This window comes from Macrobrachium rosenbergii, chromosome 10, assembly GCF_040412425.1.
Source record: "Macrobrachium rosenbergii isolate ZJJX-2024 chromosome 10, ASM4041242v1, whole genome shotgun sequence".
Classification (NCBI taxonomy): domain Eukaryota; kingdom Metazoa; phylum Arthropoda; class Malacostraca; order Decapoda; family Palaemonidae; genus Macrobrachium; species Macrobrachium rosenbergii.
The window spans coordinates 2,037,130-2,109,218 of NC_089750.1; the positions used below are offsets into that span (position 1 = coordinate 2,037,130).

A 72,089-nucleotide genomic window follows, 5' to 3' on the forward strand; every position below is an offset into this window, starting at 1 on the left:
GCCCTGAAGGGGTGGAGGTAAAAAAATGAGTTGGTTAAGATAGAGAATAAACATATAATCCCACCTGATCAAACACGATGGACGATGAGTCAGTTGAGATTCAAAATGAAAGCTGATTTAGTCCATCTTGAAATGAGCAAATATTCACTTATTTCTTGTAAAATCTTTTGGTCCAAGGTAATAAAGTCTTCATTAAATCATAAAATCTTTTGTACGAAGAAAAATTCCTGGCCACAGCATCCTGGAAATAAGGTCAGTATCAGTACTGAGCTCAACTAAAATGTCCAGAGAGATCTTGATCTTGAAGCCTCGTTAAAGAAATATCAAAACGACTGAGGTCAATAGAAAAATAAATTTAAAGCAGGATGGTTGGTGAAAGTGAATGTCATAAGATAAAATTTTAATATGTACTGAGATCTGAAGTTTAGAAAGTCACGTTACTTTAAAAATGATTTAAGGCAAGAAATTTTAATATGTATTGAGATCTGAAGTTTAGAAACAGTCAGTTACTTTAAAAATTATTTAAGGCAAGAAATTAAGCTCTTATTGCAATTAAAACGGACACTAGTTTAAGCTGGAAATATAAGTGCATTAATGTATTATATAAAGTAAACATCTACCAGCTTATCAAAATTATACGGAAAGAGTACTAAAAAAATAAAACAGGAATAACACTTTCAAACGATATGGGAGTAACTTCAGTCTTGTCCAGCTGAAAATCTGTACAGAGGAACCGTTGAATCCGAATGCACATTTGGAGCACTTGTCTGTCCTACAAAAAAAAAAAAAAACCCTTAAAATCCACGAGAAATAAATTTCAAAACATTCTTCTCAGCTGTAATCTCCTTACAACTGAAAGAAAGTCAGTATCAGTACTTGCCTAAAATACATTTGAGGGATTCCTAAAGTTTTCGTAAACTTCCAGGAGAGAAAAATTTCAAATACAGAAACTGAAGTTGTTAAAAGGATCACTGAAAGTGAGACGATTTGGAAAGTTCAGATTTCTAGTGGCACCTCAGAAAATTAAGTATAAAGACCAACAAAATTATTAAATCCTTAAATTATTTGATTAAATCCATAAAAATCACTACCTGCAGCAATTGAAAGTTGAATGTTGACTGGAAACAATTGCAGTTTTTAGAATAAGAAAAAATGTAAAATAAGATTTTCATTCATTCTCAGCTAATGACGGTTGATTAAACCAGGTTTCTTAAATATCAAGAATATGTAAAATAAGATTTTCATTCATTCTCAACTAATGACAGTTGATTAAACCTGGTTTCTTAAAAATATCAACAACAATATGTAATTAAGGTTTCAGTTATGGATAAAAAAAGCACCAACTATTAGCCGAATAATGACAGTAAATAATAATGATACTTAGACCATTCAGTACGAGATGGTTGCAGAACAGCAAACAAGTGTCAAAATCAGGGCCAGCTAAAGTCATCACACAAGCAACCAACGACGCACATCGAACCACAGCCACAGACGTAATATTCACACTATACTGCCTCCTCGGAGACAGAAAATACACTAAACAAAATCGTTCTGTAGCCGGAATTGTTTGCTCCGTTCAGCTGTCCGGCCAAGGATGAAGGAAGCTAGAACAGCCACTTCTAGTCTGGCCAAGACGCTCAAAACCTCGAACGGGAAGTCACTCGTAATTACTTTCTTAGCTTGAGAAGTCTTTCTTTTGCTACTTTGGAATATTATCGTTATTATTATTATTGACTGCATAAAACCTTCAGCTTCTATTTTTGTCTACTTTTTCTTATTTTTTTATCTTGTGTCTTTCCTGTTCAGAATTTCTAAATTATATCAATTGGTAGTGCTGCCAATGTACCTCACGTGGTGTACTGTAGGCATTACTAAAGAGTGTGTGTTGCGTCCCATCGGCCCCTAGCTGCGTCCACTTTTTAGCCTTTTACTTTACCTCCATTCTCTCTTCCTTCCTCCAACCTTGCTGTCCAACCTCTCTAACTATGACTTCATTATGCAACTGTGGGGTTTTCTCCCAGATCCATCTTTAGATCAATGTACTTCATCTCCAATATTTTCTGATCTTTTTATTTTGCTGTCCAGCCACTCCAACTCGCTCTTTTCAATGTCTCAAGATCAGAATTGTCCGAAAGTGCCCACCCACTGCTTGGCCTGACAGCCTGAATCTCATAAAATTAATCATAATGACAGTAATATGAACCTGATCCTATATTACTTTTTTTCTTTTCGCAGACTTCATAATGACAGATCTTGCGTCTTTTTCTGGTCTTCTGCTGACGTCGTTGATGACTCCTCTTGTTAAAAAAAAAAAAAAAACTTTTCATCCATTGTAAGTTGTTTCCCCTTTCATGTACTTCAAGAGCGTTGCGTGTTTTTTTTTTTTTTTACTGAACGACCTTAATATCAAGGCAACCCTTAACACCGACTCAAAAAAACTAGTAAAAAATGCCACTACAGCGTATAATCTATCTTTCTGTGGTCTCGGTATAATGCTGTATGGGCCGCGACCCATGAAACTTTAACCATGGCCCGGTGGTGGCCTATCCTATATCGTTGCCAGAAGAACGATTATGGCTAATTTTAACCTTAAATAAAATAAAAACTACTGAGGCTAGTGGGCTGCAATTTGGTATATTTGATGATTGGAGCGTGGCTGATCAACATACCAATTTACAGCCCTCCAGCCTCAGTAGTTTTTAAGATCTGAGGGCGGACGTTGCGGACAGAAAAAAGTGCGGACGGACAGACAATAGCCAGCACAATAGTCTTCTTTCACAGAAAACTAAAAAACAGTTTCCTCCCAACTCAAATACTGCTTCCCTATTTCCTTCGCTCTTAATTAGCAAGGCATCTGGACTAAAATAAAAAAAAAATCCCCTAAAAAACAATTCTCATAACCCCAATAAAACGAACTTGCGAACTCTTAATCGCATCTCGGAAAGTAAGTTGATTATTTGCCGAGAAGTTTTATTCCTGTTCCCGCTTCCTTCCTTTCTTCCCGGGAAGTTTTAATGAATCCAACAGAACTTCACTGGCGAGAGTGAGCTGCACCCGATTCTCCTGATTATTTTCTCTTTATCAACTTTCTCCTTCTTTCATTGTCTATATCGGGTAAATGTCTTTCGGATTATCTCGTTCTGTGACGATCTGGTAAAATGTTTTACTCATTTACTTTCTTGTGCATTGCTTTGTTCCGACTTTGTAGGTGTTTTAAAAATTTCTGAGACAATTTATCTTTATTCCATTCCGGAAGAGGTTTCGTAGGCTTTAGATCAAATCGTCTAATAGTGCACAGGAAATCGTTGATGAAAATTGTGTATAAAGCTTTTTCTTGACTCATTTAAGGCGTTGTATACAGCTTAAAAATACACTGTTTGAAATTAGGTATTATATCTTTTCGCCTCATTTCCTGATTCTTACGCAGTCCCAAAGCTGTTCATTTAACTAATACTGTAAGAGATATAAATTTCATAGATTTTCAATTATGGCAACACGTTTCATAGTACTTGAAGAAAAGTAAATAGAATTTATTATTCATTTCATATCAGGTGTAATAAAATTCAAAACTTGATGCATTGCTTTTCTTTCAACCTAGAAAAACCTACAATTTCTTGTTGTAATGATTCCCCGAGCTTTGTTATCTGGAAACACTTGGCAACCCTGCCATTCGGGAGGCGTGTCCTGTAACCAGGCTTAAATTAAAATCTCCCAAGTTTGTAAACATTGCAAGTGACGGCAAAAACACGATGGAGGGGGAATTAAACTTCGGGAAGTTTACTTTACATAAGCGGTTTCCTGGGTCTCAGCCAAGTCTTGATGAGGAAATAAAAACAGGTGAATAATTCTGTCTAAAGATCATAATCATTTTTCTAGATATATATATATATATATATATATATATATATATATATATATATATATATATATATATATATATATATATATATATATATAATGTTCAGTTCAAAGAATAATGTGACTTTTATCTGTGTACGTGGGTTGTGCCCTGTAGCATAAAATAGAGTCTCTCTCTCTCTCTCTCTCTCTCTCTCTCTCTAACAGAACTATATGGTAAGAATACAGGAAAAAATCTAATATAAAACCTTTCTTTCTCTATCTGTCTATCTATTTATCTATCTGCCTGTCCAACAAATCTGTAAAAATAAGAATGCAGGAAAATCCAACATACAGTCTCTCTCTCTCTCTCTCTCTCTCTCTCTCTCTCTCTCTCTCTCTCTCTCTCTCACAGAGCTGTGGTAAGAATACAGGAAAAAAAATCTGACATACAATCTGTCTATCTGTCTCTCCAACAAACCTGTATAGTAATATCACAGGAAAATCCAAGTCTCTCTCTCTCTCTCTCTCTCTCTCTCTCTCTCTCTCTCTCTCTCTCTCTCTCTCTCTCTCTCTACAAGAAGAGGAGGAGTGTAGCAAACTATTCATTAAGCGAATCCAGATGATTTAAGTTTAGGATACTTCGTGGTAAATCGTAACCCTTTTAGCTATCGGCAAATATCTACAGAACAGGGATATAATATTTCGTTTTGTGTAACCTGAAGAATTTCTCTCTCCAATTTCACCTAAAAAAAAATTGGCCATCCATTCCAGATTTCTACGATCGTGAAAAGTAGATGGAAGACCCCACTGGAATCCCATGGGTATAATGGTGAGCCCTTCTCTCTCTCTCTCTCTCTCTCTCTCTCTCTCTCTCTCTCTCTCTCTCTCTCTCTCTCTCTACAAGAAGAGGAGGAGTGTATCAAACTATTCATTAAGCGAATCCAGATGATTTAAGTTTAGGATACTTCGTGGTAAATCATATCCCTTTTAGCTATCGGTAAATATCTACAGAACAGGGATATAATATTTCGTTTTGTATAACCTGAGGAATTTCTCTCTCCAATTTCACCTAAAAAAAATTGGCCATCCATTCCAGATTTCTACGATCGTGAAAAATATATGGAAGACCCCACTGGAATCCCATGGGTATAATGGTGAGCCCTTCTCTCTCTCTCTCTCTCTCTCTCTCTCTCTCTCTCTCTCTCTCTCTCTCTCTCTCTCTCTCTCTCTCTCCGGACTGGTATCTTTCAAGCCTAAAGAATATTCTCAGAATTACATCTGCAGGAATATTTCTTAAATACAGACGTTTCTTCGACAGTTATGTTAAAATTGTTCAGTAATCATCTATGGTTTGGGTTACAAGTGACATATATTTGGTATTTCTGTCATATTAAAAAGATATTTTTCACTTAATTGATATTATGCAATTTTAGGCAGGTTTCCTAACGAGGAGGGAATCGTTCAAAGCAAAACAGAGAACGTTAACTACTGGTAAGTAAGTAGACAGTATTGTAATTATGACTGTTTTCGGAATAAATACTTTAATCCGCGTTTTATTTATGCATATGAATCGGTATCTTTAATTAGATTTTGTATATATATATATATATATATATATATATATATATATATATATATATATATATTAAAGAACTGTTTGACTTGAAACTGATGGCTATATATATATATAATATAATAATAATATAATAATAATAATAATAATAGCCCAATATAACAAATAAAAGACTTAAAGAATGCTGTTTGACAACAATGATAATAATGATGGCCCAATATAACAAGTAAAAGACTCTTCATATTTACAATGTAATTATTACAAGTAATAATGACAACAACGATAATAATAATAGCCCAATATAACAAACGAGACACTCCTCATGTTTACAATGTAATTACGAGTGAATTACTGTTGAAGGTGGTATCGTCCTTGCGAGACCGGAAGGGGCAATTCGAAGCTTTGATCATTCTTGGCCGGACAGCTGAACGGAGTCAGAAATCTTGTCTACAGAACGTTTTTGCGTCTGGGGTGTGTTCATTCACCAACGAGGCGGTTAGCAGTGTATATAATCTCAGTGATTCTGCTTTGATTTTCTGCTTATTTCAGTGTTTCCGTGTACTCTGTTACTCCAGAATCGCCGTTCTTATGGTAAGGTTTAAGTAAGCTTTATCATAGTTTTATATATTTTCATTTGTAATAATTGCGTCTTAATGGCTTGTTCCAATAGCTACGCACGAGGGATCATTTAATTTTTGCATTTAAAAAAACTTGCTTGCAATAATTCCAGTCAATACTAGTACAGTTTTTAATTGCTCAGAATATTTGGTTTTTACATTTTTAAAAAGTCAGTTTCAATTCATTCCACTCAACACTAGTACTCTTTCAATTGCACGAAATGGTGGTTATATATTTAACCAATTAGTAATTTAAATGATTTACCTGGTTCTACTAGCATCATATACATAGAAATTTCATTTTTTTGAGAAATTTAAGTACCGAGGAGTCTGAATCTCGTCTGTACTTATATGTTCTTAACATCCGTCAAAAAAATTTCATTAATAAATTTTATTTAGGTTTTATTATTAATAAAAATATTCCCGAATAACACTCACGTTTTCCCAAATCCCTATAAAGTGTATTTCAGCTTAAGTTCAGTACTGATACGCTCGTACAAAAGCTGTCAACTAGGAACCCCTTGCCACTGGCGTTGTGACACAAGAATAGTTAGGCCCTGTCCACACTAGCGGGCATGCCCGTCGGGCACTTCCAGCCGTTTATATTTTCTCTGGCTCTTGAAGCAGAAGAATCGCATCGTTCTGGCTCCATACTTCGGTCAGTATAGTGGAACGGTTACGGAACAGTGTTTGCCTGTCAGGCAGTGCCCGCTAGTGTGGACAGGGCCTAATTTGTAGCTTTTTCGAGTTTTGTGCAAGACAGACGATTGTTATCAGTTTGTATTTGTCCAGCTTACTTATATTACCCAGCTGTTCTTCTGCTGGGCAGGGTGAAGTTACACCAGCCGAATGTGAAACTAAGTGGCATTCCTTTGATTGATTACTTTAACTCAGTTTTAAATTTTGAGCCATCCTGTAAAGATGGTAGATATTGTCGACCTTTGAAATACACATGGCTGCGATGGTTGTAACGTTAAACGAAATTCCAGCGTAGTGCTTTGAATCTGGTAGTAATAAAAACAATTTTTGCTTTATTTTACTTTCTGAACTTTTACTTTCAAAGTTTACTAAATTTCTTTAATATACGTTGTAATTTTATACTCGGTTTTTCTCATGTAAAATTTACTAAATCTCTTGATATACATTGTAATTTTACACTCGGATTTACTCATATAATTTTTAACTATCATTAAATGCATTATTTTAAAAACTGGTTTCATATGAGTTATTCATTAAGCAACAATGTATTAATTCTAGTCAGTCATATCAATGTTCATGACTTAATGCTCTCAAAACCTCGGATACATTTAGTTGGCAAAGTTCTGATACTGACCTTTTTTTTCAGGTGCTGTTTCCCAGGAGATTATAGTCTGGACCAAGAGATTTTATTGGCTTTGTATTAGCTATGGACCAGGAGCTTGTACTGAAGAGAACTAACTTCTACGGATTTCTAGGTGTCCCGCAATAGGGACACTGGACCAAATCTGCTTATGTTCGGAATCGACTGACTTTACGCCTATCAGTGAGTATGAGGTGGGGTTCATTTTAAGCTTTGCTAACAAACTACTCCTTGCCTCCTCCCCTTCAGGGGCTGGGGGTACCCTCGTGGCGTGTATAGCAGGGCGTCGGTTAAAAAAAAAAAAGTAAATCTTAGTTTAACCAGACCACTGAGCTGATCAACAGCTGTCCCAGGGCTGGCCCGAAGGATTAGATTTATTTTACGTGGCTAAGAACCAACTGGTTACCTAGCAAAGGGACCTACAGCTTATTGTGGAATCCGAACCACATTATGACGAGAAATGAATTTCTATCACCAGAAATAAATTCCTCTAATTCTTCATCGGCCGGTCGGAGAGTCGAACGCTGGGCCAACAGCGTGCTAGCCGAGAGCTCTACCCACCCCTCCGATGAAGAACTCGGCAGGGCGTCAGACCTGCTATACAAGTTCATTAGGGGTTTTCAAAACAACCAAACCACTGCATATCTTTTATTTTTCAGGTTTTAAGCGTTCTTAGTCATTTTGAATGGTCTCCTTGCTGTGTTAATGCAGGGTCGCATTGATTTTCTGCCGTTTTTAACATTAAAATTGCAAAATGAATAATTTTGTAAATGTCAGTAGCTTTATGAATTAGTTTGCATAATTATTAGTTTCGTAGGTTCCTCTGTTCCTTCCCAAAGAAGACAAATCTCCATGCGGAATTTGTTCCTTGGAAATATAATTTCAACTTCTCGACAAAAATCGCTCTTCGTTTAGCATTCATGAACAGACTCTGAATTCAGTTATATCAACTGAAATTTAGTTAACGAGCACTTGCTAATCCGCACGCTTAAGTAAGTCTTTGAGAACTTGTTAAGGTACATCCTTTAACGCTTGTAATTGTATGGGTTTTGAACACTTGCCAAGACTTAACAATCCTATAGAACGTTCCTTTGAACACCTGTCCTTTAAAATCCCTCTGTTCACATAGCTCCTTCAATAGTTATAACAAAAGATGTCATGAGCTATGCACACCTGCCTTGTCAAATGGCTTTTTTTTTCCCTAAGATTTTTTTTTTTTTTTTTTTTTTTTTTAGATCCCCTGTAACACTTGTTCTGACAAAGGTGTTAGTCATTCAGCAAATAGCTATACTAAGATAGCTGGACAACTCGACAGGCGACGAAGAGGCCAATTGGAACCAATTGAAAGGTAGAAAGCAACACAGGCTTGAGAATGGACACTGCATAGAATTAATTTCTCTACCGTTTGCGCTACTAGCGGTATCTACCTATCAGTATGTTTGACTTTCGAAATCTCATTTTATTAACTTAGATTTTGAATTTTGTAAGCTCCCAATATCATCACGTTCCTGAAATTTTAGTTTTAATGCTGATTTCATTCCAAAATAGTGTTAAAATCAATGCGACTAATCTTCAGAATTGCTTCGTTTCGATATGCGAGGTAGGGACAGGTTAACACCCCCTGTAATGAAGAGGTAGGGACAGGTTAACACGCCCCGAAGTAATGAAGTGGATTGAGAGTACATTTTTGAGAAAAAAATGGATTGACGAAATTTGAGTTGTTCGTTTTTGTTTAAGTGATGAAAAATATTACTAGTTTATTTCTCATAAACAACAATAATCGACTAAGCTTTTAGAGTAGCCTGGATTAAATCAATAGTAAGTTCTTCAGATTTACAGATTGTTTTATAATTGCCCAACCGAACTTACCGTAACCAGAGTTAATTCATAATGCTTAAATGTTTCATTCTTAAAATAAATAAATCAGTATCTTCATGAATATTACAACGTAGCTTTCATGAATGCGTAACACAGCTTAGCCCTATGAAAAACCTTCATTATATCATGCCGGAAATCACTAATTTAAAGGTTAAACTTGCTGTCCGAACCGTAGCTTATCTTAGTTTGAATTCCCTTGCTGGAAAGTTCCCCTTAAACGTGAATCTTTGTAATTATTGATTAATTGTGGGTTATCTGGCGTCACACCTACCAGGGTCACTGACGGCGATGAATCCTTGTAATGATAATGCCAAGTTTCATTCAGCAAGTAAAGAATTTTATTGAAATTATCGCATTGCATGGAAGTTATTTTGATAATAATCTTATATGCGTTATCAGTAGTTCGCGAATAGTTCTAGCACTTGAGTATCAAGTAATACTTGTAAGAAACTATAAAAGTGATACTGGAATTCATTGACAGTTTGTAGAAACTTTATACTTAAACGATTTTTATACTTCGATGTCAGTGTCAGGTGGATTCCACAATTCGTATTAGAAACTTTTCGCATTTTCCTTCGCTAACTGCCCAATAACTTTCTTAGATATCTGGGGTTGACCTCTGCTGGTTTTGAGACCAGACATTTAAGCCATGCTCTGAAGTATTATGATAGGTTGAGTTACTCATTGTATTTTACTATTATTTTTCAGTTGCTTGGTAATTCAGAATTTATATTCAAATTGGAGGTCAATGAAAATAAGATTTGATTAATGTTTTTACTATTTTAAGTAATTTCTGGATTGCTTATTGCCAATAACTCAACAGTAAACCTAACTATTATATGTTAATATTACAGTAGCTCACATGACTCCTGTCATTACTGTAACTTATCACTTTTAATTTATTGCCAGTTAATTCTGTATTTAAGTTTCATGGTGGTCATCTTTTAATATCTTTAAACATAATTTCATAATACTTCAAAGATAGTCATGAACTGCTAATATATTCAGTGTTTTTGAGCTGTTAATTGCGTGGTGTTAATTTAGGCTTAATATCGGATCTTTACGGATTGTTTAAATATTAAATGAATCAGAAATTGTTTTACTGTTAGTAAGTTATAAACTTCACCCTTGTAAGTTTTTAACTTTACCCTTTTCAGTTATAACTGTTAAGCAAGTATTCAATTAAACTGCATTTGCATGATAGTTTTACGCATGAATCACCCTGGTTCAGTGTTCATGACACTGAAGAACTGTAAGTTGATTTATTATCAAGTACTGTAATTCAATCGACTTTTACTGATCAGTAAACAATTTGAAGTTTTTGCATCTGATGATAGGCTTGAGTTTCGAAAACTTTCCTTCCTCACTTTTTCATTACAGGAAAGGTGTAAGGGTGTTAATGGTTGACCCGGAATATGTCTTAAGATATCTATTCAAATCTATGGTGCGGAGGAGTAATTTATTCTTGAGAACCATCAAGCAGAACTGGTAAGTCAATGGTGCCCGTCAGATGGACCACTGAGGGGCGAGAGTTGTCCAATATTGTTAGAACATTCTATAGCAGACAATTATAACTCGGCGTCTTCAACCTAGTGAGTTGATAACTTTTAAAGACCGATGGTACTATGAACTTCAAGATCCGGCAAGAAATCATTTAAAAGGTTCTTTATTTTAACTTTAATGGTCAGTGACAGTGCTGTTTTTACTAGTTTTGGTCAAGTTGTACAAAAAGCATTTTTTTTATTTTTGTCAGATTTATCTGAAATATATGTACCCTAAATGATAAAACAAAGCGTGTGACTATAAATTCATCCTAAGAGAAAGAACATTTAGATGTTATTTCACTTTTTTTATTAGTCTGATTTGAACTGTTTAAAAATCATTGTGGAAGCTTATTAACTATGGAATAAACAAAAAGCCATGTACTTGCAATAAAGTCTTTAGCTAAAATGCATTCTAAAAGTGAATAAACCAGAATGAATGGGACTAGGAACAAATGCTACCGAGATGAATTAAGTAGAGTATTATACGGAATGACAAAGAATGAAATAAAGGTTGGACAAAACTGGCTGAGTAAGTGTTCGTACCTTTAGGTAAGGGAACAACACTGAGGACATTAAACCAAGAATGGTTTTTTGAGTACTGTACAAGGGAATTCACTAAATCTTGAACAGTCTCTCTCTCTCTCTCTCTCTCTCTCTCTCTCTCTCTCTCTCTCTCTCTCATGATATGTTAAAGAATATTTCCGAGTTCGTATTAGGCCGAGGGAGCCGCAATGCTTGGTTTGACAGCCTGAATGTAACAATCAATCGTTCATAGAGCATTTCTTCCTACCAAACAGATTTGTTCAGACGTTCCTTTGTTCCATTAGGCCTCCGGCATGTGGAAGTAAGTTATTTTCGTATTTGTCGATATATATGATAAATATTTATAGTTTAATAAATAAAGCTTTCTATGGTCGTATGATCATTGGTCATATGATATTGCAGTTATTCGAAAAACGTACAAGTGAGTTGGTTAATGGTAATTATTTCAAAGCATTCATGAAGGCTCTTGGAGTCAAGATATTGTTCGGCCTTGAATGGTAAAGAATAACAAAAGCTTTTAATGGAGAAAAACTTGAGCGATAATCGTCATCTTAAATTTTAGAAGATAACTTTATTTTCTACTGCTCTTTCAAGTTTATGCCAAAAGGGTTTAATCCTATTTTAGGGCGTTTAAGAAGGATTATATCTTTTATATAATACTTCTAGGATATCAAGCAGATATCCTAAAGTGCAGAAGTTTGTAATGGGACCAATCCAGTTTTCTCCGTTAAGTTTTTGAAGAAGGCAGACTCCCCCCCCATCCCATCACCCACCTCACCCCTTCGAGCTAGTGTAGGGACCCCAAAGGCGTTAAACTCTGTCTCTCTCTCTCTCTCTCTCTCTCTCTCTCTCTCACCTCAAACATTTACATACTCATGTTCAGCTTTCTCTCTCTCTCACAAGACATTTACATACTCTCTCTCACGTTTAGTTCGATCTCTCTCTCTCTCTCTCTCTCTCTCTCTCTCTCTCTCTCTCTCACGTTTAGCGCGATCTCTCTGTCTCACACACGTATAGTGCGATCTCTCTCTCCCTCTCTCATTTTGTGCGATCTCTCTCTCTCTCTCTCTCTCTCTCTCTCTCTCTCTCTCTCTCTCTCTCTCTTAGACACTCAAATAACTGCTTGGTAGGTCAACGATTTACTTAAATTATTCAAGCGCTTCTTTGATATTGTATGATCTAATGGGAATGGCTAATGACTGGAAACAAGCAGTTATCATTAATCGGATAATTTGTAAAAGCGATACTTTTCAAAAGTATAATGCAAACAATTAATCAGTTTGATCTTTACATTGATATTAATTTTGAGATTCTCGAGGTATTTTCGATTTATTTAATAGACTAATATAAACCCATCATTTTATTCCAATGTCAAATTTTCATGTCTTTGAAATCTGCAAGAGGAGGTAGGCTAAGCAATTAAGCAATCGCCTTGCTAACAATTGCGCCATTAACCCCGTAGGGGGTTAGTGCCGTCAGTGCACCTCATGGGGTGCACTGTAGGCATTACTGAAGGTTCTTGCAGGCATCCCTTCGTCCCCTAGCTGCAACCCCTTTCATTTCTTTTACTTTACCTCCATTCATATTGTCTTTCTTCCATCTTGCTATCCACCCTCTCTTAAAAATTATTTCATAGTGCAACTGTGAAGCTTTCCTCCTGTTAAACCTTTCAAACCGACCTACTCTCAATTTCCTTTCCAGCCGAATGACCTCATAGGTCCCAGTACTTGGCCCTTGGCCTAAAACTATATTCCATTCCATTCCCGCACCATTAATTGAATCTTCCAGGATTTCATCACCTTGAAAGTTGGTCCAGCAAAAAAAAAAAAAAAAAAAAAAAAAAACCCAATGGGCGTTCCTGGTTTGCTCGAAAAGAATTCGGGCTTAGGAAAAAAAAAGGGGTCATTAATCGTGGAAAGCGAAAACTTTTGCAACGAATGAAAGCAAATTAATGACCTCTTTCACTGGGAAGAATTTTATGCTGCCCACTTACTGCTTATTATTTTTGCTTTTGCGTTGAATGAGAAGCTTTCGATTAATGAATGGGATGATAAGGCAAGATTTGCCTGGAGTTAAGATTTGTTGAAGATCTGAAAAATGTAGTAGATTTCATATATTACTATTATTATCCACTACCATCCAAAAAACTAAAATTTAGTGTGTGTTCATTATTGCTATTGCTGTTGTCATTAGTAGTATTAGTATTAGTACTTGTGACAGTAGTCACCGTGAACGATAGTTAAACAGAATAAAAGAGATAAATAAAAGAGATGGAGAGAGTAAATGATTTTGTTGGTAATGAAAGATAACTACGATATACCAAGTGAAGCTGTTATTTGGTTTTCAGTTTCAAGACAAAGATAAACTAAGAGAGAGAGAGAGAGAGAGAGAGAGAGAGAGAGAGAGAGAGAGAGAGAGAGAGAGAGAGAGAACAGTTCCAATGCTCGTTAATATAAATTGGACCTATAAGGTCATTCAGCGCTGATACAGAAACTGACAGTAAGAAGGTTTAAAAGGCGTAACAGGAGGAAAACCTCAAAGCAGTTGCACTATGAAACACTTGTTAAGAGAGGGTGGAAAATCATATGGAAGGAAGGGAATATGAATGGAGGTACAGTAAAAGGGTTGAAAGGGGCTGCAGCTAGGGGCCGAAGGGACGCTGCACAGAACCTTAAGCAATGCCCGCAGTGCCAATGATATTGCAACTCCCGAAATCTTTATTTTCTTGTGTTAATGATTAGAGATGATTGTTCTAAAGAAAACTTAAAGGTTTCGTTAATTGCTTGTCATTACTGTAATGCTCATTACTGTAATGCTCATTACTGTAATGCGCATTACTGTAATGCTCATTACTGTAATGCGCATTACTGTAATACTCATTATCCAGGAATTGAAGTAAAAACTGTGATGTGGATTAGCACGAATTCTTCCACCAGCATAATTATAAGATTTTTAGTTTTCTGTAAAAGAAAACTGTTGTGCCGGCTTAGTCTGTCCGTCCATGCCTTTTCTGTCCACGCTTTACTGTCCGCACTTTTTCTGTCCGCCCTCAGATCTCAAAGACCACTGAGGCTAGAGGGCTGCAAATTGGTATGTTGATCATCCACCCTCCAATCATCAAACATACCAAATTGCAGCCCTCTAGCCTCAATGGTTTTTGTTTTATTTAAGGTTAAAGTTATACGCTGTGCAGAAAACTCGATTGCGCCGAAGAAACTTCGGAGCATAGATGATGGTCCAGGGATGCACTGTAGGCATTACTTGGGTTTCTTTGCAGCGTGCCTTCCTTAGGCCCCCAGCTGCAGCCCCTTTCATTTCTTTTACTGAACCTCCTTTCATATTCTCTCTCTTCCATCTGACTTTCCACCCTCTCCTGACAATTGATTCATAGTGCAACTGCTTAGAGGTTTCTCTCCTGTTACACCTTTCAAACCTTTTACTGTTAATTTCCGTTTCAGAGCTGAATGACCTCATAGGTCCCAGTGCTTGGCCTTTGGCCTAAAGTCTATATTCAGTTCAATTCATTCCTGAATGGGATTAAACGCTTGTTGTAAAAAGCGTTTCAAAAAGAGAAATATAAAAAGATAAATTTGAGGAGGTCGAGAAGTTAGGAAATTGTGAAAATTACAAATACATACAAACGCAATTTGTGAGTTCCATTAAGACCTGATACTCCTGGATATGTTCCTGTACATTATTTTTTTATTATCTTAGAATATATTATATTAATGTTACTTGAATCTTAAAGATTTTTATTTCATTTTTCTTTTCGTATTTGATTGTTCACGTGGTGAAGATTTTCCTTTTATAGAAGAATTTGTTGCAAGTCATTGACCTTTTAGGTTTCTTTCATATGAATGTTCGTTCATTTTAAACATAAAAATTTAAAATTGAAATTTAAAATTTAAAATTTAAAATTTAAAATTAAAATAAAAAAGCAATTATAATCGTAATTATCATCACTGCTTATCAGGGAAAATTTTGTATAACAGTGAACATTTTCTTTACTTTTCTCTTTGCAGAAATGATGTCAGAAAGATGGTCAAAAAGTATTTTGACACCTTCACCACACAAAGAAAATCTAAGGCTGGAGTCAAGAGGACAATATAAATCATAATTGAAGATAACACACCTCAGTCATTTCAGGTAAGTCAGGAAAAATTTCTTTATATATATATATATATATATATATATATATATATATATATATATATACCTGTAATAATTTGGCCCTCTAAAATGCCAAATTTAACTATCATACCCCCTGGGCAACACCCTCTAATCTGAGCTTGTGACGTAACCTCTGTTAAAAACGAATAATATACTATATTTGTACCAATTTTTATCTATTCATTAATTTGGTAGCAGGCTGTACATTTTACTACCATTCCCTTTCACTGCATCTGTGATCGATGCAGCGGTTTTTGGTTGTATGAATCCGGATACGACCGACATCACTAATAACAGAGTAATCTGACACCAGAGCGACTGGAATCCGATTTGATCCTGACCCGCTTTCCAATTCGATGACCCATTTTGACATTATGCAGGTTATGTCAATTGACCCGGCTTTCAGATAATGCTCAATCCAAATCCACTCGCCCCCCTCCCCACCCCCATGGATGGGATTTATGCCACCTTCCCCTACCCCAGAGAGTGGGCCAAATTCTCTCTGAATGTGGACAGTTTAGGCTCCCAATTTCAAAGATATAGACAAACGTACCGATTGATAAAACCGCGATTTTTTCACAGAAGTTAAAAGTTTTATATTTTTGCGAGTCCTTTTTTGAATAGATGACATATTTCCGACTTGATAGTCGTATGACACTAATGTATTAATAGGGGTTTTCAGGTGGCTTTGTTGACAAGGAAGAGTTGGCCTTTCCGTGCATGCTGAGTGCGTGTGTGTGAGTGTGTGTGTGTGTGTGTGTGCATTGGCGTGTGCATTAGATGTACGTGCAAATTTTTATCACACTTTGTGAATAGCTTATCTTACATTTATGCCATTGAAAAGCTGAATATATATAATATATATTTATATATATATATATATATATATATATATATATATATGTGTGTGTGTGTGTGTGTGTATATATATATATATATATATATATATATATATATATATATATATATATATATATATATATATATATATATATATATATATGTATATATATACATACACACACACACACACATATATATATATATATATATATATATATATATATATATATATATATATATATATATATATATATATATATATATATATATATATATATATATATATATATATATATATATATATATATATATAGAGAGAGAGAGAGAGAGAGAGAGAGAGAGAGAGAGAGAGAGAGGCCTTTTATTAACATATAAAAAAATGTGCTTACGTTTCCCAACGGCGGTATAAGCACATAAGAGGATTTAGCCATTCATAAAGTGTGCCAAAATTTGCACGTACATATAATGCACATGCACACACACACACACACACACACACACGCACAAGGAAAGGCCACCAGTCTTTCCTTGCCAACAGAGCCACCCGGAGACACGCCTGGAAAATTATGAGTTAGCATCATATGGAAAGTTTTCTCGTTCAGCATCACAATCAAAGTTTGGATTCAAGAGCCAGTGAAAAGTTTCCTGTACGGGGAAACGACAGGGAAAATTGGGAATTGGGGAAAACAAAGGAAAATGATGAGATTGGGGGCAGTGACTGACAAATTTCCCGTTAGGGAAAATGAAGTATTGCCATTTCTTGGAAACGACGATGGAAATTCGAGTTTGCGAAATGAGAGTAAAAAGGCGAGTAAAAAATGCGTCGAAGTTTCTGCGGCGCAATCGACTTTTCTGTACATCCTCTACAGCGTATAATCAAGGCCACCGAAAATAGATCTATCTTTCGGTGGCCTCGGTATAATGCTATATGAGCGGCGGTCCATAAATCTTTAACCACGGCCAGGTGGTGGCCTATCCTATATCGTTTTCAGAAGCACGACCATGGCTAACTTTAACCTTAAATTAGATAAAAACTACTAAGGCTAGAGGGCTGCAATTTAGTATGTTTGATGACTGGAGGGTGGATGATCAACATACCAATTTGCAGCCCTCTAGCCCCAGTAGGTTTTAAGATCTGAGGGCGGAAAGACAGTGCCGGCACAATAGTTTTCTTTTACAGAAAACAAAAAATCAAATACTTTCATTTCTCGAGAATTCCTTTCGATCATCAATACCTTAAATGAATTACTGGAAAAAATAAGTCTCGTTACCATTAATCCTATTCAGGCAACAATCATCTTTTGAATAAATGATGAAAAATATATTTCGGTGAATAACTGACGTTGTCTCAATTGGGTAAGAACGAATATATATTTTGCTGGTTCAACCGTTGAAAAAATTCAGAGCCATTCCCCTCCCCTACATGCTAAGAGCCAATATATATTTTGTTGGTCAGCCGTTAAAAGCATTCAAGGCCGTTCCCTTCTACTAAAAAGCAATCGAAGCGCAGAGAATTTTCGTTTCAATTTATACAGAAGAATTGTGGATTATTCAGTGCGCAATCAACCGTTAAAAGCTCTCATGATGGTGCCCGCTTCTCTTTTATATGGTTATTATTTTTTTTTATTTGAAAATTATAAAGCCAACTAAAAGCATCAATGAATTATTTATGAATGGAAATGAACGTGTTTTACGCTCCGTTGTAACAGCGAGTAAAAAAGAAATATTAATGTCCGAATTTTTACGGTTATTCTTTGTCTGGTTTCGAAAACCTCCCTGGGGATCAAGGTTGGTTTTCAAGGGGGTTATATATTCAAGATTGCTGAGAGAGAGAGAGAGAGAGAGAGAGAGAGAGAGAGAGAGAGAGAGAGAGAGAGAGAGAGAGAGAGAGATGCATTCAGCAGTCTTTCACCAGATCTCCCTGAAATTTAGTGATTTTCTTTTGTTTATGAATAAGAAACATTGCGTCCTTTACATCTCAAAAAACATATTCGGAAGAGAGAGAGAGAGAGAGAGAGAGAGAGAGAGATGCATTTAGCAGTCTTTCACCAGATCTCGCTCAGATTTAGCGATTTTCTTTTGTTTATGAATAAGAAACATTGCGTCCTTTACATCTCAAAAACATATTTGAGAGAGAGAGAGAGAGAGAGAGAGAGAGAGAGAGAGAGAGAGAGAGAGAGAGAGAGAGATCCATTTAGCAGTCTTTCATCAGATCTTCAGATTTAGCGATTTCCTTTCGTTTATGAATAAGAAACACTGCGTCCCTTACATATCAAAAAACATATTTGAGAGAGAGAGAGACAGAGATGGTTACTGAAGTTATGAAGTTGCTTCTTTGCAGAAAGATGAAGATGACAATTATACCCTTTGAAGTTTAAATCCTCCAGACTTGCTTCGATGAAGAGATACTTGAAACATATTACAACTGGGGAAAAAAAAAAGAAATGAAGAAAAAAGAAAACTCATAAGATATATCATAAGATACGTCAGAATGGACATCATGTAATATACATTCAAGTCAGTGAATATCCCTGTTCATTCCTGAAGGATCAAAAGGAAGGTAATAATTCACATAAGATTAATAACGAAAGCAAACCAAAAAAAAAAAAAAAAAACTGATTAACCGATATTGCGTTCTACCCTCGACGCTTTCTTGCAAACAAATATTGACTTGGACTACGGGGGCTAGTGCCATCAATGCACCTCATGCGGTGCACTGTAGGCATTATTTAAGGATCTTTGCAGCGTCCCTTCGGCCCCTAGCCGCAACCCCTTTCGTTCCTTTTACTGCACCTCCTTTCATATTCCCTTTCTTCCATCTTAACTCTTCACCCTCTTCTAATAATTGATTCATAGTGCAACTGCTTTGAGGTTTTCCTCTTGTTACACCTTGCAAGCTCTCTTGCTGTCAATTTCCGTTTCAGCGCTGAATGACCTTATTCGTCCCAGCGCTTGGTCTTTGACGTTTGGGGAGTTGGGGGCGGGTCTAGAGAGGTCTACTTTCCCCACCATTAGATAAAAAATGAAGAGATTAAGTCTGTATCGAGTTTGCATAAGCAGAATATTTCTTAAAGTCCACAGGATGAATATAAGATGGCGAGATCATAGTCTAGACGATCCTGATGTTACGGGAATTGGTCACAATGAGACCCTAAAGGCTATGGATGGAATTTTGTCAAGTAATCAGAGGATCGAGACAAATAAATCTAAACACTATAGCAGGAGCTACGATATATATATATATATATATATATATATATATATATATATATATATATATATATATATATATATATATATATATATATATATATATATATATAAATATATATATATATATATATATATATATATATATATATAATTATATATATATATATATATATATATATATATATATATATAATTCAAGCAAGTACCAATAGGTTAATGAACATATGCACAGGCCTTTATTGCAAAATTATTAAATCATACGTAAATGTTTCATAGACAAACATGCAAAAAAAAAAAACACAACAAGCACTTAAATACTTCGTAAGGCAAAACGAAAGTCTTCCTTTTATTGCCTAAATCTTCCACCTCCTTCATAATGATTACATCTTCACGTCTGAACTGTTTCGTAGTGTAATTCGGGTAATTAGATGCTAATTAACGTCGGGGGCCTAATTATCAAGACTTGGGATGTGCACGTTTTAATCTCTCTCTGATATCTTAGTTGTGATTATGATTACTTCCGAGACAATATTTTTCCAGAAATATATAGAAAGTGAGAGAGAGAGAGAGAGAGAGAGAGAGAGAGAGAGAGAGAGAGAGAGAGAGAGAGAGAGAGAGAGAGAATATTTCACTAACCCGCCAGTCCTTTGTACGCTTACGAAGTGAACAGATTCAAAAATAGGGACAACTTTAGATTGTTATCTAATCGTCACCTCCCAGGTGCTAGTACTAATCATGGCGTTCGCTCAATGGGACACCGTGTTTAGTACTAGCACCTGGCGACCAAAGTATTATATAAACCCATTTCTATATTGTGTGGTCGACAAATTACATTAATAAGCGATGTCTTTGACACCCGAGGAGCTAGTACTAAACATGGCGTCCTACTGAGCTTCCGCCATGCTTAGTACTAGCCATGGTACTAGCACCTATGAGGTGGCGAGTAGATAACAAGCCAAAGTAGTACCCAAAAATATGTCCAAAGTATTTTCCGGGTAACATTACTCCTCTCTCTCTCTCTCTCTCTCTCTCTCTCTCTCTCTCTCTCTCTCTCTCTCCATTGCGACCAACATCCCGAATTTTCTCCGAAGGCCTTCCTCAGTGACTGCCTCTCTCTCTCTCTCTCTCTCTCTCTCTCTCTCTCTCTCTCTCTCTCTCTTTTATTTTCTCATGATTTGCCTTGCAGGATGTTCCTCTCAAGTCCCTGAAGTTTCTTCAAGTAGTGACGCAGAGTAAGTGTTAAAATCTGAAGGAGAGAGAGAGAGAGAGAGAGAGAGAGAGAGAGAGAGAGAAGAGAGAAAGAGAGAGTTGGAAGGAAAGAGAGAGAGAGGGTGGAAACTAATATATTTAGAAGACAGATAACGAGAGTTAACAGCGAAACAGACAAGAGAGACAAGAGAGAGAGAGAGAGAGAGAGAGAGAGAGAGAGAGAGAGAGAGAGAGAGAGACAGAGAGAAATGAGAGAGAGTAGTTAGAGAGAGAGAGATACAGTAATGTGAGGTAGTTAGAAGAGAATTGTAAAAAGTGAAACAACCGTATTTATAAAAAATAAAATTAGTTAAACATAGAGAGAGAGAGAGAGAGAGAGAGAGAGAGAGAGAAGCAACAAGCATAATTCCACTCTAATCCAGTCATGAAAGCTGAGTAATTACCAGCTGTAAATGAATTGCAGAGGCGAGAGTTGAGCAGACTGATTATTGTCCTCAAAGTTCGACCCCGACCTTTCCTTTCTAGCGTGCCAAAAAATAGAGGAGGGTGGGGGGGGTTATTTTTCCACTTGACGGGGGGCACCAGATGACGTCTTTTCAAACAAAAATGGTCAAACTCGATAATGCCACCCACCCACCCCCTCAAAATAGTCTCCAAAGACCCCACCCATCCCGTACCCATGAGAGCGTTCGGCTTTCATTAACACTGACGTGAGAGAAGGCAAGAAAAGTATGAACTCTGAGAATAGGAAATTTCAAGAAAATATAAAGAAGAAGATTTTCAAATTCAGTTTTCCTGGTATAGTTTTTGGCACTAGTAAACTACCTCTGCTTGCTCTTTCTGATATTTTTAGCTCCTTGATGTTTTCGGTAATTCCTTCTGTCTACTTCCATGCCTGTATTATCGTGTAGCGTTCTCTTCTTCTTTCGAGACTATGTAGTCTTTCCCAGTAGTCAAGGTCCTTAACTTCTTCGATTCTAGCTGTAAATGACCTTAGTACACTCTCTATTTGTGCAATATCCTTTTGGTAGAGAGAGAGAGAGAGAGAGAGAGAGAGAAAGAGAGAGAGAGAAATGATCTTTCTTCTGAAGATGCAAAGTAAAGATGAAACTCTGATATTTTTCCCTCTAAATGTAGTGTAAGATGATCAAGATATTGAAAGTATTAAACAATAAGACAAGGAAGCTTTTGTGGTTGGACGGGACTTTCGCATGTCAATCTGCTCTCACCTGGAACTTGAACATGGGTCCTGAAGCGAGAATACTTCTTATATCACCAACAGAGAGAGAGAGAGAGAGAGAGAGAGAGAGAGAGTCAAAAAAATCCAATCAAATTAAAAGGTTTATTTCCATTTTACAATGGTTATTTTCCATGAAAGTATTTTAAAAATATATATAGTGCCCGTTGGCTCATACTGTAACAGAGAGAGAGAGAGAGAGAGAGAGAGAGAGAGAGAGAGAGAGAGAGAGAGAGAGTCAAATAAAATCCAATCAAATCAAAAGTTTTATTTCAATTTTCCAATGGTCATTCTACATGCAAGTTATACATGGAACATATTTCCCCCAACACAGCCTTTCACTACTAAACAAGTTTCCCTTAGGAGCGAAGTAAAATTACTGGAAGGTCCCACCAATAATTCCTCGTATGTGTCCAACGCGTGTTGAACGGCAGACGAATTGGTCTTTCCCAGATAAAGCGACGATTGCCCGGAAGCGATTCCAACATTCCATTTCCAGTGGAATTGAATAAACACTCTGCTTCTGTCTCGCCAGTTCGTGGTTTCCCTTCGAATGGAAATTCCGGGATGATCTCAGGGCGTGGATTAAACCGTTGCCGAAAATGAATTTGGAGAAGAGACGCCCACTATCCATTTCAGGGACCGCCAGTCATCGTTTTTCTCAAAAATCTTTCAAACTGATTATTTGATCGAAATTGTACTTTGACACAGTGTACAAGACACCTCCCGCTAATTTTTAGCAATATGGTGCATTGTCAAATGGTGTTAGTTAAGGCTTTTACTCTTTACTTTTAAAGGCAAAGTCGCATGAGTCAGCAGGACTAATCTACGCAATCGAACGTCCGCTATCCCCTGTAGACAGGAAAGGGTGGGTGGAGATGGGGAGGCCAGGAAAGTGGGTTGAGGGAGGGATGAGGAGGAGGAAGGGAGAGGGAGGGATGAGGAGGGGAAGGGAGAGGGAGGGACGGGATGGGGATAAAGGACGTTTGAATGCATAGTTTGGCGATGCTTGGCAACACCATGAAAGTCAAGAGTAAACGCCTTAACTAAAACCATTTGACAATGCACTATATCACCAAAAATTAGCGGGAGGTGTCTTGTACACTGTGTCAAAGCACCATTTCGACCAAATGATTAGTTTGAAAGATATTTGAGAAAAACGATGACTCGTCGTCCCTGAAATGGATGACAGGCCGAGTTGCGTTTCGGTCTTAGTGATGCAGTAGTATTTATAACCGCATCCTGACATAAATTTAGGAGGCAAAGATGAATGAAACATTGCGTATTCAAATTCATGATGCAACTCACGAAAATTTTAGTTCATGCCTTCCGAAAGAGAGCATTATATTATCTGCAATTCATCAAGCGCAAAAGGAAACAACTAATGTATGAATTATACAAATGCATGCGTCTTATTCTTTATGATGCAAATTTTCTGGAGCGTCAGTGAACGGGTTTAACCCACGAGAAAGAAATATAGACTATTACTTGCAATTTATGAAGAAATAAAGAGCACACTTAATGAGGGAATAAACACGGAAACAGATGAAATGATTATCCTAAATATTAATGAGATTTGAAAATCTCTCTTTCATATACCAGTCAGTAAATTAATAAATTAGTATGCATCTTTTTTCAGTTAGTTTTTCTTGATTTAATTACGAGACTGATTGCTTCATTCAGCCCAGAAAAACGAGTTATATGTTAACTGGAAGTCATCGCATTGTGTGTCGAATGTTCATGGGACTCAAAAGATCGGGAGAAATGTAGGAATAATCAAATTACAATTGATATTGTCTTCTGCGACCCCTGACTTAATACGGGTGTTCTGGAATATAGAACGGAATATAGAATTTAGGCCAAAAGGCCAATCACTAGGAAATATGAGGTCATTCAGCGCTGAAAGGGAAATTGAGAGTAAAAGTGTTGACAGGTGTAACAGGAGGAAAACCTCAAAGCAGTTGCACTATGAAACAATTGTTAGGAGAGGGTGAAGGAAAGTAAGGTGGAAGAAAGTGATTATAAACGGAGGTGCAGTAAAAGAAATGAAAGGGGTCGCAGCTAGGGGCCTAAGGAAGGGACGCTGCGAGGATGATTAAGCAATGCCTACAGTGCACCGCGTGAGGTGCACTAATGGCACTGAGGTGTGATAGCTTGCAAAAGGCCACTGCCCAGTTTCCCCTCGAGAACTATCAACCAACTTGCAAACAAACTGAATAAGTATTGACTTATTACCATACATATCAGTAATCAACGAGGCATCCCTCCTTTAAATCAAATGGTCAAGGATACTGAAGAGAGAGAGAGAGAGAGAGAGAGAGAGAGAGAGAGAGAGAGAGAGAGAGAGAGAGAGATACATGAGCCAAGCGCCTCACTGACCTGGCCTAGAGGACAGTCGGTTGCTACATTTAGCACTAACTGATGTTTGCAATCAAAAGCTGTATTACAAATCGATTAGCTGACTTCAAGCGACTGTATTATACTCTTGAAGAAGTAAAAGTCATGTTTAGGAAATATTTGTCTCAGTTTCCGTAGTATTTCATAGTTTTATATGTGTTAAAGAATGATATCTGACTAAAAATATAAAGAATATTGTCATCCTGTGGATGAAAGCTTTAATTTAAAAATGCATGTATGTATATGTATATATATATATATATATATATATATATATATATATATATATATATATATATATATATATATATATATATATTATATATATATATATATATATATATATATATATATATATATATATATATATATATATATAATATATATATATTTATTTATATATATACAGTATATATTTATATATATATCTGTGTATGTATTATGTATGAGTGTGTGTGTATTATTTATACACACATTTATCTATTTATCGCCCCACCACAGTTAACCAATCACCAGAAATAGGTTCACAATGGCTTTCAAATGTAATTATCATAAAAATTGAAACATCTTAGATTCTTAATCATTCCTATTTCACTAATTCACAACCAAAAGCTAGAACACTGAGAAAATGCGATATATATATATATATATATATATATATATATATATATATATATATATATATATATATATATATATATATATATATATATATATATATATATATATATATATAGAGAGAGAGAGAGAGAGAGAGAGAGAGAGAGAGAGAGAGAGAGAGAGAGAGAGAGAAGTTTCCCAGTGACGAGGTCTTCAGCTATCAGTTATAATTAAAATGTCGGACGACTGGAAGAGTCTTCGATCAGCATCCGAATCTTTACATCTATTTTCCCTTTTGGATTCACTCACAATTAACCCATTAGGAAGATCAAGATGCCCTCTTCCTCCTCCCTGCCTCCTCTTTCTCCTCCTCTTCTCCCTCCTCCTCCTCCTCTTCTCCCTCCTCCTCCTCCTCCCACCCTTTTTTCTCCCCCTCCCCCTTCTTCGTCCCCACTCAGGATTTAGTCAGCTGTCGTTTGTCAGATTAAAAATTGCCACAGACGATTCGCTCCTGAGATCGCCATTCGGAGTCTTTTTTTTTTTTTTTTTTACTTCGATGACAAATGAATTACTAGAAGAAGAATACATTTTCAGAAATAGGTTCCATATATCTTATGATTCCATTTATCTTAAAAAATCGTTCGTAGATAAGTTTTTGAAATATAAGCTATTCCTTAAAGGGTACTTTTGCTGAATGTGAAGTTTTGTATATAGAATTTTTTTTATTGAGTGTGATGGAAAATTCTGCGAAGAATATATTTGAGAAACAGGAAATATTTTCGCAAAAAATCCTTTTGGGTATGATGGGATTTACTCCAAGAAAACACTTGAGATAAATAAATAAAAAAAAAACAATTGAGTTGAAGGAAATAATTTCCGATTGACTTTAAGTTTCATAACACATTTTCAGATTATCTGATGTTCTGCTTGATTATTTAGCCATTTTCATTTCATTAGTTATAGACTAACAGATGATTGTTGTGGTATATTTTTAGAAAGTTTTCCAGTCTCTCTCTCTCTCTCTCTCCACTGCCTTTCCTCAAATTACCTTTAGTGTTATGCTAATTCTTCATAACACTGATTACATCAAGTCTCTCTCTCTCTCTCTCTCTCTCTCTCTCTCTCTCTCTCTCTCAAATTACCTTTTAGTGTTATGCTAATTCTTCATAACACTGATTACATCAAGTCTCTCTCTCTCTCTCTCTCTCTCTCTCTCTCTCTCTCTCTCTCTCTCTCTCTCTCTCTCTCTCTCAAATTACCTTTAGTGTTATGCTAATTCTTCATAACACTGATTACATTAACTCTCTCTCTCTCCTCAAATTATCTTTCGTGTTATGCTAATTCTTCATAGCACTGATTGCATTAACTCCTCTCTCTCTCTCTCTCTCTCTCTCTCTCTCTCTCTCTCTCTCTCTCTCCTCAAATTATCTTTCGTGTTATGCTAATTCTTTTATAGTACTGATTGCATTAACTCTCTCTCTCTCTCTCTCTCTCTCTCTCTCTCTCTCTCTCTCTCTCTCTCTCTCTCTCTCTCTCTCCTCAAATTATCTTTCATGTTATGCTAATTCTTTATAGTACTGATTGCATTAACTCTCTCTCTCTCTCTCTCTCTCTCTCTCTCTCTCTCTCTCTCTCTCTCTCCTTCTGCGTCGCTTTATCTCGGGCATCATCAGATGAGACAGAGTGAGTGAGAGCTTAATTAATAGGATTCCGGATCAAAGACAGTCAACACAGCATCACATTCGCGCGTTTCGACTTCACTCTCAGAAGTCTGTCACAGGGAAACTCTCCGCATTCTTTATTTTTTGTATTTTTCAACAAAATTACATTTTTATGGTGGATACTAAATTTTTAAGGACACAAAAACATCCTGAAACTATCTGCAAGTTTGAATAAGTTTTTCTCACTTTGTATTTATTTATTTATTTCATTGTTTAATTATTTCTTTTATTTATCTGTTTACTTATTTTTGTGGGATAGGTCTCTGTCTAGACGGAGATTTGTGGTTACCAAAAGCTCTCGCTTGTAATTTGTTTATGTTGACCTATTTTATAACTAATAATATAACTAATAATAATAATAATAATAATAATAATAATAATAATAATAATAATAATAATAATAATAATAATATGAAGTTGATCTGAAACAATAATAATAATAATAATAATAATAATAATAATAATAATAATAATAATAATAATAATAATAATAATAATAATAACGAATATACGAAGTTGATCTGAAATAGTAATGAACACCATAACTTTGTCAGGGCTCCATTACACAATATACATCAGAAAACATACCATAGACAATATATGTCCCTCGTTAAACAAAAAATAAAAAACGAAATAAAAATATTGCTGTGATGTCAGCGAGATGAAATATTGCTATTTCATTTCTATCGTTCATTTCCCTGTTTTATCGTTATGGCCACCATCAATTGACAGGTTGCAATAAATCATCACTAAAGGTCTTTCTGTAGACCAGAATTCTGTGACGCAAATGTGGCGATGAAATGATCTATAATAGATACCGTGATGTCGTAGGTTCGTTTTTAAAGTCTATTTTCATGATTTTGATGTACAGGTCAATTTATACTTGTCTTCAGCAAAAACAGTTAGCTGAAGATATCACTTTGCTAATAGGATTTAGAGCAGGGGTTCTTAATCTTTTTATTACCACGTTCCCTCTACGAGTGAAATTCCCTCCCCAGATTTAAAGGGAAATAAAAAAAAATTGAGAAAGAGAAGGGGTGTTTTTATTCTTTTTGGGAATGAATTAGTGAGACACTTGACACTGCTTCTTAGCGACTCTTGTTAAGAGAATAACGAATATAATTAGAGAATTTTTTTATTTTTCCCCAGGGCTCGCGCTCCCCCCTGGAAATTGCTGACGCCCCCCAGGTTAAGAACCACTGATTTAGAGTGCATGATCTGTTCTTGTGATGTGAATTTTATTAAAACACGATGCTTGATCATCTTAATTAAATAAATAATGAAATCCGAAGAAAACATTACCTTATTGCTAACTTACTGATCAGTTATCAAAATAATTTTTGCTGTTCATAATTTCGTAAGATATGAGACAAAGCAGAGGAAATTAATGAAATGAAATTACTGCTCTATGCGATCTTTATCAAATTTTCTCTTCTTACAATTTTAAAAGCAATTTATTGTATATTTTTAAAAGCGATTTATTGTACATTTTTAAAAAGCAATTTATTGTACATTTTTAAAAGCGATTTATTGTACATTTTTTAAAGGCAATTTATTGTAAAAAAATTTTAAAGCAGTTTATTGTAAATTTTTAAAAGCAATTTATTACACATAAGGGTCTCATAAGTTTTAAAATCAATTTATTGAACATTTTTAAAACGAATTTATCGAACATTTTTGAAAGCGATTTATTGAACATTTTTAAAAGCAATTCATTGTACAGTACATTTTAAAAAGTAATTTATTGTGCATTTTAAAAGCAATTTATTGTGCATTTTAAAAGCAATTTATTGTGCATTTTTAAAAACAATTTATTGTGCATTTTTAAAAGCTATTCATTGTGTATGAGGGTCTCAGAAGTTTTAAAAATTATTCACCCTAACATAGACTCAAGTTTTCCACAAACTTAAATGATCCAAAGGCCATTCGGAATAATTTATTGAAATTAAGTATTGATTCATATTTTGTTATTTTAGCGTCACAACAAAAATTAATGATACACTCATTGTATGAAAAAAATATAAATTGATGATTCGAAAGGACATCAATATGCAATTATCCTCTTTAAAGGCAAAAATAGGTATCAATAATCAAATTAGTGAAGCATATAATCACAACAGCTTATTTAGATCCAGTTTGATCTATCATACAAATGTACAGAATTGATGGCATAAAGAGGCATTATTATTCAAAAGTCTCTCCTGTTATTGAAGTTAAATAATGAACAGCTCGTTATAATGCTAATTGATAAAGTACATCATAGATTTATAACGATTTCCAGACACATAGACGCGGCAGCTTTCATGTCGATAGGGCGCGTTTGATTGGGACGAAACAAACTGAGCATCGAGGGAAAATCGCGAGGCGCGCAAATTGATTACGCCCCAACCCCCTTTGTGGATGTTTTTGTAAACATATTACACCTGACGTCAAAGAGATAAAATGATACCCTCTCTCTCTCTCTCTCTCTCTCTCTCTCTCTCTCTCTCTCTCTCTCTCTCTCTCTCTCTCTCTCTCTCTTCCCGTAACACTGTAACCTTGTTATAGCCCGTTCAGCTCACAGCCAAATAGGCCATTCCATTACCGACGACTGAAAGAGAGAACAATATGGCGGCTCAAGTGTCAACAGGGCTGGAATTGCCATTTCAACCCTATATTAGATTACCGCGAATTTTTATGGTTTATGCACATTACTATAATGCAAAATCAATATTTTATACAAAATAAAGTGAACAGCCTCATGCAAAATCATACATTCACCAGTAAAGCAATCCGTCACGCACTGTTGTCATACACAAACCCAAAAATTGTACTCTCAAGAGAATTTGCGGGATGCAGATTCCTCTTCCGAAGAGCTTTTATCGTTTCTGCGTTGTGGATTTTCCTCTCCATTAAATTTAAATGTCAGCAGAAAGCTCAGTGAATTGTCTATGAATGTTGCAAATGGGATTTCATTCTGATACAGCGCAGGAGATAAAATACAAATGATAAAAAGGCATTGGTCATATATAAGCCTTGAATAAATAAATAAATAAATAAAGTATATATATATATATATATATATATATATATATATATATATATATATATATATATATATATATATATATATATATATATATTTCATGCAAAACTTATAAATGACAATGTCTTTTTGTATTTGTGTGTGTATATACAATTTATATATGTATATATATATATACATTATACACTCGTATACATACATAAATACATACATACATACAAAGCGAGAGCGAGAACAATAACCGGATTTACATGTTACCTGAAAATATAGGTTATTTTAATAACGGAACATATAATACATAACAACAGCATACAAGGATATCACTGGCACAGCAAAAATATTAGAGAGAGAGAGAGAGAGAGAGAGAGAGAGAGAGAGAGAGAGAGAGAGAGAGAGAAAAGAACACATATGGAATCAGGAAACGCACAAACGATTTCTGACAAAGGCGACGCCGGACCATCCCACTCGAATCATTTCTATCACGCCCTGAAACATTCCCAAAATTCAACGCATCTGTTCCAGAATTTCCCATTTCCGTGTCAGAGGAGATACGCAGCGCTTTCGCTTGTAGTAGTGGGAAGCGTTAGAAAAGAGACGAGCGTTATCGTAGTGACCATACTCTGTTGTGAATCGTTATATAACCTGCCTATTTTCACAAGGCGGGATCTTCAACACATATAGTATAGCTCATTGGCTATTTCGGAATATATATGTATATATATATATATATATATATATATATATATATATATATATATATATATATATATATGTGTGTATGTATATTATACACATACATATAGTTATATATATATATATATATATATATATATATATATATATATATATATATATATATATATATATATATATATATATATATATATATATATATATATATATATATATATATATATATATATACTAGGAGTTAATAAGTGTGACCTAATTTTATTGCTTGTCTCTGGAAGGAATGAAACAGATACTTATCAGTTTTTATTTCTTTTTGTTGTACAGGTTAGTCAAGGCTCTGTGCTGAGTCCGAGTTAAGAACGAAGTAACTGATCATTACTCTGTGCTGGCATAAGCCTTCTTCCTCCAAACCAACCTCCCATTAGCATAACGACAAATTAATCTCTAGAGAGGGTGGATAACAAGATGGAAGAAAGAGAATATGAATGGAGGTACAATAAAAGGAATGAAAGGGGTTGCAGCTAGGGGTCTAAGGAAGGGACGCTGCATAGAACCTTTAGTAATTCCAGGAAAGGAATCCATTCACTGTTGAACTTCATCGATAAACTTGTGGAGGCCTTGCGAATCATTGCCAAAAAATCTCTTTCACTTCAAATTAATTCCAGAAACGACTCCTTCTTATTTCCGTGCCCGAACAAGGTCACAAAATATGAGTGTCTGCTTTCGAGAAACTTTCCTCCGAGAGGACAAGGCCTGAATGTCCTCCATCAACTTCGAAGTTGATCTGGATCCACGAGGTATCACACTTGAGGCCCCGCGGCGATATTTCCCCTGAAGTTTCCCAAAACGTGTTGCTGCCCTCTCTCTCTCTCTCTCACCCCTGCTGAGATGGATACCCCTCCCCCCCTCCCAACCTTATTAACCCTTTCTGAGAGAGGAAATACTCTCTCTTGCTCTCTTTTCCCTTCCTGAGGAAGGAGAGGGAGAATGCTCTCCTCCCACCTCCTACCTCCTTCAAGGGGAGGAGACATCTGACGCCTAACCAGGCAAAAATGGTCAAGTTGTGATGCAGCTGTCTCGGTTTCCTGGGGGGAGGGGGAGGGGGTCTGGGGGGACCCTTATGTGTTATCCCTCCTACCCCCAGGATCACCGACCTCCCACCCACCCACCCCACTGCTTTAACTGAGTCATTGTGGGAGAACATTACGGAAATAAAGCTTTATAGGAAAAGTATATTAGTTTATAAAGCCCATGTATATATGTATGCATGTATGTATGCATGCATGTATGCATGTATGTATGTATGTATGTTTGTATGTATGTATATGTGTGTGTGTGTTTGAGGGGGATAGTTTTATCCCTAATTCACACGGGAATTTCATGTACTCCCAAACTTTAACCCACAAAATCTCTTAATATTGAATTCACCTTGCCATGGAATTGGTTACACACAGAAGGAACCATATATGTTATATTCCCTTACCCCGACCAGGCCTGTGCTTATGTCCTTACGTATACTTGCGAGTCTATACAGTTATTCGTAAATGTGGATGAAAAACAAGTGAAAAAAATGCGCCGAAGTTTCTCCGGCGCAATCGACTTTTCTTTACATCGTATAATCAAGGCCACCGACAATAGCTCTATCTTTCGGTGGTCTCGGCATAATGCTGTATGAGCCGCGGCCAATGAATCTTTAACCATGACCCGGTGGTGGCCTGGCCTGTATCGTTGCCTGATGCACGATTATGGCTAACTTTAACCTTAAAGAAAATAAAATCTACTGATGCTAGAAGGCTGCAATTTGGTATGTTTGATGATTGGAGGGTGGATGATCAGTATACCAATTTGCAGCCCTCTAGCCTCAGTAGTTTTTAAGATCTGAGGGCGGACAGAAAAAGTGCTGACGGACAGACAAAGCCGGCACAATAGTTTTCTTTTACAGAAAACTAAAACTCAAAAAAAACGGAGCAAGTGATAAAAAAACAGTACCTAAATCCAACTTTGTTTTGACTCTGCAGTGAAAATAAAATGTCACGTTCGATCACATTCAATAATTATATTCGTTAATGAAATTTTAGGATATGAATACATATTTTCTCTACATCAGGGGATTCTATATTCGGCCTCGTTAATTCGCTTCTGCTGACGCGCTCACTCTATAAATGGGAACATTTGGGGAAAAAAATAGCCTTTTTTTTCGTTCAGTGCTGAGTTGTAGGACTGAAATATGGCGTTGTTTCACTTATAAACGTCAAATCTGTTTCGATATTTTTTTTTAAAGTTTAAATGATTGTTCATGCGATCTTTTCCTGGTTTGGCAGACATCATGAGATGAGGTTGCTACCTCCATGCACTTTTGTACCCTGATTGCAATCCACTGCAGTCAGCTAACTACCCAGTACTTATTTTAAAGCTTAGGCCAATAGGGGGACATTGGTTCGCAAGTCAAGCCCACATATATTTCATATCCTTTGGGATCGATATATATATATATATATATATATATATATATATATATATATATATATATATATATATATATATACATATATATATATATATATACACTACCACAACATAATAGTCCTCTTTTAAACACTCACTGGATTTGCCCCAAAAAATAATAAAATGTATTTACTTTCATCAGAGAAACGTCTACCTATATCAATATACAAAAAGGGCAATTTGTGAAGGAAATCAAATCAATTATAATGCACAGACCTTCCCGCATTCCATAATTACTGTATATGAATAATTACTTTTAATATCTTTTTATTTGTTCTGCATAATTTTACTTATTTTGGTATTTTGCAATTGTTGACACATTCGCTCATTCGTTTTTGAGGCATATTCTCCCACTTATAATGCTATGATCAATTCTCCATAACATAATCAGATAAAAACTCTAACATGTAATCTCTCTCTCTCTCTCTCTCTCTCTCTCTCTCTCTCTCTCTCTCTCTCTCTCTCTCTCTCTCTCTCTCTCTCTCTCAGGGAACAAATCCTCGAGGATAAGGCTGAGTCTTACAGCCATATTGTGGATAAGAGTTTCGGCCGAGTTTGGGTGCCACCTCCTTCAAGCGTGATTGGATTGCCTCTGCGTTTAGAGGTGACGGTGTCACTTGCATGCAGTGTGCCACATAACACACACACACACACACACCCATATATATATATATATATATATATATATATATATATATATATATATATATATATATATATATATATATATATATATATATATATAATATATATATATTATATATATATATATAATATCATATATTATAAATATATATATATATATATATATATATATATATATATATATATATATATATATATATATATGTCTCTCTCTCATCCTGAATGACCATGCTAATACGAAGTATAGGGAATATCATTTTCTTGTCAATGGATATATATAATTATTCTCGTATTCCTGACAGTTGATATAATTACTAGCAATAACTTTCGACAATATACTGCAAAATGACGGCCAGTACAAAAAGGACCAGGAATCATAAATCCTCGACACGACTTCAATCAGCAAAAACTCTCTGACAGCAAAGTGGAAAATTAAAATGCCAATGGCTCTCTATTTCGATTTATTATGGGGCTAATGCAGAGCCATTTATTTCCCTGCCAATCGTTACCATTTAGAGTTAAATATGTCACAAATCATTTAAGGCCTGGGTGACCTAAATATTATGATTGATACGTTGTGTGCCCCGCGGTGGAATAATGCTCACTGTTCTTTGAATGGTATATGTTCTTTCCAGAGAACTTTTCTCTGACTTCTACACCCTTTCTTGCACTTAGTATTTTTAAATTCTATTCGTATTTATCATTCAGTTTTATAATTATGTTCTTCTCTCTTTCAAGACTGAGAACTTACTCTTTCAATCCCAGCGGAAGGATAAGAATAACTCAAAATCAGTCAGTAAAACTTTTCCTTGGCTTATCTCTCACTAAAGTTTTCCATCACTGGCAAGAGCTAAATAAGCTTTTTCGTGCGTTTATCTCTCGCTGATGATATGAAATATTAGTGAGTGATAAGTATATGAAAACGTTTACTTATCTCTCGCCGAGATATGAAACATTAGTGAGTGAGAAGTATATGAGCACTCATATGAAAAAGTTCACTTATCTCTCGCTGATGATATTAAATATTTGTGAGTGATAAGTATGGGAAAACGTTGACTTATCTCTCGCTGATGATATTAATTATTAGTGAGTGATAAGTATAGGAAAACGTTTGCTTATCTCTTGCTGATGATCTTAAATATTTGTGAGTGATGAGTATATGAATCTCTCGCTGATGATATTAAATATCAGTGAAAACGTTTACTAATCTCTCGCTGATGATCTTAAATATTTGTGAGTGATGAGTATATGAAATCGTTGCCTTATCTCTCGCTGATGATATTAAATATTTGTGAGTGATAAGTATATGAAAACGTTTACTAATCTCTCGCTGATGATCTTAAATATTTGTGAGTGATGAGTATATGAAAACGTTGCCTTATCTCTCGCTGATGATATTAAATATTAGTGAGTGATAAGTATAGGAAAACGTTTGCTTATCTCTAGCTGATGACATTAAAGTTTGTAAGAGATATGTATCAGAAAATGTGCATTTATCTCTCGCGACCATGGAAAACGTTACCTGAAATAAATTTTGTGGAGTGTCGAAGTATACTCGCCCTTACTGGTCCGCTGGTATAGTGGTTAGTGTCGTGGTATGCCACTCAGACGTCGCGGGTTCGCGCCTGCCCCAGGGCGATGAAAAATCACTGGCTCTGTATCACGATCAGTTACTGCTGCATTATAGGGTCTGCGGTAGGAGGGGGAAACCAACATTCTTTGGAAGCTTGAATTCCAAGTCAATGGCTCCTTTGGTGTGCTTGTTCCATGTGAATAGGTTTCATCTACTGAAATAATAATAATAATAATAATAATAATAATAATAATAATAATAATAATAATAATAATAATAATAATAATAATAATAATAATAATAATAATAATAATAATAATAATCTTTGGAAGCTTGATTTTCAAGTCAATGTGAACAGGTTTCATCTACTGGAATAATAATAATAATACTCCTTTCTCAAAAGAAATGTCTTCATTCCAGGTCTTTGGCAGAAAAGACGCAATTTCCACCTTCGCCGATTCTTCTCCTTGGCTGATTATTAAGCAGGTGAGAGTTGGCCAGAGTCTGTTATAGTCTGCAAATGCAAGAGGTAGCGAGATTTTTTTTTTAGTTAGTTTGCGTGATTTGTATTGTTACATATAACAGTTAGTAATTTATTTTATTTTTATAGCTTTGTTTCTTTTTAAGTTTTAAGCTTTTGTGTATTTATTGCTCTTTTTATCCATATTATTTATTTGTTGTTTTCGTTTTTTTATAATTTCTGCAAGTCTAATTTCCAAGCAAATGATCTTTCTGTCTTCTTCTGCATGCAAGTTTTTTCAATAATAATATTTATAATAAATTATATTTAAGATAGACCTGTAGGGCAATGACCTGTATTCACGTGATGTCTCTATGGCAATAATTTATGTTTAAGTCAGACCTGTAGGGCAATGACCTGTATTCACGTGCGACCCATACAGCAATGACCTACATTCTCGTGTTAAATCTAAATAACATAATGCACTTAAAAAGAATCACAAGGAATTTATATCACTGCAAGGTAACACTTTGCCTCGATAGAAAACAAATACCTGCTACCTCTGGTATTTAATCCAGGTCTCTAGCTGTAATCGAAACTGTTATCTAGGAGTTACTCCCATTATAAGTAACTGTGGTGATGCTAATTGCCTATTTTTTTTTTAAATCACGAAATTAGCTATTTAAAAAAAAATTAAAGAAATTAACAATTTCCGCAAAAAGTAAAGTAGTTATTTTTCAAAAAAATAAAACAACACAAATTTCCTAAAAAAAAAATAAAGAAATTTGCTGTTTTCCAAAAATATATATATATAGAAATTAGCTATTTTCAATAGAAATTAATTAGCTATTTTCCAAAAATAACTAATTTACTATATTCAAAAAAAATTAATTAGCTATTTTACAAAAAAAATTAGCTACTTTCCAAAAATAACTTATTTGTTATATTGCAAAAATGAATTAGCTATTTTAGAAAAAAAATAATTAGCTATTTTCCAAAAATAACTAATTTCGTTATATTCCAAAAAAATTGATCAGCTACTTAAAAATAATTAATTACCTATAAAAAAAGTAATCATGAAATAGCTTAGTTCCTCCCTATAAATTAGCCACGAACCCCGTCTTCCAATAAGGTCCTAATATCCTGGCGCTGGATCCTTCGTTGGTCATTTGTCTTCTCCCAGTGACAGGTCATCATTGTTCTCGAGGTCCTGTTGGTTGTACGGGGAAAATTAACCCCTGTACTGTACACGGTGTACACGGCTGTCGAGTCGGCCATCAATCACACGGTTATGGACGTTCTCGCTTCGGTGGGGATGCGTTTCTTTCGCCTGGTTTCGAAAACTTGTTGAAGATTTTTAGTTTTCTCAGAAGAAAACTATTGTGCAGGCTTTGTCTGTCCGTCCGCGCTTTTTCTGCCCGCCGGCAGATCTTAAAAACTATTGAGGCTAGAGGGCTGCAAATTGGTATGTTGATCATCCACCCTTCAATCATCAAACATACCAAATTGTAGCCCTTTAGCCTCAGTAGTTTTTTTTTTTTTATTTAAAGTTAAAGTTAGCCATGCCACCACCGGGTCGTGGTTAAAGTTTCACGGGCCGCGGGTCATACAGCATTATACCGAGGCCACCGAAAGATAGATCTATTTTCGGTGGCCTTCATTATACGCTGTACAAAAAACTCGACTGCGCAGATCTATCTTCCGGTGGTCTCGGTATAATGCTGCATGAGCCGCGGCCAATAAATCTTTAACCACGGCCCTGTGGTAGCCTATCCTACATCGTCGCCAGAAGCACGATTATGGCTAACTTTAACCTTAAATAAAATAAAAACTACTGAGGCTAGAGGGCTGCAATTTGGTGTGTTTGATGATTGGAGGGTGGATGATCAACATACCAATTTGCAGCCTTCTAGCCTCAGTAGCTTTTAAGATCTGAAGGCGGACAGAAAAAGTGCGGACGGACAGACAAAGCCGGCACAATAGTTTTCTCTTACAGAGAGCTAAAACTATCTTATTTTTGAGGACTGAATAAAAAGATAAAATCAATTTCGAAATTTATAACTTGGCTGTTATTCACTTTCATCTTTTACTCAATCCAGAGAAGGCGAAGGATATAGCCTCTTTATGGCCTGATTTCTTTCGCTCGTCAAATTGATACATGAAATTTTTAAATCCTCAATAATCCTTACAGGAAGTCTCCTTCATCTTGGTGAATACCAGTTGCATTTTCTCTTATTTTCTTTTAATCTGACTTTATTTTCTGCGCATTTCTTTTTTTTTTTTTAAATTGTTGTAGCTTTTTATATCTGTAGACCTGCTTCTACATCGATTCTATTTTTTTTTTTTTTTTGTCTTATTTTCTATATTTCTAAAATGGAGGTTCTCTACTTCTTTTTAGTCTTTCTGTATTTTTATGAATATTTTGCGCAGAAAATTTTGCCCTGTTTAATGAATTACGCTAATAATTTCGAGAAGACGACAGTTTAGGAGAGAAAAGAGAGAGAGAGAGAGAGAGAGAGAGAGAGAGAGAGAGAGAGAGAATATCAACGCACACGGCATGAAAAGAATCAGAGAATGCCAAGCGTGATAGGAAAGAAGTAGGAATGGGAGCCATTCCAAGAGGAACGGGAAACTTCAAAGGAGAGAAGGAATCTCTGTTGCAGCATTCACGCTCAGGAGTCTCCAAGTTATTCGTCACGAAATAATCAAATGATCTTAAGTTGTAAAGGATAATGAGAGAGAGAGAGAGAGAGAGAGAGAGAGAGAGAGAGAGAGAGAGAGAGAGAGAGAGAGAGAGAGAGAGAGAGAGAGAAGGAAATTTGATGATAGAGAATGGCTCAAATTTGGTTTATTTTTAATTTTATTTATATTTATCATGGAAAGGAATGTTCAGGTTATCTAATTAAGTGTCTTTGTGAGCTTCCTGAGAGAGAGAGAGAGAGAGAGAGAGAGAGAGAGAGAGAGAGAGAGAGAGAGAGAGAGAGAGAGTTTACTCACATGGTAAAGAAAAACAAAAACAATGAAATCCAAAATTAAGAAAGAGATGAGAGAGATCTCGAGAGAGAGAGAGAGAGAGAGAGAGAGAGAGAGAGTTTCTCTTACTCTAAAAAAAAACAAAAATCAAATACAAGATATCGAAAACATAAGAAAGAGAGAGAGAGAGAGAGAGAGAGAGAGAGAGAGAGAGAGAGAGAGAGAGAGGTTACTCATGTAGAGAAATCGAGGCTGTATAATCGATAGACATCATTAATTTCCTTTCTGTCATCTCGTCTCCCTGACCTCATAAACAGGATACCAATAGAAGATACAGAGGACCGGAGAGAGAGAGAGAGAGAGAGAGAGAGAGAGAGAGAGAGAGAGAGAGAGATAGAGGAAGAGAGAGAGAGAGAGAAAGAGAGAGAGACAGCAAACACAAATGGTTTTTCTTATCCTTAAGATGTCAAGGTTTCAAATACAGGAATCAGAGAGCCTGAGAGAGAGAGAGAGAGAGAGAGAGAGAGAGAGAGAGAGAGAGAGAGAGAGAGAGAGAGACACCGTCTGCATGGAAACTGGGGTGCAGTGTCCTCACGAGGACATAAATATCCAGTGGGGGAGGACCCTATTGTTAGTTGCCCAAACTCGGCCAAACTTGCAAAGAAAACTCCCTTGAGCTGCAAGTGTCAATGGAGCCCCCGGAAAGAGTGTTGGGAGCCATTGTCCTTCCTTTAGCTGCACTGTGTGCATTGTCTCTCTGAAAACTTTTGATTTGTTTATCTGCAGTGGAGTCTTTGCATACTCTTCTTCTTCTTCTTCTTCTTCTTATTATTATTATTATTATTATTATTATTATTATTATTATTATTATTATTATTATTATTATTATTATTATTTTGTCATGCTATTTCTAATGTTTGGATCAGAATGAGCATTAGGCCTCAAAACTTCTTCTTCTTCTTCTTCTTCTTCTTCTTCTTATTATTATTATTATTATTATTATTATTATTATTATTATTATTATTATTTTGTGATGCTATTTCTAATGTTTGGCTCAGAATGAGCATTAGGCCTCAAAACTTCTTCTTCTTCTTCTTCTTCTTCTTCTTCTTCTTCTTCTTCTTCTTCTTCTTCTTCTTTCTTCTTATTCTTATTATTATTATTATTATTATTATTATTATTATTATTATTATTATTATTATTATTATTATTATTATTTTGTGATGCTATTTCTAATGTTTGGCTCAGAATGAGCATTAGGCCTCAAAACTTCTTCTTCTTCTTCTTCTTCTTCTTCTTCTTCTTCTTATTATTATTATTATTATTATTCTTATTATTATTATTATTATTATTCTTTATTATTATTATTATTATTATTATTATTATTATTATTATTATTGTCTTGTCATGCTACTTCTAGTTTTGGCTCAGGACGAGCCGTAGGCCTCGAAACCCAGGTGAAACGTAACACAATGAACAGTACAATTATCAGTTCCTTTTAAAATTTAATTTGAACCTGAATATAATCCCAAAGTTTTTTGCTCAAATATAAACAGCGGTATAAGAGGGAAAACAAATCAATGGCTTCGTCTTTTTATCCAATAATAAAAGAATAATGCTTCTCATATTCTTTGATGAGGTATTTAGAAAGAGAGAGCTATTATTACCATCATTGTATGTTTTCCATTTTTGCTTAAATTATTCTCAGTAATCAATCACTTCCAAATTCCATTATATACTACTTTTTTGACTTATTAACGGCTTCAAGGTTTTTTCCTTAGTTTACCTTCTGTATTTCAAAGTAGCTACGTCACTGAATGAACCATATTTGAAACGGATATTATGTCAATATCAAACGCATTAAAGAAAAGGAAAATGCCCTTTACGCTCGAATTTTTCCAGTATCTAATGGAAACAGATTCTCATTAATTAACGGAAACTTCAGTGAAAGGGAGTACACATACACACACACACACACACACACATATATATATATATATATATATATATATATATATATATATATATATATATATATATATATATATATATATATATATTTTTTTTAATAAAGCTGCATGGGCTTCGATTGCATGTCGAATGAGAGGGGTGACCCTCCCCGCCCCCAAATAATGGAAGTAGGAAGTCATGGCACGCTTACTAGGAAAACACCTCAAAGCTAAATGTGCAAACGTGCTTGCGTGCATGCATAGTTGTGTCTGCGTATCTCTGCAAGCATGAGAACATGCATTTTGTAAACGATGAAAAGCAAAATCGATAAGTAACTAACAACGGCTAGGAAATGAGAGTGAGGGCCATCAAATAGTTCTGAACGAAGGTATCTTGTCTTTGTGAGAGGAACAATCTGGGAGGAGGATTTCAGGGAGTGGAATATAGAGTGGGACCTATGAGGTCATTCAGCGCTGGAAAGGAAATTGAGAGTAGGCAGGTTTGAAAACCTCAGAGCAGTTGCACTGTGAAATAGTTGTCAGGAGAGGACGGATACCAAGTTGGAAGAAAGATAATATGAACGGAGGTACAATAAAGGGAATGAAAGGGGTTGCAGCTAGGGACCGAAGGGACGCCGCAAAGAACTTTGAGTAATGCCTACAGTGAACCACGTAAGGCGCACTGACGGCACTACCTCCCCTACGGAGAAAGATTCCAGGCCAGATGCGTCCCAAAGAGTGGTGCTGCTGTTCACATACCTCAAATATTATAAATTTATGACAAGCTCAAACATCGCCTTGCTTTGACAAGAAAACGTAGTCAGTGTGATGAAGACAAGTAAAAAATGCGCCGAAGTTACTTCGGCGCAATCGAGTTTTCTGTACAGCCGCTACAGCGTATAATCAAGGCCACCGAAAATAGATCTATCTTTCGGTGGTCTCGGTATAATGCTATATGAGCCGGTGTCCGTGAAATTTTAACCACGGCTTAGTGCTGGCCTATCCTACATCGTTGTCAGACGCACGATCATGGTTAACCTAACCTTAAATAAAGTAAAAACTATTGAGGCTAGAAGGCTGCAATTTGGTATGTTTGATGATGGGAGGGTGGATGATTAACATACCAATTTGCAGCCCTCTAGCCTCAGTAATTTTTAAGATCTGAGGGCGGACAGAAAAAGTGCGGACGGACGGACAAATAGCCATTACAATAGCTTTCTTTTACAGAAAACTAAAAGTCCTAGTAATTAAAAGATTTAAAATCGCCGAAGACAGCTTTAATCCTAACTTTAATTTACGTCTCCAAGTCTTATCATCAGAACGAAAAGAATTCTCCAAAACCCAGGAATTAAAAAAAAATAGGAAATATAGAAAGATCAGTATTTTATCTTTCTTTTCGAGATATTTGCTTGATCTCAACCGGAAAGTCTTCTCGAAAGAGAAAAGAATTAAGGCGAAACACTTTTCTCTTATATTTTTCTTCGACCTAAACTTGTGGAACAATTAGCATTAAGCGGATGCAAGGACGGTTAATGCATGCGGGAGAGAGAGAGAGAGAGAGAGAGAGAGAGAGAGAGAGAGAGAGAGAGAGAGAGAGAGAACGTTATAGTTCAGGGGTTAAAAGGATAATTTCTGGTTCAATTACATTTTCAGCTTTCCATTAAAGTAAAACTTAAACAGAAAGAGAGAGAGAGAGAGAGAGAGAGAGAGAGAGATATCGACATTGAATATGCATGTATATATATATATATATATATATATATATATATATATATATATATATATATATATATATATATTTATATATGTATATATATATATATATATATATATATATATATATATATATATATATATATATATGTAGTAGCTCATTAGAGATAAAGGCTTATGTACTAACACATATTGTGGGCAATAATGCATTATTTATGCACCTCCAAAAATGATTACCTTAAAAACAAATGTGGTATTATATTTCACAATTCATAAACGCAAGCATGGAAAATAATGATTTCCCTTAACTTGCGAAAACTAAAAACATTAAAAATATACCTTTTAAAGTATTTCTCCCATCGTGAACCTTTGAAACCTAAAAGATGGTCTCACAAACCAACTAATTCTCTACAGTACGGATCTGAGCTTTCCCCGTAAAGGAAGTTTTGACAAAACTTCAGCATCTTTAGCAGAACCCCGACTGACTTCCCAGACGATATCGATCGAGCCTAAACTGCCTGGCATAATGAAGGAGAGGGATCAGACCATAAATTACTGGATGGATTAATGACATCCGCAAGTTCCCAGTTACCCAGCCAAGCTCCAGTTCCGAAAAATATGCTCAGGAATCCCCGATCACAGCCACCGATGGCTTTATCTTTTGGGAATAGCGACGTCAAGTTAATGCGCGCAAACATACACACACACACACACACACACATACATATATATATATATATATATATATATATATATATATATATATATATATATATATATATATATAAATATATATACATTATACATATACTTTGAATCATAAGTCGTAGGAAATTTCAGTAAAATGTTTTATTTAAATATTAAAATCCTTCTGTTTCTCCTGAATCTGTTATCGGCAGTTGGTTCTCTAATATCCTCAAGGGCGAAATCGCATTGTAATTCTGTGTTCATAGGCCCAGATACCATTTCCTGTCGCAGTTGACCACTTAAGGTTACAGCCTGTTGGTTGTATTACTTCCCCTGAGTCTATTTTGCTTTATCTTTCGCTGTGTGAGATCATATCCCCATGCAATGATTTCGCTTTGCAGAGGAAATGCCTTGCGTACACGACATAGCTTAAACCCACGCACCCTTTCTCCCCACGGGTTAAGAAGACCACATAATGTTTTTGCTAAGTTAATTGCATATTATAATGAAAAATCATTTTATGTGATTCCATGCAGCCCACAGAGCTTCAGTGGCTATCTGTCCCCTCACTGAACCTGTGTTAGTAGGGAGAAATACCTCTTTAGCAGATTTTTTAAGCTGAATTTTATTTGCTTATTAGCTAATTTATGCTTTCCTGCCATTCTAAATACCCTGATACCTCGGGTCAGGTCCAGATTTAAATAGAAATAAATAATGATTCTGAAACCCATCTGAGCGTTCCTTCATGTGCGCACGAGAGAGAGAGAGAGAGAGACATGGCTGTAGTATTACTAGACCAAATGCCAGGCACTGAGGGAGAGAGAGAGAGAGAGAGAGAGAGAGAGAGAGAGAGAGAGAGAGAGAGAGAGAGAGAGAGAGAGAGAGAAATCTTTGATATTACATTTCCAAAGATTTAACTAATTCAACCCGGGAAACACTTACATTAAAATGAAATAACTCATATGTTACCATTTCATCAGATATTTTAAACAATATTAAACCCAACATAAACTTAAAAACTATTTTAAACTATAAAATCTCATTAAAATATTTTAAAAATACTGAAAAGTACATTTTAGTAAAATATCATCACTTGATACCAAATAGCAACACCGCCCCTAGCTTTAAAAAGGGGAGAGCCATTTAAACTCCGCTGAATCAAATAGCTCGGTTTAGTTTGAATGAATACCTTTACATTCTCCCATGCGAATGAATGGTTTAAATCATCCCCCTGCCCTCCATTCATTCATGCGAGGCAGCGGATACCTGGATATCCGGAACCCCACCAGGGCATTTAAATCGCGCTTGGAGTTCGCTGTAACGGGGCTCTTGATTGGCGGGAGTTTAAACGCTGTCTTTATGTGTTTAAGGCGCGAAAAAAAAAAGCGATTTTAGGCCGATGTGATTTCGTTATTGACTTTTTTTTCATATAATATAAGAAGTAAAGTATCTATATTATATATATATCTATCTATATTATTTTATATATACATTATATAAATTTATATATAATTTCATTAAATATATATTTTCCCATAACACAGGGTATATATATTGTATATATATTATATATATGCTATATATAATTATATCTATATATCTACCTATATGTATATCAAAAGTCTTCTATATTATATATATATATATATATAAAAATATATAAAAGCACGTTAAAACGAAGAAGATGTATATGTATATATATATATATATATATATATATATATATATATATATATATATATATATATATATATATATATATATATATATATATATATATATATAATATACAATACAACGTCCACAAGTTAAGTCTTAACTTCAGGATTTCTTAATCTTGTCGGGACACAATATTCATGAATTCGATTCCCGCTCAAATTCCTGAAAAGAACAAACTCCGAATTCCAAAGAGAGTGATGAATTTCTCCTTTATTTCCCGCGCTGTGTTCTGAGCCAGGTCCAGATTTCGTGATGTGTTCGGAGTAGAACTCAATTCTCTTTTCGACCGGAAAGAATCGTATCCGAGAGACATTAGGAAATTGTGAGGGGGAAGAATATGCATGGAATATTCTGTTGGACAATAACTTACTAATATACACCATGAACAGCATCTAATTAATCTGAATGAATGTTGATTATTCACAACTGCATTCTCCATCCTGACATAAAGCAAATGATGATGAATACAAATGCATAACAATTGTTGCAGAATGATCAGTCATAATGATAATCAATCATTCACGATTGCATTTCACAAATTGTTCACCGTTTCTCTTTGTCTGCTGGAAAGTTGGTCTTTTTATGGCGAATAGATGACACCAGGGTTCATTAGAGAAACGTGCTCTCTCTCTCTCTCTCTCTCTCTCTCTCTCTCTCTCTCTCTCTGTCAATAATTAGAATACCACAAAAAAAAAAAAGATCGGGGCCTCTGCTTCAAACAATAATGTTTTTCATTCTCGCACAATGGCCTGTTATTTTTCCAGTGTATCCTCATTCGAACCAGCGAATTTGGCCTTCGTTGCAATATCATTTGGAAAATTCAGTTCAGAGCGCCAATTATGATACCATTGGGACGTGTTCTTGTTGCGTCACACACACACACACACGCACACATACACATACACATACACACGTACGCAAACAGCAGAGGGTTCGTATACTCAGTCTCTGTAATTTATGCACTTGAGTGGTTACGTTCGAACCTGACTACAGTCCAGTCAAAATTGGAGACAGTCAAGTCTAGCTGGCTACCTTCAGCATTAACTACAGTCCAGTACAATCGAACCTGGCTACAGTCCAGTCAAAATTGGAGGCAGTCAAGACTAGCCAGCTACATTCAGCATTAACTACAGTCCAGTACAATCGAACCTGGCTACAGTCCAGTCAAAATTGGAGACAGTCAAGTCTAGCCGACTACAATCAGTGTTAACTACAGTCCAGTACAATCGAACCTCGCTACAGTCCAGTCAAAATTGGATACAGTCAAGACTAGCCAGCTACATTCAGCATTAACTACAGTCCAGTACAATCAAACGTGGCTACAGTTTAGTCCAAATTCGAACCTGAAGACAAACAAAAGGAAATAAGTTCTGATTCACAGCTAAATCATTATGGCATAATCTTTCTTATAACATTTGAATTAAAAATACTTCATTTAGTGTTTCTGAACATTTTTACATCGTTCATTTTGCTGTCGTTCTTTCTGTTTGTGCGAAATTTATCCTTCCTATTCCGCGTCCCCTTAAAATTCCGCTAAAATTCGGCTTCAGACTCGGAAACCGCTCTATCATACCTCCGCAGTAATTCGCAGTCTCTCCCAGAGGCCACGCCACGCAGCACGAGGTCTATTGACAATGTCAATATTGGGCGAGAGTTTGCGCGCTCTATCATTGCCCAATTCTCCACTTCCATTCCGATTTTTATCTACTTTCTCCGGATATTGTCATCGTTCCATTTCTCCGATTTCTTTTGTCGTAATTGTATCTCTCTTTGATGACTCTCTCTCTCTCTCTCTCTCTCTCTCTCTCTCTCTCTCTCTCTCTCTGTAGGAAGGGAGAAATCTGACAGGAAAAACGTAAGGGTAGAAGCAAGGCCGAAAGTCGTTTCTAATCGCGTTGGGTGGAAAGTATTAATCCGGTTGCTTTAACTTGACGAACGAAAGAGAGAGAGAGAGAGAGAGAGAGAGAGAGAGAGAGAGAGAGAGAGAGAGAGGGGGTGGGTGGCAGGGAAGGCATTTAGGATGGTATGAATGTTAAGCTTTGCACCTTTTGTGAAGTCATAGTGATGATTGTTTTATATATATGTATATATATATATATATATATACATATATATATATATATATATATATATATATATATATATATATATATATATATATATATATATATATATATATATATATATACATACACACACATATATATATATATATAAGAGAGAGAGAGAGAGAGAGAGAGAGAGAGAGAGAGAGGACAAGTCATCAAAGTAGCGATACAATTACACCAAAAGAAACTACCAAAACCCCATTAAAATCAGCAATCAGATGAGTTTAAGAAAAAAAGCTCAGCAAGCAACATAAGTCACCACAAATAAAAACAAAAACAAGAAAAAAAAAGCCTGCACTTTGGCCCCCAAGTAAAAGACAAGTAAAAAATGCGCCGAAGTTTCTTCGGCGCAATCGAGTTTTCTGTACAGCCGCTACGGCTTATAATCAAGGCCACCGAAAATAGATCTATCTTTCGGTGGTCTCGGTATAATGCTGCATGAGCCGCGGACCATGAAACTTTAACCACAGCCAGGTGGTGGCCTATCTTATATCGTTGCCAGAAGCACGATTATGGCTAACATTAACCTTAAATAAAATCAAAACTGCTGAGGCTAGAGGGCTGCAATTTGGTATGTTTGATGATTGGAGGGTGGATGATCAACATACCAATTTGCAGCCATCTAGCCCCAGTAGTTTTTAAGATCTGAGGGCGGACAGAAAAAGTGCGGGATAAAAAGTGCGGACAGAAAAAAGTGAGGGCAGAAAAAGTGCGGACAGAAAAAAGTGCTGACAGAAAAAGTGCGGACAGAAAAAGTGCGGACAGAAAAAAGTGCGGACAGACAGACATAGCCGGCCAAGTAGTTTTCTTTTCAAAAAACTAAAAAAACAAGTATGAAAAGCCCATCTAAGTCAAAACACGAACAACAAAATTTACCATAAAAAAACACACGCGGAAAAAAAAAATGATCCAATTAGCGACAGGAACTGTGACAGATGAAAAAAAAAAAAACTACGAACATGTAAAAAAAAAAAAAAAAAAAAGAGCGTCCGTGTCGTAGTACGAGCCAGACACCGGAAAAACAAAATTCAATTTTGAAAATGGTTTTTTTTTTTGGTTATTTTTCTGATACGGTCCCTACGCCCCATATTTCAAATCGAAATGGGGGAAAGTGGGAACCGGAAATGGATGGTCGTTGAAGGCTCTTTGGAACAAAGTAGTTTCTCCCTTTCAGATATTTTTTTATTATTATCTTTATAATTTTTATATTTTATTATAAAAGTCACATCTTTAAATCGTGTATTGTCCAGCTATATGTCATTAACATTATGGTGCAATGCGTTCATCAGTTCATTTTAATATCCATATTTTTTTTTATTTATATTTACCTACAAATTACCTACATATGGTTACGTTATACACTAGATACTATAATCTAGTGCATAACGTAATCATATGTTGATATAATGCGTTTGCCAGTTCATTACAGAATTCATTTTCGAATAATGCATTTTTAGTTGTTTGTAAAAGGAAACTACTGTGCCGGCTTTGTCTGTCCGTCCGCACTTTTTTCTGTCCGCCCTCAGGTCTTAAAAACTACTGAGGCTAGAGGGCTGCAAATTGGCATGTTGATCATCTGCCCTCCAATCATCAAACATACCAAATTGCAGCCCTCTAGCCTCAGTAGTTTTTATTTTATTTAAGGTTAAGATTAGCCATAATCGTGCTTCTGGCAACGATGTAGGATAGGCCACCACCGAGCCATGGTTAAAGTTTCATGGACCGCGGCTCATACAGCGTTATACCGAGACCACCGAAAGATAGATCTGTTTTTGGTGGCCTTGATTATACGCTGTAGCGGCTGTACAGAAAACTCGACTGCGCCAAGAAACTTCGGCGCATTTTTTACTTGTTTATTTATTCCATTAGCTACATTTATCTAATTGTTTAACTCACATATTATCGAATTCATAAAGGAATCAGATTGGTTGTTCAAGTTCGCTAAATTATCAACACATTGCCATAATGTATTTCACAATTCATTATAATATTAAACCTTTGATATGCATTTTCCAGTTCATAAGATTATTGAGATTTTGAAATCATGCATTTTGCAATTAATTAAACTAACTGAAAATTTTTATGTATATTTTCGAATTATGTATTGTCCAAATCGTTATATAATCTGCCTTCTTAAATGATACGTCTCCCAGTCATTTTTTTTAATCTTAGGATAAAATATTTTACCAAATATTGAAGAAATCTCAAAGAAATAAATATATATATATATATATATATATATATATATATATATATATATATATATATATATATATATATATATATATATATATATATATATATATATATAGATGTGTGTGAGTTGCATCATTATGTTTTGAGACAGTTGTAGAAAAAATTATTTACTAAACATTTTTCCCTACGTATGATAAAAAATAAAGTAAAACAATAACCGGAGCATCTGTTCATTAAACACAAGCAAGCTTCATCTGGCCTCTTATTGATCAGAAAGACTGTTTGCATTTTCTCTTTGTTTGCTCAGTAATTAACCTTTTGTTGGTGTTCGGTGCAAAGCAAACCTCATTACCTGAATAGTCTTCAGTTCTAGGAACCAATTGGGAACTAATTGGGAACCAGCTGGGAGCCAAATGGGAACCAACTGGGAACCAACTGGGAACCAAATAGGGACCAACTGGGAACCAAATGGGAACCAACTGGGAACCAACTGGGAACTAAATGGAAACCAAATGGGAACCAACTGGGAACAATTGGGAACCAAATGGAAACCAAATGGGAACCAACTGGGAACCAAATGGGAACCAAATGGGAACCAAGTGGGATTCAATTGGGAACCAACTGAGAAACAATTGGGAACCAACTAGGGACCAAATGGGAATCAACTGGGAACCAAATGGGAACCAATTGAGACCCATCTGGGAACCAAATGGGAAGTAACTGGAAACCAAATGGGAGCCATTTGGGAAACAATTGGGAACCAACTGGGAACCAAATGGGAACCAGTTGGAAAACAATTGGGAACCAGTTGGGAACCAACTGGGAAACAATTTGGACCTAACTGGGAACCAACTGGGAACCAATTGCGAACCAAAAGGGAACCAATTGGAAACCAAGATGGATCCAACTGGGAAGCACTGGGAACCAACTGGGAACCAAATGGGAAGCAATTGGGAACCAAAAGTTGAGTGAAGGATGTTTTCCTTTGGACAATAATGGTTTCCCATTTCAGGTAACCAAACCATTTTTAATTAACTGAACATTCCTGTCAAGGTTCTGTATTCCACCTCGTGTAGTGAGTCTGCAGAATATCAGTTAGTTAATGAATGCTTTGTGACACTATAAATATGTTGATATTTTATAATTGCATTGAAAAAACCTTAGGACTTTGTGGATGAATTAATTTGTCAATGCACTGTCAAATGATTGGTGCATTGGAAATGCACCGTACCCCGTAGGTGGGTAGTACCGTCAATGCACAGCTCTTTTCATTCCTTTTGCTGTACCTCCGTTCATATTCTCTTTCTTCCATCTTACATTCCACACTCTCCTAACAATTATTTCATAGCGCAACTGCGAGATTTTCCTCCTGTTACACCTTTCAAACCTTCTTTACTCTTAATATCCCTTTCAGCGCTGAATAACCTCATAGGTCCCAGTCCTTGACCAAAATTTTATATTCCGTTCCTTTCGAAAATAAAACGCATCCAAGCGTATACTAACTTTTAACCATACACACACACACACACACACACACACACACAAAACACAAATAAAATCAAGCACTTTTTCCTACAGCTCTACTTTTCTAAAACTCGCTTTTCTGCCCTTACCTGGTTCCACACGTTATTCATATATATATATATATATATATATATATATATATATATATATATATATATATATATATATATATATATATATATATATATATATATATGTATGTATGTATATATATATATATGTATATATATATATATATATATATATATATATATATATATATATATATATATATAAGAGAGAGAGAGAGAGAGAGAGAGAGAGAGAGATACACATTTATATTAGTGCACGTTCGTACGTATACTTTTTATATATGTGTGTACACAAGCATTTCAGTTGTTCGAAAATCATGACGTCACGCCATTCACAAAACTAGTTTCTGATATCACCCAGAAACTACAGTAATAGTTATTTCCGTTCAGAAAGCTGAAACTCCCTGAAGACTTTATCAGCTTATCTATACTTTCCCTTAGCTAATTCATTCCACGAAATATGAAACAAATAAACTTTGCCTTTAAAGATGGAAATTGACTGGGAGAGAGTAGGTGAGAAAATAGGTCTAAAAAAATGGGATTTGTCGACAGGTTTTGGAAAACTCCATTAAAGGTGACAGATGGAAGCGATACACTGCTCGTTTTAATTGGCCAGGTCAATGCCCTGAAATTCCATTTTGCATCGTGTCAAGGGAATACCTCTTTTTAGTTTCCTGTAAAAGAAAACTGTTGTGCCGACTTTGTCTGTCCGTCCGCGCTTTATTCGGTCCGCATTTCTTTCTGTCCTCCCTCAGATTTTAAAAACCACTGAGGCTAGAGGGCTGCAAATTGGCATTTTGATCATCCACCCTTCAATCATCAAACATACCAAATTGCAGCCCTCTAGCCTCAGTAGTTTTTATTTCATTTAAGGTTAAAAGTTAGCCATAATCGTGCTTCTGTCATCGATATAAGATAGGCCACCACTGGGCGATGGTTAAAGTTTCATGGGTCACGGCTCATAGAGCATTATACCGAGACCACCGAAAGATAGATCTATTTTCGGTGGCCTGATTATACGCTGTACGGATAACTCGGTTGCGCCGAAGAAACATCGACGCATTTTTTACTTTTTCTCTTACAGATGCTGAAATTCTGTATTGCAGTCGTAATAAAAATGGATTTGATTTTTGGCTCTGTCATAATATTTTTTATCCTGTAAGGGAGACGTTGTATTTTATACCAGTAGTTCGGAAATTCTGTTCTGCAATCATCGTAGAATGGGCAGTTTTTTTTTTTATATTTTGTAATACCCATTTGTATTCTGTCAAAGGAGACGCTGTATTTTGTACACATACTTTGGAAATATATTTGAACTGTGTCAAGACTATTTTATATTACTGCTTCTGATTTTTCTTCTTAATTCTGGTAAGAAACGACTGGTTTGTATTCAGTGCTTTATATGATTGATTTTACTGTAATATATACAGTATATATATATATATATATATATATATATATATATATATATATATATAAATATATATATATATATATATATATATATATATATATATATATATATATATATATATATATATATATATATATATATATATATATATATATATATATATATATATATATATATATATATATATATATATATATATATATATATATATATATATATATATATATATATATATATATATATATATATTTATATATATATATATATATATATATATATATATATATATATATATATATTTATATATATAATATATATATATATATATATATATATATACATACATAAATACTATGTTTGTGTATAACTTGGGTAAAGTGAAACCCGGTCTCTAATTTCTTCGACTGTTGTGATGTGTGATAAAAAAATCACGTATTAATGTGATTATAGTCATACAAATGCATGCACACACACATATAATGTATGTGTGTGTGTGTGCGCGCGTGTGTGTACATACACAAACCCAATCTGATACTACCGCAAATATTTCTCCGGAAAACTAATTCCATTATCGGCTTCTGCTGCGATATAAAACCCGAGATTTATAGCCACCAGGAAGGAACATTTATAACCTGCGAGATATGAACAATGTTGGTAGTCTTCTACATCCAGTTTTGGCACAACAAAACGCCTTATTTTTCTCCCACACTGGGATGATAATCTTAACCTATTGTAACTTATAATTTTTTTTATTTATTTTTATTTTTTATTCCTTTATCTCGAAGAAATTCTATTTTCTTTTAATTTTTTTTAATCGTATCTAACTTATCCTCGCTTGCTGATGATTTCGCTGAAGAAAAATTTTTATATTTAACTTTGTGCCATAGCCGCATGTATTCAACCATTTATTGTTTAAAGCTTCCCATTTTTATCGTTAATGAGCTATATTCATCTTATGTGCATTGAGGTATCAATAAATGATCGGAGAATTATACATTAATTTTCTCTCGTCAGTGCAAGGAGCTTTTGTCTACTTCATAGCGACAAATGGCAGCATTTGATTTCCAACTTACAGGATAATTTCAGAAATGAGGAAGGCCTTCAGTAACCATTAAAATGCTAAATAGGAGTTAGATTTCTCACAGTGATGTAGTGCAGAGGATTTCATTTGGACATGACAACGATAGCAGTGAACCTGAACTATCAGATAGTTCTGATGGTGACAGCAGTGAATAAGGTGATATGTTTAGTATATCGTAGATACAGATAATTTTCCTGCTTCATGTTTCGTCAGAGAATCGGTGCTCGGAAAGTTTTATTGTAGATAATAAATTTACATTTTAAACAGAATTCAATTAAGTCTGTGTTTGACAGTTTATTTTGTGGGGGTGGGGAGGGGCAGTTTTCCCAGGTGAAACTTGTGGGCAAGAGCAAGCGTCGTTGGTTTCTCACAAAGATTTTCAAGCTGAGTAACGGAAATGGCGTTGCCTTACTCATTGCTTTGAAAAGTAACACACTGAAATGAATCGCTGATAAAAACTACATAATTCAGTATTTGAATAATGACCTACCTATTATTTGCATATCTTAGCACTCTGTTATAGTAAAATAATAGTTAATATGATACGATAAAAGCAATGAAAATATAAATTAACAAAGTAAAAATTTCAAGGGAGAAAATTAGTCAGTTATTATACGTCTGGTAGGACAGTGACTGACAGTGTTGCCAGATATGTCATTTTTAGGCTAGATTTAACATAATTTGCATCTAGCAAAACGAATTGCATTTAGCCGACAGCCGGAAAAGTCAGCCGAAAACACAAATTCTTTCGCCATTTTGAGCCGCTTTTTGGTTTTGTGCAAACATTTATTATAGTTTCAGTATGACTGAGGTAATCAAATGCATCAGGTACTAAATTATGAAGTAAACAGTTTCGAATTACTGTATCTATATCAATGCTGGGGTCACTGAGGGCGAGGCGGGTTGGTTGTGCCTTGGATTAAGGAGAGAGAGAGAGAGAGAGAGAGAGAGAGAGAGAGAGAGAGAGAGAGAGATACCATTAACGTAAAAATTTATAAAACCATATGTTCCTGAAAGCATTTGACACGTAACCGTGTATTGTGTTGTACGTTAAACTAAATATGGAAATACGTAATTTTAACGACAGTTAATGCACGAAAAATTAAAATGAATAAGGCTTTTTAATCTAATGACTGTGATCCGTATACATAAATTTTCTACAAGGCCCTTGCAGAAATTGCCAATTTTTTGTGAGATTGCTAGATAACTAGACGCTTCTGATTGAAAATCTAAAGAAAAGAGCTATAGGCCTACTTCCATCAAGCCAGCATCTCATTGATCTTTTCATCTGGAACTTGGAAGAAAGTGTGTGTGTGTATATATATATATATATATATATACATATGTATATATGATTCCGAAACTGCATCTTGTCTTGGTTATACTGAAACTGAGAATTTTTTTTTCAGAACTACCCAAGAATCTGCCTACGGATCGAGAGGAAAACCTGGAAGGATGATCACATTTTTTTTATAGCTCTCATCAAAGAACTTCTCCACAGGTTCCCAAACACTGTAAAAGTGTTGAACACTATATGTCACTGCTGAAAGTTTCAGTAACTCTCCGAGTAGTAACAGGCTGTGTAGCAACCCTCCTTGAGTATTTTGGTGTTAGTTCGGAAAATGCTACAAAAACTGAATTCTAGTGGAAAAAGGCATAAAGTGAATACACTATAAAATTTTGGGCCGAGGTTGGAGGTTACAAAGATGCACCACGAGCTACCTACTGTTGCTCTAACCATCATAAATTTGCTACGCTCTAGTGCAAAAACCGAAAGACTTTTTAGTCAGATGAACCTGATTAAGAGCTAAAGAAATAAAATGAAACAGACACCACTAATGCATTACTTCACATACGATATGACCTAAAGAGAATGTCAGAAACTTCTGTAACATATTATAACTTCTCAAAAGTATCAACCTTCATGCAAAAGTGCGCAGAAAAAAAAAACTGCTAAACGTCATTCCACAAGATATATATAAATAAAATGTAAGAAAAGACATTGCATCATATTTATTTATTAAAATACAGTATATAACTTCTGTATGTATATCTAGAATATATAAATACGGAGGCACAAAGGAATTAACCATTTTTATAGGCTTTTAAGATTGAATTTAGCGATAGTTGTTGTAGCACTTTTTCCTGAGATATATTTGGCAACACTGCCAACTGAATGTTTCTGTTACAGTTAATGGTGAGAATATCTAAATTATTATTTTGTGTGTACGGCAGGTTATTGGCTTTCGACTCTCCGTGTTTATAAGTTAATGAGAAACAGGCTGAATAGGTAGACCACTCATCCTATCTTGCGACCGAAAGTCCAGTGAAGAACCATATCCTTCCACTACCAATGCGACCATCATGGACGTCCACGTTACTGTCATGTCAGTGCTGGTCCAACCGTGCCCTTAGAAGGTACGTCACCCTTGAAGGGGTCAGGTTTGTATATTTTTGGAAAAGTACAAATTATTTTATAAGAAATTTGAAGTGTGAAAAGGAAGGTTGATAAATTGTTGTATGAAGTATTGCTGCCCACGTGGAAATGTGACTCTGACCCTTGTAAGGTTAGGATGTTTCCTCCTCCAAATATGTCTGACCTTTAAGTCCGTCTCAGTCCACGTGAATATCGTAAAGCTTTTCTTCACGCTTACCAGATCGGTTGCAATAATTCTATGTTTTATCGAAGCAGCCGTGTGATATGTTTGCAGCCTAGGATGTAACCAGAAAGGGAACCAGCCCAAAACGTTTAACGTATTCCTTTCTAGGTTTTTGAATTTATTCCAATTGTTTCCACCTCAAACTTTTCGTACATCTTGAAATTGTTTTTGTTCCCCACAAACCCGTAATTAGACATTGAATACTATGACATCCGTAATTAGACATTGAATACTATGACATCCGTAATTAGACATTGAATACTGTGACATCCGTAATGAGACATTGAATACTATGACATCCGTAATTAGACATTGAATACTGTGACATCCGTAATGAGACATTGAATACTATGACATCCGTAATTAGACATTGAATACTGAAGACATCCGTAATTAGACATCAAAATACTGTGACATCCGTAATTAGACATTGAATACTATGACATCCGTAAAATAGACATTGAATACTATGACATCCGTAATTAACGACATTTGAATACTGTGACATCCAAATTAGACATTTGAATACTTTTTGACATCCAAATTAGACATTGAATACTAGTTCCAACATTTTTCCGTAATTATGACATTGAATACTTTGACATCCTGAATTAGACATGTGATACTAATGACATCCGTAAATGAGTTGTTTTTGAATACTATGACATCCGTAATCCAGACATTGAATACTATGAATCCGGGGTTAGACATTGAATACTGTGACATCAAAACAGTAATTAATGACATAAAATGAAAATACTATGACATCCGTAATTAGACATTGAATACTCTAACATCCCTCCGTAATTAGATTTATTGAATACTTGTGACATCCGTAATGAGACATTGAATACTATGACATCCGTAATGAGACATTGAATACTGTGACATCCGTGTTATAACATTGAAAACAATTATGACATCCGGATGGACATTAGACATTGGGTTATATCCAGACATCCGTAATGGCTCATCTACATTGAATACTATGACATCAGAAAATGATAGATGGTGATGAATACTGTGACATCCGTCATTAACATTGAATACTATGACATCCGTCAATTAGAAATTGAATACTATGACATCCAGGTAACACTAGACATTGAATACTCAATGCATGACATCCATTTTCAAAGAAATTAGACATTGAATACTATGACATCCGTAATTTAGAAGATTGAATAGACTGACATCACGTAATTAGACAGACTGAATACTGTGACATCCGAAAATGTCTGACATTGAATACTTTGACATCCGTGAATTAGACATTGAATACTGTGACATCCGTAATTAGACATTGAATACTATGACATCAGTAACCAGAATGCATTGAATACTATGACATCCGTAATTAGACATTGAATACTACTGACATCCGTAATTAGACATGAATACTAGACATCCGAGGATGGGGATTTTAGAAACATTCAATATCTATGACATCCGTGTTTAGACATTGAATACTTTTTATGACATCCGTGCATGAGACATTGAATGCTATGACATCCGTAATTAGACATTGAATAATACCAAATCCGTAATTAGACATTGAATACTATGACATCCGTAATTAGACATTGAATACTATGACATTGACACCTATCCTACTGTGGAGCTGGAGTCCAGCAAGGATGGTAAATCTGGTGTGGTCTCAAACTGTTTGGGAGCTTTTGAATATTTTATTGGAAGAATAGTTAAATAGTGTATTATTGTGTTATATATGAGATCTGAAACCCCTTTTTGAGGAGAATTTTATAATTTGCCAATAAGACTTAGCCAGCCATTTTTAACAAAAACCCATTTTGGGTTTATGTAAATGCTTGAAATAATAAAATGATTGAGCACTAAGAAATCCAAAAAACCAATTCTAACGCTAGATATATATATGTTCATTTATTTGGCAATTTTGCCGTATTAGCTAAAAAGGGGGTGGTATTGTTCAATTATTTGTGCCAAATTAGTCCCATTTATTCATTTTAATTTGTCATTTCACATTCATAAAAATGTTTACATTTTCAAAAGAGCGAAATGAAGTGCTACTTTCAAAATCTGACCTTATTTCTTCCGCAAATGATTTGATTTTATAAAATAATGGGTACCCTTTTTTAGAGAGGCTTGGGGCTTATGCACATTTATAAATGATTGTTGAGACTTAACAAAGTATGTTCTCAGAATTCAAAATTGTGTAAATGCTTGAAATTATAACCAGTGGACATAGGGAAGGAAAATTTTAAATATAACCCAATTACAGCTGAAATTCAGGCTAGGTAAAACTATATAGCAGCTCCACGGCGGCCACTTCCTTCTAACTTGAATTTTCTATGGTTTTTTGTACTAAATGTTCATGAAGAAACCTATTAAACCTGTGGCACTGTAATGTAATTAACCTGTAATTAACCCCAAAGAAGTCCATCCAACAAGGGCAGTTTCCATACGGAATCTTCAGTCAAGACAGAGCACTTTTGTATATACATCTGTTTCCAAAATCAGTTAATGGATCCCTTGAAACAAAGCAACCAATAAGTTGTTAAGGTATTTTGTACCCCCACTTATAATTCCAGTACTAAACACAAAAGGGACAATTCCATTTTACCGACAACAAACAAATGCAAAAACGCCAGTATCAGAACCCCTAAAAGTGTAGAAAAAACAGTTGAAAAGGTAAAATATTCATCGGCTAATATATCCGTAACTTTTACCTTAGGCTAAGATCATCATTTACTTGGCTATCTCAATTGAGGAAAAAATATATGATGCCATAAAAAAATATTGTTCAATTGTTTGACCGAGAAATTATCAGGCATTTATTGTAAGTTAGCCTTCACAGTCACAGAAGCTGAAATATTGGGATTGTAGCATAATTGTTTCTACTTATAAGAGACTGTCCAGTCAGTTTTCGAGGCAGTTGGATTGTCAGAAGTAGGCTTACAGGGATAAAAGCTTGCTTTATGGGTGGACCATTTTGGTAACATACCAGTGAGGTTCTGTGTCATGTAAAATTGTTTATTTTGAAAGTGTTTTTTCTCCAAAGGATGGAAGTGCTAACACATTATTAAACTGCAGCATGCAACATTTCTTAGGGCCTTTCTCTCCTTCATGGTTGAAATTGAAATGGCCGTTTGAAGGCATTACAGTGTTCCAGTTGGTCAGAAAAAGACAAATGTCTGATCAGAATCAATCATATGTATGTGTTGGATCTGATTTAAAAACCTGTAACCTATAGTAGGTAAAGATGAGATATATATACCCAATGTAAGGGTATGTTGTAAGAACTACCTATTCAACAGAGCTGTTTGTGGACTGCTTTCACTTTGAAGAAGAACTAGAGAAGAAATTTGTTGGCTTGAAAATTTTTTTTATTTGTTTCTTCAAAATTTAGGAAATTGGAATGCTAATGAAATTTTGCTTTATGCCATTTTTCGAATGGAGTAATGCATCACCCAGAGTGGCCTTGTATTGTATATACTGTTTGTCATCAAACTACTCTTCCTTGATTGACTTGGATATTTTGCTTGTGACACCATTTTGTAATTGCATTCCTGTCTGTCTGTACCAAGGCATATAGTTTGTGAGGTCTTAATGCTATCGCTCATGGCCAAAGATGAAGTCATGTTTTCTAAAATATAGTAGTGTAGTATATTTCTTTTAATATAATGTTTTATCGTGTCACTAGTGCAAATGTGTAGTAAAGGTGTCATGACTTTTATGGAGGTTGTCTTCCAATTTTCTGACTGTTTATTGTGTGATAATTATATCAAAGCCAAAGCTAATTACCAATGCATTTCTCATCTTTAAGCAAGTTATTTTATAATTTTTGATGAATTTGACTTTCATTTCCAATGCCAATGATGATTTATCCTGTTGCAGTTCCCTATTTCTAAGATAAAGGAGATTCCAGGTTTAGGGTCAGGTTAGATTGGGCCATTTTCAGAGCCAAAGCCTCTACCCATTCAGGCTAGGCGCAAGCATGCTAGGTTAGGTTGTTGTGCATCCTCACTTTTATTCTCCCCTGCCCAAAACCCTGGTTTCTCCATTATGGTCCCCCATTTTTGCTAGATGTATGGGGTGTTGCAATAGCTTAGTCTAGCATTTGTGAAAATATCAAATTCAACATCACATTCAAAACTATCATAAAACACTGTGTTTTAACAGGTTTAGCCCACCCAAGGTTGTATGAATTAACCTTATAGCCAATCAACTTGATGCCGTATTAACACTGGTATATCCTGACCTAATGCCTTAACCAACCTCATCTAGGACTCATCATCCAATCCTATTTGATTTAGAGGCATTGTCATTCTGGCTTCCCTAACCTATAGTCATGTTACCTCACCTCAGTTGCCATTTCTACCTTGACTGGGAGATCTCGACCTACCCTAAATATAGGTGATGCCTTTCATGCAATCGCTGAGTTTCTTCAGGATCAAAAGCACATGCTGGCATAAGACCAGCTCAGTCTAATGTTGTACTGTACTAGTAATACATAGGCATTTATGTAAGCTGTGACAACTTGTCATGTGAATGGTATTTTGTAAGTTTATAACTGCTAAAATCTCTGCACTTCCTTATTGAATAATACTGTATTGTAAAATTCAGCAACCCTCTCAGTCTTACTCTTCCTATTTGCCCAAGTTGTTGGGTTAATTGGTAGTTCTCAAGCATAATAGAATTAATTTTTTTATCAGTGTCAGCTATATGAATGAAGACCAGTGTAAGGGTATGATATACATAGTATGAGAGTTGATTTTGTAGTTAAGTAGTTTTTCTCTGCAAAGTCTGGAGGTCTCATTTGAGGTTATGTGTTTTCATGAATAACCTTTCTATTCATATTTCCTTTGGGAATTTTTTGCTAGGTACCTATGAAACTTTGGTTTGAATATTGTGAAATATTAATTTTGTATTAATACACCATGTTAGTCCAAGAGGTTTGGAAGTTCCATTTCATCCTCCTGCATTTTTGTGCCATTGAATTTTTTTTTTTTTTTTTTTTTTTCATGTATAGATTTTTCTTTCTTATGAATGCATAGTTGTATTCTCTTGCATTGAACTGTGACACTTTTTGCAGGTGTAGTTTGATTGACTGAAGAGGTATTCCAGTCATGGGGAAAATTAAGAGAATTTGCCAGAACTACCATGCCACTCTCAAGGAGAAAAATGAGGAGGAATCACGGCCAACCATTCAAGCTTCAAGTGGGCAACAGCTTCAGCTTGAGGTAGAAATGACAGATGCAGTGTCTTTACAAAGGTATTTATTTTCTCCCATTTTATCAACAATCATGCTATCTATGAAGCTGGAGTATATCTCACTGTTCAGGATGTATCATTAGCACAGAGTAGTTAAATGAGACAAAGGAATCACATTTTTTAAGACACATGGATGAAGGTTAGAACGAGTTGGAGCTAAATAAAATGGATAGCCAGTTAGGGAAGGGAATTGTATTTTGCAATCCTGAGAAACTTTTTTTCAAGGCATAGTATTTTTTCTTCACTGAACAGTACTTCTACCAATGACAATTTTCTCACTGGATTTTTCCTGCTTTCTCTTTTTCCTCTTCCTCTTTCTGGTCATCATCAACTTGCTTCTGCTTACAAAGATTTCTAGTCTACCACTCTCCATTCCATTTTTTATCACTTACACATTTCCAAGACAAGCTAATGTTCTTTTGAGTCTTCTGTTAAAACAATGCCTTCTGCATATAGGAACTCTCAGGGCCTCTCGATAAGTTTCAGTTTGATAATTTTAATATTCTTAGTGTACACCCACTACCTGTTTCATCATTTGTACCTGGGTTATATACAGGCACAGGGTTCTTAGAGGACAGTGAACAGAAGTGTCAAGCTTAGTGTTAAGATGTTGAAATCTTAGTGTGTTAGTTTCTTTTCAAAATGGAAATAAGAAGATACCATATTACATGTTAAATGAAATGTTCACACAAGTACAGTGAATTATGAAAACGTCATTTCACCCTATCCTATGGGGTCATGGCATAAAAACTGCACTGCCTAGGAAAATTTGGTGTATCAGGCAAAATGTCTAGTGTTCATAGGTTTTAAAAATGGTAATTCAAACTTGTACTCCCATGTTGAGCAGCTGTTGACTGGTGTTTGCATACGAAATGGGTTTGTATAATTATGAAACAACACTTATGAGCACACAAATTCTTGCAGGGGAGCACAAGATGACTATGGTTTGCACTTCTGGTCTCAATTTCTTGATATGCCTGCCACCATTTTCGCACTTGTGTTATGGTATAGCAGAGCTCCTAGTTTAGAGTGATTTCTTTCTGGTACCTTTTACTTTCATGATGCCCATATAACTGTTTCATGGTACTCTGTCAAATGCCTTCTCAAGATCCACAGTTGTTTGTGGTACAACTTTTTATTATTTTTGCATGGTACTGGACTGTAGTTGCCTCAGTACAAAGATTGCTCTTTTATTGATATTCCTGGTCCAAAGTTAAACTGACCATTTTTGAATTGAACAGTCTGTGCAACTGCTCTCCCAGCACCCTCTGCAGTACTTGTAGTATGTTTTGATATATTCTGATCAGCTCATCAATTACTATTAGCAAGTCAGTTATTACTTATATTGGTCATGGAAGAAAGGTCCTATTTTTCACAGTACAGGTTTTGCAACTCCTTGTGTAAATATTTGCTCCTATCTAATGTGAAATGAAGGATCTTCTTCAACAAAATCTAGGGTGGATAAGTAAGTGGTCTTGAAATTGAACTCTGTGTCTCAGTGCAATATGTTATTTAAGGTTCCTTGGTATTTCACAGTGCTGTATTGGTGTCATTGTACAATAAGCTTTGTCTTGAATAACATAAAAAAACACATCTGTTACAGGAATGAAACTTTCTGTTAAAGGGGTTTCTTTCTAGATAATGGTAGCATTTACATAATTTTTTGAGGATATAACTGCCTAACCTCCAGATATTTACTGTTAATGAACTGTCACTATAATCCTTAGTGCTTTTGCTTGAGTTTTTATACAGTACTCATATTGCAGAGTATATAAATAAAGGCTGTAAAAGGACCAAAGAAAAGTAAGTTCATGCATGTAAATAAGGGGAAAAATAGCAATAGGTTTCCAAAACAAAATTTATTAAAGAACAAAACTGGTATACATTAAAAAGTTGGAATGTGGTTGTCCTAAAATCAGCCACACCACATGCAGACCTTGGCTTACAAACAAGGTTACAGATTAAGGTCCATATACAGAAAGGCAACTTCATTCAGCTTTAGGGGCCCTGCTGTCATAATGCCCAGTAGCTACCGGAGATCTTTTGTCCTCTTATATCTGTGGCACTGTTCTCTAGCCAGTGGTATGAATGTTGGTATTTGTAAGTTTCAGAAAGGATGTATTGTTATGTTTTAAGAGTATTGCCTCAGTGGTACAAACATTGATTTGTAATTGTTGTGCCTATACAGTAGATGTATTCATTTTCAGGTAATTTTGGAATTTGATTCTGTGGAAGCTTGCACTGCTTATCAGAGGCTGTTTTTGTTTGTTTTTTTAAGAATTAGTACAAGTCATGAATCATCATTGTACAGTGAGTTTTTTTACATAAATTCACAGATCAGTTTTTGTGCAGTAATAAATATATGCAGGGTACAATTGGCAAATTGAAGGTTCAGTGCGTGCTATCTGAGGTTGTATCCCTTTGATTTGTGATGTTCCATGCCAGAATAGCTTGATAAACTTGGTGCGTCTTTGAGTACTAAAGCTGTTACTGGTAATTCTGTAGAATCTCTGAAGAGAGACCTTGTTAGGATGTCAGATATAAGCAACCAATAACTGTCAGGTAAATGCAGTTGCTTCCTTTGTATGATTTTTCTGCAACAATTAGCAATGCGTGGAGCTGCAATGGAAGAACGTTAACTTGATGTCTTTTCATTTTGAAAACATGGACCATTACAGAAACCTTGTCATAATCACCTTATGATTCCTGAATTGACTACTTACCTCAGGAAACTGGCTTTGTCCTCATCAGAGCAGCATTTCACATTCAGTTTTTGTGGATATTGTTTTTTTGGATGTCCATTGTAGACCAGTTTCCAGGTACTCTGTTCTTGTAATCAACAGAAATTACTCTCTGTTCTTATAATCAACAGAAATTACTCTGGGTAGGGTAGTATCTATGGGATGAAAACAAATTATCTGGTCCTTTGCATAACCAGAATGTCATCCAAATATAGTATTGTAATTGCAAGAGGTCTGTGGTGTTGCAAATTCATTCCTGCTTTCTGCTGGCATCTGAATTCAGTTATATCAGTTGTGTTTTGTATAACCTTTATTTATTTATTAATTTTTTACAATTTATTGATCTATCACCTTTTCCTATACATTTTTTCTCTGCAGGCCAATTTTCCTGTGGTGCCCTCATGGGTTTTGAAAGTCTGTTGACACTTCATAAGGGTTTTCAGCTGGTAATTTAAAGTTAGTCACTTTTTGCCTTGGATAGTAAACCTGAGCTTATGTGAACTTTGATATTTCAAGAAAGCCTAAGATGTCAGCCAGGCATGTATTGTCCAGTTTACATACAACGCATGAGGTGGGTTGGCACCTTTAAGAAGGTCGACTCATTCCCAAAAGTGGTGGATTTTGCTTCTGAAAGCAGGTAGATTTAGTGCCTGAAGAATTTTGCATTGTGTGTGCATTATCCCATAAGGTGACGTGCAATGTATTTTGTTTTGTCCTCTGATTCCACATACTGGATGTCCCCACTGGTGCAAGTTGGTGGCTTCCATTAATGAAACTGTGTTAATACCAAGTATCACTAGGCGTTACTTAAGTTTGGATGTTGGGTTCACTGTTACACTGGCAGTTTGAAGACTTGTGTAACAGAAACATTGAAATTAACTGATAAATTTTTTGCTTTTATTAAACATGATACTCAAGGTAATGTATATCGTGAATATTTTTTAAAAATTTATTTGATTTTACAGCAGTTGATTAGGGCATGTGAAAAGAAGCCAAGGATGGAAAGAAAAGAGAGAAAACAGCTGATGGTTGGAGACATCACCATTTCCATCGTTAGAGGAAGTTCTTGCTGCATCTCATCAAAATAAACACTCTGTTTCTAGTAAAGTTAGGTCGACAAAAAAAAGCTTTAAAAAGGCAACAGAAGAAATGTAAGTATCGTAGCAGTTATTAGAAAACATCATGTGGTGTTTTGTTCTTATTTTGTGTAGATTTCTTGTAGATCTGAGATAATGTTTCTATACAGATGACAAAAATATATTTAACATAAATTTAACTTTATGTAGAAGGAAGATAGTCAAGTGTTGAACAGCTTTTCTAAGCAACAGAATATGTGCATATTGATGGGTGAGACTTATTCCCCCATGGGGATATTCTCCATGTCGCTAACACATGCTCTTGCCCTGCTGGACCAGACCAGTGCTGGTATGTGCTCTTGTCACTGTCGTCTTGGCGGGCCATAACACTATAAGCTTCTGCAGTATTGCCCTTGCATCAACCCTTACTTTAGGCAAGAAAGGTGTTGGCGTCTTTAATCTAGGAAACTGCTTTTCCTGCGCCGCTTGTTTGAGAGAATGATGATCTTGCATTACAGCCATAAAAGATTTGCAAGGCTGAATTCACAATCACAGAATGTGACAAAATTTGAGACACCTGATGAAAGGCCGTTGCTGTCAACAGCGTTTGTGTTTTGTTTTTTCAGGTTTTCTTTTATTAAATGTCAGGCATCTATTTAATTCAACTTTAGATGCTTTTTCTTCATTTCCTGAATCCCATCATTGTTGAAGATATCATTCTTACCCTTTGTCATTTTGTAGACCTTCCCAATTCTTTGTAATTGTCCCCAGCTTTATTTGCTACATCTTTGTTACATATCTCAACTGAAAGATTTTATTATTTAGTTTAACCTGACTGCTTTAGTCAATAGATTTCTTGATAGCATGACCTAATGGTTTGTTTTGAAGAAGTTGACTTTTGAGAAGCATATACTTGACATAATATTGCTTCCTCTGTTTCTCAAAAAGTTGGTGTCTTGCTGAAATGTTTTAGAATGTTTCAGGTTAAAGGTATTTTATCAGTTTTTTTAACTTTATTTTTCCATGGAGAAGATGAAGCTGTTTTATCAAAGTGTTTTAACTTTCCATTTTCCTTGTGGGAGAGATGATTATCCATTTTCCTTGTGGGAGAGATGAAGCTGTTTTATCGAGCGTTTTAACTTTTTCCTTGTGGAGATAAGCTGTTTTATCGAGCATTTTAAGCTGTTTTATCAAGCGTTTTAACTTTTTCCTTGTGGAGAAGATAAGCTGTTTTATCAAGCGTTTTAACTTTTTCCTTGTGGAGAAGATAAGCTGTTTTATCAAGCGTTTTAACTTTTTCCTTGTGGAGATGATAAGCTGTTTTATCGAGCATTTTAAGGTGTTTTATCAAGTATTTTAACTTTTTCCTTGTGGAGAAGATAAGCTGTTTTATCGAGCATTTTAAGGTGTTTTATCAAGCGTTTTAACTTTTTCCTTGTGGAGAAGATGAGGCTGTTTCATCAAAGTGTTTTAACTTTTTTCTTCCACCTTCTTCCTTGTTTGGAGTACTGTTCTCCAGTGTGGTCTTCTGGTGCTGACTCACAACTCAAACTCTAGGGCAGAGTTGTGTCATCAGTCAAGTTAATTTTCCAGCTCTTATTGTTGACATAAAGTGAGCTCATTATATTTGTTGCATTAAATGCACTAGTGACTAAACATCCTCTACATCCTTAACCTGACATAGCTGTGTTTGCTTACAAGTCTAGGCAGGCTACTACTGCAAGTAATGTAATTTTCTAGTATATCAGGTTGAACACTCACAGTTTGTAAGGAGTTCATGTTGGCCACAACTAAAATGTCAAATAGTTTGTCTAGCACAGTTGTGGAATCTTCTGATCTCCAGGTGTTTAAGTGAGGAACAAATTCATTCTTGTTCTCTCCTGACATTTTCTTAATTTAGGTGTATCGGTTTTTTCTATTCCCTCATATTTTAATGTGATAGTTTCCTTAACTTGTCTCTCTCTGCAGACTGATTTCCCTTTGAAGCCTTCTTGGGTTTATAGTCTGTTGACACTATCCATAAGGGTGTTCAGCCGATGCTTTAAAGAAAGAATAATCAAGGCACTGGAATGCATAAAATACAATCCAATTACTTAGGCTTAATGAGCAATCACACACAAAACATTTTATGTTGGATTGTAGAGCAAAAGAAAAATGCTAGGTTTATATTTATGGAACTTAAATCTTCACATTATGGCCATTTCTGTTTTCTGGTTCTTTTTAAAACTGACAGCATTACTAGTGGGGAGGATATACAGTATTATAGAGAAGTGGCGTAGGTGCTCCTTGTCATATTGTGGAAAAGCCACTTTACAGGATGGCAACCATGCCTTCTTCATTAGATAAGGGAAACTATTTTAAATAGATTGAAAGGCCAGCCAAACATATTTTAATATTTGGAAGTAGGTATTAAGACAAAATTTGCTGTTAGGATATACATAAAATACTTATGTTTGGATTATTTATTTTACAGTCACACAGAAGCAAGCTACAAGTAAATGTGATATTCATATAGTGAATCAGGAAACATAACCTATTTTATGGAACATGACAATTGTTTTGTGTAAGAGATTACTTGTCCACTTGTACTTACAGTACGATATTAGATTTCAACCTATTTTATGGAACATGACAATTATTTTGTGTAAGAGATTACTTGTCCACTTGTACTTACAGTACGATATTAGATTTCAACCTATTTTATGGAACATGACAATTATTTTGTGTAAGAGATGATTACTTGTCCACTTGTACTTATAGTACGATATTAGATTTCAGACGTTAAGGAGTTAGATCAGCCGTTTGTTGTGTGATGAATTGATGGGGCGTGGCATCTGCATGGACGACAATGCACAGCTGGCTTAGCAGGCTCTCTTGATAATAGTTAAATTTCCTAGGAGTGTGCCAGCTTCTTGACGACAGTGGCAAGCCCAGTATTTAAGAAATGGTGAAGGTGATTACCTTTCTACACGTGACAACTTACAACCTGGGAATTTTAAGAAATACTGAAGTTTATTTCTCAACATATATGACCATGTACAGTCAGTTGTGCATTACTTGGCAGTCTTCATGAAATCCATCAACGTTCCAACCTCTTTATAATGATGACAACCAGCGGTGCAGGAGTGATTCTTCCAGTTTGTTGATAGTGAATTAAGTTGAAGGATCATTATTTTATATTAAGAATAATTAATCAGCTGAAGGTCTGTTAATGAAGAACAATCAATCAGAAAGTCTTGGTGATCATCTCGATAATTACATAACCAGTTGAATGTATTGGAGGAACTAGCTTCTCTACACCTGTGACAACACAGAAGTTTGTCTGTTAATGAAGACTAATCACTCAACAATCCATAGCTACCAAGTAGTTGAATGTGTGTTAATGAAGATACGGAGAAGACTGTCAACCTAACTGCTGAGTAACCATAACAACCAGCTAAATTTCATTGTCTTCTTTACCCTTACGACAGCACGTTCTGCTCAGCGTGACTTGGCAAACTTCAGTGGGCTTCTCTGCACATCACTGTGCACACACCAATTGATATCCATCATGTATAGAAGGAACTAATTCTTTTGACTGTGACAAGATAACTTGCCTTGGCAGACTTTTCACTGTTGGTTTCTCTGTGTGCAAGAGTGCATACCACTGGCATCCAGCATATCTTAGCAAACTCCAGAGCAATCCAGTGAACAGTTGGGTTGTGAATATTCAGCTTATCTCTTGACAATTCTCATCACTGCTGGATGTATCTCTTGACACTTCTCATCGCTGCTGGGTGCGTCTCTTGACAATTCTCATTGCTGCTGGGTGCATCTCTTGACAATTCTCATCGCTGCTGGGTGCGTCTCTTGACAATTCTTATCACTGCTGGGTGCTTCTCTTGACAATTCTCATCGGTGCTGGGTGTGTCTCTTGACAATTCTCATCGGTGCTGGGTGTGTCTCTTGACAATTCTCATGACTGCTGGGTGTGTCTCTTGACAATTCTCATGACTGCTGGGTGTGTCTCTTGACAATTCTCATGACTGCTGGGTGTCTCTCTTGACAATTCTCATCACTGCTGGGTGTCTCTCTTGACAATTCTCTTCACTGCTGAGTGTGTTTTGACAATTCTCATCACTGCTGGGTGTGTGTCTTGACAATTCTCATCACTGCTGGGTGTGTGTCTTGACAATTCTCATCACTGCTGGGTGTGTGTCTTGACAATTCTCATCACTGCTGGGTGTGTCTTGACAATTCTCATCACTGCTGGGTGTCTCTTGACAATTCTCATCACTGCTGGGTGTGTCTCTTGACAATTCTCATCACTGCTGGGTGTGTCTCTTGACAATTCTCATCACTGCTGGGTGTGTGTCTTGACAATTCTCATCACTGCTGGGTGTGTGTCTTGACAATTCTCATCACTGCTGGGTGTGTGTCTTGACAATTCTCATCACTGCTGGGTGTGTGTCTTGACAATTCTCATCACTGCTGGGTGTGTCTCTTGACAATTCTCATCACTGCTGGGTGTCTCTTGACAATTCTCACCGCTGCTGGGTCTCTCTCTTGACAATTCTCACCGCTGCTGGGTGTCTCTCTTGACAATTCTCATCACTGCTGGGTGTGTCTCTTGACAGTTCTTATCACTGCTGGGTGCTATTTGACAATTCTCGTCACTGCTGGGTGTGTCTTGACAATTCTCATCACTGCTGGGTGTGTCTTGACAATTCTCATCACTGCTGGGTGTCTCTCTTGACAATTCTCATCACTGCTGGGTGTAGAGAGTTCTTATCACTGCTGGGTGTAAAGAACAGTTATTCAGTCACAAATCTTATTCAGACTTCATAACCAGGAATAGAGCCAAGTTCAGTCAGCAGAAGTCTAGATGGTCAAGCTCCTGGGTTATATCAGTGCAAGATTGATGTCCAAGCTGGTTAATTCAATCTAAATGGTTGTTATTGATGCTGTCAGGCTTGGTTAATTCAGCCTTCAGATTTCTTGTTATTCAGGATTTGGTAGAGCTGGGTTAAATTGTTCAAATTAAAACACTAGGTTCATGTCCTCCTCACCTTACCTTGTCTTCAAAGCTTCAGTTAAATTAGTCAACATGAAACAAAACTGAGGCTGGTAGAGCTGGGTTAATCAGTTCAGTACTTGGTAGTTCTGTCAATTGATTCAATTCTGGACAGGCAGAGCAGGTCTGACTCTGTTATAAACACCAGTTTTGTACCTCATCTTGCCTTTTCTCCAGTGCCTCAAGGTTTACCTTCTCAAGAACACATATTTCCTGTTTTCATTACTAGCTCAGTTGGTGTGGAGCGTGTTGATTTTAAACATCCTCTCCATAATGTAATGTTCAACTTTGAGTAATGTACTTGGCTTCAAGCACTTGGAAAGTGCAAGAAATATTTGTGCACATTTGTAGCATCCACTTCAGTTACTTTATCTTCAAGATGTGTCTCCAAGATCTAAGTCAACGTGCAGATATAGTGGAGTAGTGAGCGTTAAGGGCAGGTTTGTCGTTGTGTTTGAAGTTTAGTATCATCATTCAAGGGTAGGTTTGTCGTTGCTGTTGAAGTTTAGTATCATCATAGAAGTTTAGGCGTCATAATTGAGGGTGCAGGACTGTTAGAAATGTACACTTTTGTAACTAACTGATTTTCCCCCCAGTGCTATCACCATTGTCAGGTATTTCACACTGGCCTAATTTTGGCAGTTGTGCAAGCTGACTCTTATTCAAACAAGCCTTTAGCACAAGTCAAATTTCCTTCTTTCCTTCCACCGGAAATTATAGGACATCTCCCATTTCTTTGGGCTCAACCTGTAAAACAGAAAATCATTATTGTTTCGTAAATATTTACAAACTTCAGTAAAAGAAATTAGTAATTGATTATATATATCAATCATTTTGCAAAAATATTGTATCAACCTACAATAAATAATCTGGGAAACGAAGTTGTCATTCCTCAAAACTATGATATTTATCAATTCAAAGCTTGAAAAGTGGATGCAAAATTTAGTTGCATTGGCTAAACATGAACTTTCGAGATACTGTATTTGCTCACAATCCATTACCATTTATTTAATATGAACAACTATTTACAACAGTACACATTTAGTACATTGTCATTTTTCAGCTGAAGTTTACTTATATCTTTCCAGGATGGCTGACATACAAACATTGTTGCAGTGAACAGAGACCAAGAATTTGTCAAAGATCCTTGTCAGCAACTTCCAAAGCAGTACAAAACAGAGTTTTATACAAAGATGAACTTGAAAATAAAAATGGTAATAGTTAACCTTATTTTTTTTTCTAATGCTTTTTTATGACAATGTTGTGCTATTCTCACTTTATATGATAGAAATATTTAACCTTTAGGAAATACCTTTTGCATCACAATGTTTTGCTATTATTTTCATTTTATTAAATCTCATACAGAAGGTATTTTAACAAGACCAGGATGTCAATCAGGTCTTGCAGGGCAAAGGTGATAATTTCATCAGACACTGAAGCCAACTTCTTTAGACTGGTCTGAGTGGTGTTATGTTGGTATACCAGACACTGAAGCAGTTGCTTTGAGACAGGTCGGAAGAAATAACAGTTGGGAAAAATATATTACCAGACACTGAATCCAACCTATGGCAAAAGTTCTTTTAAATAAGCGTTGAGGTCTGAAAGAATAACAGTTTTACCAGACACTGAAACAAACATTTGGGCCAAAAATTTAGATAAAATATTTTAGGCTAGGTCAAATGAGATAACCTGCTCTGAAAGCAAGTATCTTCATCTCCTGGCATTTTGGACATCCTTTTTGTCCTTTCTGGACTAGCTCGTATGAGATCATCATCTACGAGACTCTATGCACCTTAGTATAAGGCTTGCTTTCTCTATCATCATCCTTGATAGGCATCCCATCACTTCATTTTATTTATTAATCATTTCCTTCATGAATTCGTAACTTTAACAATTTATTTTCTCTTCATTACGGCGCTGAATGGCCTTCTTGGCCCCAGTGCCTGGGCCTTTGCCTAAATATCATACATCCATCCGTCATAAAAAACATGGTACCTAGGGTTATAATCCTAGGCACCACGGTTTCACGAGAAAAGTTCAGATGGTTTTCTTTCTCAATCATCACTCTTTATGGGCACATCCTCCGTGCGAGTAGTGTTTCTGTTCTTGCAACTGTCCACTGGATGTGGTTGTCTTCTGTCTTGATTGGATAAGTCAGCCAAACCCTATTCGACTTTATGCCCAGTGTTACGTATCTGGTCATCACCTCAGTCTTTGTCAAAATACAACCCTTGTGGCCAAGTCCGCTG

General features: G+C 35.6%; 3 long non-coding RNA genes across 3 annotated transcripts in view; 2 read left to right on the plus strand and 1 right to left on the minus strand.

Annotated features, from left to right (window-relative positions):
- The first annotated feature begins 5,811 nt into the window (after window positions 1-5,811).
- LOC136842955 (uncharacterized) lies at window positions 5,812-11,040 on the plus strand. Its single transcript, XR_010854384.1, has 3 exons — window positions 5,812-6,004; window positions 7,376-7,552; window positions 10,628-11,040. It is a non-coding gene; the product is annotated as an uncharacterized lncRNA (long non-coding RNA).
- Window positions 11,041-55,233: 44,193 nt separating this feature from the next.
- On the plus strand, window positions 55,234-71,065 carry LOC136842404 (uncharacterized). Its single transcript, XR_010854201.1, has 4 exons — window positions 55,234-55,478; window positions 60,792-60,971; window positions 64,677-64,862; window positions 70,929-71,065. It is a non-coding gene; the product is annotated as an uncharacterized lncRNA (long non-coding RNA).
- Window positions 70,073-72,089, minus strand: part of LOC136842405 (uncharacterized) — a 9,320-nt gene continuing 7,303 nt past the window's right edge. The window contains exon 3 of the long non-coding RNA XR_010854202.1: window positions 70,073-70,587. This is a non-coding gene — a long non-coding RNA (uncharacterized lncRNA). The remainder of the gene's footprint in view (window positions 70,588-72,089) is intronic.